Raw genomic sequence first — 53,603 nt, forward strand, 5'->3', positions numbered from 1 at the left:
ACCGTACCTGCAGCTGATACGTAGTAAATCAAGAGGCCTCTTGTACTAGAAGTTTAGTGTGGTATATCTAACACGTCAAAATTTGGCTGTCTCGATAATTGATTGGTCAGTTTTGTTAGCCATTAGTGAAAATAATATGAAATCTAGTTTCCTACATTTTTAGTAACGGTACCTTACCTACGGAATCTTACATTAAAGAGCTTATAGCTTAAAACCATTATATACCCTTTACGTATTTTAACTGGTAGTGACAGTAAAACACATATACCTGTCAATGCAAAAAAAAGTTAATTTGATACAGAGACAAACTTTAACTTCATCATAATTAATAACACTTACAAATGTACAGCAAGTCCATATAGTATATACATTCTGATTTTTGTTTTAGCTTTCGTTAAAATAAGTTTATGTTACTTATTTGAATAGCTCTATTTAAGTAAAATGGTATTGCAGATGGATATTTTTATCAATGATTTTAAAATCCGTCAGTTGATCGGTCTCAAAGGTTATATTGAATATACTTGATAAAATGTCACTGAACACATATACGGCAGTCATTGCGGTGATTGTACGCTGTTCTGTTCGTGAGTACGTGTACGGTATATGTATGAGACTCAAGAATTATCTCAACTTGCAATCAAGAACATAAATCATTTCTTCACCTTTGCCATGAACAAACAAACAACAAACAAATATATTATTAACAATCAATATTAATTGCATACTTAGTCTTATGATTACAAGTGGTTCAATATAATTAAGACACAATCTTTTAAGAATTTATTTATTAAGATAAGCAGAAAAATACAACAAGCACAGTAGTAAGTCTTTGTTAGTAAAATAACTTGGTTAAGAAGGGAGAGGAGGTAACTTGGCATTACTAAAACTATATATCATTTAGGGAAAATTTCCTGTGAGAGCATAAATTTTCCAATACTTCTCCGAGTTTCTGGTGTATGAAAATATCTCCAGAAGACATAAGCCAAATCAATTATGATTTAATATCTAAACTACTAAAATGCTTAAACCGTTGTTTTATTTCATTTTAAATGTTCAGACGAATATTTGAAAGTTGATCGCACTGAAGAAGAAAATGAATTTCATTCTGAACATTAGTACCACACAATCTGCAGAAAAGTTCTGATACTGTCAGATTTTTGTACCTTCTCCTCTAAATCTCCAAAACGTAAGCACTGATACGGAGTTTTGTAATTTCTATATTTAAAATTTACCTGCAAAAGCAAAAGCACAATCTCTTTTTAAAAAGTTTCTAAGTTCTAAGCTTGTTACCATATAGTTTATTGCCTCTGAAATCATTAATTAAGCTCAGTTTGCCAAGTTATATCATATTTTGATTGCATCTTTTTTACCTTTGTCTTTAAATCAAGTGAATAATTTTCTTTGATGCTAAAGTATTCAAATAAAGTTTTAAAAAATACTTCTCTACTCATCATGTGGAAACTTTGAGAGGTTGAAAGCCTCTTTTAATAATGAATCATCCGTTTTTTTAACCGTATAAAGTATTTAAACATATTTAATAAAACCTCTGAAAATAGTGGATATCTGCTCAGTGCAACTGCAATATTTTTTACCTAATCCACGTATAGATTTACAAAAGGTTAAATGAGCTGTCTCTTCTGCCAGATCTCTGCAAAGTTTTTGGAATACTTATCTCCTTGAGTTTTTAGGGTGTCATGGTTAATATAACCCCATATGTCACTGCCATACATCAGGACAGATTTAACTGTATAGTCAAAAACATGAAGTTGAGATTTTATTTTTGTGTAGTGAACTGAGAAACATTTTTTTAGTATGAACAAGGCCTTTAGCCCCTTATCATACATTTCATGTTGGACATCTATAAATTTGCCATTAATGCTTAAGTTGACAACCAAGTAGATATACTTTTTGTTAGGGGGGTATTTAAATGAAGCTGAGTAGAAAAAAGTCTACCTGAATTGCTAAAAATCAAGAGTTTAGTGATATTAACCTCAATTCCCCAATTATTGCAATATATCTGTAATTTTTCAAGGCTTTTTTCTAGTCCCCAATGACGTTCAGTGAGCAAAATAAGATTATCTTGCATACAGTGAAATTTGTATTATTTAGTTTAACTGGAATCCTGTCCTCATCAAATGTATCGGGATAATCATTAACAAAAATATGGTTTAAGATAGGACTTGAATTATTTTCCCCTTTTCTCGCATAACTGTTTTTTTTTTATATTTATAAGAGGTAGTTCAAACCATTTCGGTATGTGCAGATTGTAATTTAATTGTTCAATTACAGCCTCAAAGTCCTTTTTGAAAACATACAAGACATAACCTGAACAAAAAATATGGAAAACCACCTTACATTTGGTGTTTTGTTTTTTGGCTTTTGACGGTATTTTTCTCTTCCAAAGATATAAAAAAAACGAAACAGCAACAATAGAATAAGAATATACGAGCATGATATATAGTGATCATCAGTGTACGTTTAAAAAAAACCAAGACGGACATAAAGATGATAAAAATAGTCAGGGCAACATATCTGTGTTGTGTCTTTTAGCGAAGAAATCACTAAAACCGATTGTTATATAAATTGCCCTTTTTCTGTAGATGTTTTAATGAATTATTCCTTAGAAAATAAGTTGAATTGTTGTCTTGTTCATAGTTAATCAAAATGTAATGGTCGATTTGAAAACAATTTACGATAGTCGGTAAGATAAATTCGTTGCATACTGTGATAGTGACCTACAATATATATGCGGCCAGTTAATTCCATATGGGGATACGAGCTTCGCTTTCATCCAATATTGAATTAAACAATCTCATATATATCGTATTAGGTCACTAGGACACTTTGTAACTAATATCATTACATATTGTTTGATTTTTCTTGATTCTCATTGGTTTATTTTGTCACGTGTTTACCACCTATGCTATGATCTACATATGTGATATATAAATTAAGGACTTTCACTCAATTAGTACATTATATACATATGTACCTCTTAGTTCATATTGAACCTCGGACTTCGTCCTCGGCCAATATAATCTAAACAGGTCCATATATAACGCAGCGACCTCGATACAAGTCAATAACTGATAAGTATTGGCCAACCATACGTGTATGGTCCGGGTTATTAATACGGTCAACGTTTAAATGGTGCTTATACTGTAAGTTACCTGAGGTTTGAATGGCCTCTGAAGCAATCATTAATAAAGAGGTTTTAAAATCACAAGTTTGACCATATTTAATCATAATCATTGTAATTATCATTACACAATTAATATGTGAACTTTTCTCATAAGTTAAAATGTTACACGTAGTTAAAATTAAAATCAGTAAGTCAGCTAAATGTTTTACAACCATTCAAGACAATGAACCATTTTTTGTACCTTATTTTGGTATACCTTTGTTAATTTAATTAATATTTCTTAACCATTTCAAATATTTATTATTATGAGTTGTTGCTTCCCTTCATACGATTTTACGATAAGAGTAGTTTGTTCATGCTACCCTATTAGTATAAGGAAAAATTAGAATAAAGGGGCAACACATATAGACTATTGTTATTATGTTATGGCATGAATATGAGCAAAAAAGCAACAGTTAATTGAAAATAGGTAAATAAGGTAAAAATAGATAAAAAAAAAATAGAATAACATTCTTAATATCAGAGAAAAAAACATCCAAGCCCCTAACACTCGTTGTTTCCTTTTACGGAAGAAAAATCACAGCGATGGCAAGAATACAGATACATTAACATTTAGACAAAATGTCAGAAGAATAAGGATTTACGTTTATAGTAGCGTGTGCCGCGTAAGGTCAAAATACTCATATTGTCCTGGACATCTTATTTTTTGTTCTCATAAAAGATGCACACTCCTCTTCTTTTACATTGATACTGATATAGATTAAATTTTTTAGGTAATCCACAACATATTTTTAAGTTGACGAAATTTGCTGTTTAACAGGAATGTTAGTCACAAATGAAACACATAGCCTAATAAAATTGATTGTAGCAAATAAAAAGGTGAGGAGTCATGACTTACAAAAGAAAAGGGTTTGCTATAGACCGACAGAGTAAATCACTGTCTTCAAAAGTGTAAAACTAAAACATCAGAACGCTTTACCCACAAATGATATAGATTGACATTTTAAAAAGGAGTAAATAGATAATTGCATAAAGTCCATACCGTATAGAAAATTCTATAAACATTAGAAATGATAAAATTTGACACCATTTAAAAGTGAAAATTAATGGCCAGATGTAAAAAAATAATATCAAACAAAAGCAATTACTATAGACAGCAACATACGACACCATGGGGATTACAGGTTCATTTATTGTGTATAAAAAATGAACAATGTGGTATGGATTAACAGAATGCTTTACACTCAATTCTCAGCCTAGTTGCTTTAGCGGAGCAGCAGACAAACAACGACAATGACGAAATACAAATGACAGAATATCTAACGTTGATAATTTTTGTGGTTTGTGCATAATCATCAATTTGAACAAAAAAATTAACTTAAAGTACGAAACCATTAATGGTAGGACTTCACAGAGTAAACAGTCAGAAAATCTTGTTAATAAAGGAAAAAAACTTCAAAACAATATGAAACCACGCAGAAACAATGCTGTCAAGTATAATTCCCTTTCTATGTACATGATGAAAGACTTTTATTTCCAAAACATGCATGACGAACAAACAAATAATTTAAAGAAAACCAAACAAAAATATGAAATAATTGTTTATTCAATGATCGTAGCGAAAACATGTAATCATTAGATTTGAATATTTCTTTATATATTTTAAGGGATATAAACGCATTGATCGTGTGGAAATGTTTAAAATGAAACGCCTCCGCACATCACCATGTCATTTCCTGTTATAAAACTTTAAATTTTTGGAAAACTTAAGATTTTCTCATCCCAGGAATTAATAGCATTAGCTATTTTTGGAACACCTTTTTGGAATTTTGGTCTTCAATGCACTTTAACTTTGTACTTGTTTGGCTATTTAACTATTTCGATCTAAGTGTCACTGATGAGTACATACTGTATGTAGACAATGGTAGACGACACGCGCGTCTGGCGTATCAAATTATAATTCTGATACCTTTGATAACTTTAATCATACAAAATACAATTCGGTCAATGCTTTAACACCCTAATAAAATTTTAAAGAGAAATATTCAATTTTTAAATCAATTAATTGGTGATTTGCAGAATATTTTAATTGCAACCTACTTTTTGCTGTATATCTCCTTTAATGAGTTAATAATATATCTACAGATAAGTTTCCTCAACTTCGTTTGATGCGAATGAAAGTCTATCAACTAAAATATATAAACAAACAATCATTATTTATACAAAGGTAAGTAACCTTTTCGGAAATTTCTTGTAAATTTTAAAACAATATTTTGTAATCAACTTTGGAGTAAATAGGAAATGTCCGCTCGATTTTTTTATTTGGAATGTTAAAAGTATCTAAAATAGTACGATTTCAACAGTTTGAACAATACAATCATATGATTTTGAAAAGAAACCACAGACAACTAAAAACAGGGCAGCAACTTACCCATTTCCCTGCAACAAATAATGGTGTATGTATGTGGTTGTCGTTTGTTGCTGTGTTACATATACATTTATCTATTTTACATCAATTATGTCGTTTGTTTTTTCTCTTGAATTTTTCTACATTTGTGATTTCGGGGACTTTTATAGCTGATTATGCGGTATGAGCTTTGCTTATCGTTCAAGGTCGTATAACGACCTATAACTGTTAATTTCTCCCTAGCCATTCTCATCCGAATTTAAAAGATATCTTTTCTAAAGTTCTTAGTAAATAACACAAAACTAAAATTAACAGCTAAACCTTAACATTCGTCTAAATAAACTATGAAAAGATAACCCATATTTCTCCAATGTTTTACCGGAATTCTCTCTGTGTTTAAACGTGACCACATAAATATAGACCAAACGGCAAGACAGAAAAAGAAAAACATCTGATTTAATTTCAAAAAATGAATATCTTTAAAACAAATGATGATCTTCGTAGATATCAATGATGATAAAAGAGAAACGGAAGATACCAAAGGGACAGTCAAACTCATATATCTAAAACAAACTGACAAAGCCATAGCTAAAAATGAAAAAGACAAACAGAAAACAATAGAACACATGACACAACATAGAAAACTAAAGAATAAACAACACGAACCCCATCAAAAACTAAGGGTGATCTCAGGTGCTCCGGAAGGGTAAGCAGATCCTGCTCCACTTGTGGCACCCGTCGTGTTGCTTATGTGATAACAAAACCGGTAATCTGACTTTTTAGTCAAATTTATACCCATATTCAGTTTTAGTTGGATAGTCCAAAGCTACATAAACACCCTCAAATTTCATATTTTGTTTGTCAGTAATTGTTATCCCATAAGGACGCGGTGTTAGTTTAAGATCACCCTAATGGCCGGATGCCCGATAGTCCATATGGGATAACTATTTTACAATCTAGATGTTTTAAAGAAGACGAAAAACCATTAACAATTCATGAAATCTAGTTATAATCTAAAACCATTATAATATACTTTATATATTATTATATAGTATAAACCCTTTAAGACCCCCAAACATGATGTTTACATTTAAAACCATTTAGACTGACCCCACTGGCCAATCGACCCCACACTTAATCGCTACTTCCAAAAAAACAAACTTGCCCCACTTATGAAAAAGGGTAAAATCCCATTGAACAATCAGTCTGACAACTCGCGTTTTTTTATGTTTTATGTATAAAGGTCTGCTAACTCACCCCACTTATAAAAATATATTGCTGCCTTTAGGTATGTTAAACGGAGAGTTTGTATCCACTAATCCTGGTGTAGGGGTTTGATTCTATTTTACACAAATTTTGAAAGTTAGTCTTTTCCGTATAAATATTTGATTTTTCAAGTTTTATTGTGGATTTAGCATTCCCGCCCAAAAAAAGTTGCAGAACAAAGGAAGAGGGACGAAAGATACCAAAGGGACAGTCAAAGGGAAAGCATGCATAACAAAAAATACTCCAGCTAGGGGTGATTCGCCTCAGATCTCGGATCACCCCAACCCGGTTAAAACAAAGCAGCTGGGATGCAAACATATTAATTAACTCGACGTAAATCGAGTACTGATGACATTTTCACTGATCTTTGTACCGATACCGTTATGAGATTTACAACGTGACTTCTTTAATACAATGGGTATCAAGTAACTCTGATATTGATTTTTCAATAAAATCTAAATATTTATTTCCAAACATATGATTTGGTAAAATTGCCAAATTTAGTTCACTAACTAATGGTGTTTTTACTCTAGATTTATAATATTTATAATCGAATCATTTGCGCAAAAACACTGTTCCCAGAAGTCAACATTTTTTCTTAAATTGCCTTTGACATTAACATATTGTGTATTTTCGTTCCTTTTTTAAAAATTGTAAATCATATCAAAACTATATACAACTTTCTTGATCTTCAATAATTAGATGTGGGGAGGCCTCCAAAGAATTAAACTCAACTTTTACACAATTTATTAGAGCATTCAATATTGAAACTATGCTGTAATCGGTTATCTCTGTGTTTAAACCAAAACATCTGTTGCATCAATTTCAGTAGCTGTCCCCGACTGATTGACAAAACGGCTCTCAAAATGTTGAATGATGTTGCTTAGTACAGTAGAGACGAGCAAAAGAGCACCGTGTGTTGACAATTTTGAAAACCACCACTAGAATCTGTCTGATCCCTAACATCTAGGTCTGAATCGGAGTTTGACATAACGTATATAGGAATAATCTGCATACTGACTGACGTAGTTACTGTGATCCCCCCTAATTTTTATTTTATATATATAGGAACCTATATTTTTTTTAAATGCCAAAGAATTTCACGTACATATATTACCTATATATAAATATCCAAATATCCAACAACAAGAACCAACTATACAACTACTGTCACTTAACAGTTTTAACATATACATTGTATTACTTTTACAAAGAGAAAATCCCAAAGTCTAAACTAAAAGAAGTTTAAACACATCTTCTTTTATATAAACATAATTCTAAATTGAAAACTACGTTCAAACATATGATTGCGTTGGATAAAAACCGCAATTTTTATACGTGTGCATCTATGACAAATTTGGTTGTAGAAGGGTCTAAATACAAAACAAACAACATTATCCAAAAGACCAAGACAGTAAAATTATATTTAAACAAAACACATTTGACTAACAGGTCGAACAACTTTTGTTCTTTAACCCTGCTGACTGCCATTGGAGATTGCCAAATAAAATTGACCACAAGATGTAACAAAATATAAATTTAATATTAAACAGAAAACAATAAACTGGTGGCCAAGATGTTATGCCAAAAACATGAGATGTCAATATTTTTTGGTACACCAGATCCGGATTTCGACAATACATGACTCTTCAGTGATGTTAGGGATCGAAACGGTATTTGGAAGGCCATATACCTTACCCTCAAATTTAGACAGACTCTTGAATTTTAAGAGTCAATATAGGATGAACGGATCATATAAACTGGAGGGAAAATATGATACAAGCCAAAACGAAAAAATATAAACAAGTCTATATTGAAAACTACGTTCAAACCTATGATTGCGTTGGATAAAAACCGCAATTTTTATACGTGTGCATGTAAACAAATGTTGTTGTAGAAGGGTCTAAATACAGCACAAACAACGTTTTCCAAAAGACCAAAAAGTGAAAAAAAGGTATACTTAAACAAAACGCATTTACTATTTGTTTTATTCAATTTTACAAAGACTTATTTAGATATCTATAACATCCAAGTGATTATAACATTTTTTAATTATTCTTCTGTTAATTGTGTCGAGTTATATACGTTTGGTGAATATATAAACCGATACTATCAACGTATTTTCGAAAACAATGTAGGAAACGTCCTATCTGTTCCACTTACAGTTAACAACGTAAAATTATTTAGAAATTACAAGAAGTATAGATATATGAGCACAGATGTGTCATTTTAAAAAGAAATATGAATCAAGTGAAAGCATTTTAACTTCCACCCTCCTTACCTGTAATATTGACTGTAAGTTTATGGATTCACATGTTGCTATATATATTGCTTACTGACTATTCTGAAAAACTATCTTGTATTAATAAATATGTTTTATTGCATAATGATCTATACTGTAATCCTGTTCTACAGGTAATAATTAATGATATTAAGAGTATCGAGACTGTATAATTAGACCGAAATTCAGCATACCCAGGGTCCGGTTTATAGGGGATAGTTTTTGAAGACTAAGAAATGAAAACCTAAGACTTAAATTTTCGACCCGAAAGAACAGGGAACCAGTATCCGGTTTTCCCAGGTTCGTATAAAGGACTGTCATTTCAACTTGTTATTATTATCGTTTTATGTGTGTATATGCATAATGCTTGTTATTTTCGAAGTTTACAAGCAAATATGAAAAGTAAGACTCTATATAGAGACTTCCTTTCACTGTTATGTACATTTATTTTAAGTGCTGTCGTCGTTCCCTTACACCTCACACGTATGGATTAACATTTAGTTGTTGAAAATCAGTTTTTTTTCTAAGACATTTAAAGTATATATTTCTATTTTAATGGCTACGAAATCATCGGAAAAGTTATATTATTTGCAGTGTATGTAAAGTGCGGATCCTAAAATATCATTTTCACTGTATATGCCATAAATTTCTGATGTAGAATGATAAATAAACAGACGATTTATTTTAATTATTTTTGAACAAAATGAAGAAAATTAGTTAAAATGTATATGTTAAGAAATAAATAATACTAGTAAAACAATGTAAGAGATGCGAACTGGGTTTTATCGCGCATAAAGCCATCCTGCTGTGAAACATATATCGAAATAGGTAAATGTTTAGGAAGTTTCACGAACTGATCGTGCAGGTGATTTAGAATTAGCAGGTAAGATGTTGTTGCATTTCAACACAATTATTAAAGTTGTATAACGTAGAATAGGTTTTGTCATTCAATTTCTACATATTGAACTAAATTCCACTATGATTCTTTCTTTATGTGAGTCAGATTTACTGTCGAATAATGATACTTTACTTTCATTTTCACTGTAGAGCGATTCATTAGTATTGTATATGCGGTGCAATTTCACTATATGATTTTTTTTTTTTTTTATCTATTAAAGCCTTAATTTAGCCGCGTTGCTCAAACAATAGATAAAGTAAGAGAAGTATTTGATAAAGTTTAACTTGCGGAGGAAAGTTTGATTTATCACCAGCCCAGTAGTCAGCACTTCGGTGTTGACATGTATATCAATTATGTGGTCATTTTTATAAATTTCCTGTTTACAAAACTTTGAATTTTTCGAAAAACTAAGGATTTCTTATCCCAGGCATAGATTACCTTACCCGTATTTGGCACAACTTTTTGGAATTTTGGATCCTCAATGCTCTTCAACTTTGTATTTGTTTGGTTTATAACTATTTCGATATGAGCGTCACTGATGAGTCTTATGTAGACGAAACGCGCGTCTGGCGTACTAAATTATAATCCTGGTACCTTTGATAACTATAATCAAATAATTTCAATAGAAATACAATTTATTTCAAATGTATTCTATTTATTTTTTTATAAAACGTAGACACTTCATTACTAATTATCTTGATATAGATTAAACCGTTGGTTTTCCAATTTGAATGGTTTAACACTGGGGTACTTTATAACTTGCTATTCGGTGTGAGCCAAGACTCCATGTTGAAGACCGTATTATGACCTATTATGGTCTACTTTTATAAATTGTGACTCGGATGGAGAGTTGTCTCATTTTCACATATGACATCTTCTTACATCTATATATGGCTCAAACCGAAACGGGATGGGATAAAAAAGGAATAAAAAGCGCACTACTTTTCTAATATATTTATAATGGGCTTAATCTGAGTGTTTTCAAATCGTACAATTTTGCCCAACCGGTTACTCGGATAGTCGTTCGACCGATTAACCGGTTCACCGGTAGTTTAAGAGCATGTTTGAGAGCCTTACCTATAGTACACTACAAATGTTCGTTTTCATAATACGATAAATTAAAAAAAAAAAGATGAGAAAGGAAATTGGGCAATGTCAAAGAGATAACAACCCGACCAAAGAGCAAATAACAGCCGAAAGCCACCCACGAGTCTTCAATGACGTTTGTGTCCTTTTGCATTATACATGTTATAAGGATTGTCTGTGAGGAATTCTGGCGATAATAATATAATGCCACCGTATATGCTATGGCGTTTGCAATATCTTCATAATGAAAAAAATCTTCTTGATCTCTTCGAATTAAAATGATTCTTTCTCTTTCTCATGATGTGTCAGAAAATAATGTACATGTAGGGTGTTTCAATTTGAAATTATTAAGCCACTTGTATCAAGTATGTATTAATAACATTCACCCCCAGTCGATTTTAGTACATTGTTTTAGTTGCCATTTCGTTTAAAGTATGACAAAGCCTTTCACATTCAGATTTAGGTCAACCCAACATTAGATAAAAAATAAAATAATGAAGTAAACCTAAAATTCAATCGGATTACTGATTTAAAGCAACATGTATACTACTCATGTTTACTTGATATCTTGCCCAGAGTTGATAGTGTGAGCCAAAATGTGTTCCTGTGAAAGAAGTTCCAGTGGAACGTATAACACAGAAAATATGTTCTGGGAGAACATTTTTCACAGACAATTTCTATAGAATTTGTTTCATCTCTATAGAATAAGGTCCACACTTGGATCGAGAAGCGTTTTTGTTACAAGTTTGAATAGCTATATATAAGAACGAATGAGGAATGAGGAGTTGGTATTTCAATTTAAAAATATTATAAATACTAAAGTCATCAATTAAGTTGCAAGTCCATTTATCAAATAAATCTACAATAAAAATTCCCCTTATTTTTGAAAATTCTATATTAGAAATGATTGCACTAATAGTGATAATTCATCGCATTTATAGTTAAAACGGATCGCTTTCAATAATCGATATGCTATATTATGTTGCTTTTATAACACTTATTTGAACTGTAATGCTATGCTTGTACATTAAAAAGAATATCACAATGAAAATATGTTGAAACTTACATTCAAATCAATTATTTTGGTATTTTCAAAACGTAAACAAATACAGTTTTACCATGATTCTTTATTCTAATATAGACGTACCCGCATATGACAGTGAAAATAAACTTGCTGGATTTGTACTTTATATACACTGATTTGTATGAATGGAAAGTCGGATTTACCTGATTTATTAAAAAAATGATATATTGATTTACCTGAGTTTGAAAAGTTTGTTAAGTCATCTTTGTTCTTACCAGTTGCAATATTACAATATTCACCTTACAAAAATATGCTATGCATTGGTCAACTTGATACTTATTGACTTTACTATCTAGCGTTATATAAGCGATATACGTTTACTAGTCTTCATATTTAAGTGATCAGTGCAGGATAATAGAAAAATACGAATTTTACAAGATATTGTACATCTCTTCTTTAGTATTGTCAACATGTACTCCGAATTGCATATTTTTAATAGAATAGAGTTAGGCATAACATAAACTTTACCCAAAGTAAATATTAGGTTATCTCAAATGAAAAAATATTAAGAATAAGAATCTACCTCTCGTTAACCAGTGTATATAAACAGCTGATTCTGAAACACCATTTTCACTGTATGTGACATACATTTCTAAAGTATGATGATAAATACACAGACAAACAAATGAATGATTTTGGAATACAATTTTAAAAGTTATAGCAAATGCATCGCTTTAATAAAATCATGATACAGATAAGACATTCAGACGGGTACATATTACATTTACAGCGACCCAGATGTGAAATCGTTACTAAAATAGTGAAATATTAAGAGAAGTTTAAGGCCACAGCATGCTGGAGATTTCAAAAGCTACAGTAAAGTTTAACTATCTGCAAAATATACCTTTTAACTTTGTTGTATAACTTTTAAACAGGAATTTTTGTTTTGTGAAATAACATTAGGGCAAATTCCACTATGCTGCTCGCGTGATATGCCTCATGTTTACTGTCAAATATTGATAAAATACTGTCGCAATCACTGTAGGAACGAATTATTATTTTTGTAATATTCAGTGCATTTTTACATTATGAATCTATTTTTTGGTCGATTTTAACCCTGCAATTCGAGTAATTGATAGAAATTATAGTAAAAGATTAAGTAACAGTTGTTAAAAATGACGCTTGAATAGTGAAAGATGTGGTACGGGATTGTGAAAGAAATATTACCGAGAAAACGCATGCAAAGTCAGTAGATAATATAATTTAATCAATCAAAAAGTTGAATATTATGATCAGTATCTGAGAAAAATCCAGCTTTATATCAAATGATTGAGAAATGAAACAGGGAATGCATTACCTTTGTGCTAATTTACAGGTAATATATAGCGGAAGAGTTTAGAATATTAATTGGTTCATCTAGGATAATATTGTTGTTGTTTTTTTTCCAATATTTTTCAATTCGGGTCTATTTTTATAAGACTATACGCTGTTATAGGTTTTTCTCATTTCAATGGTTGTACAGTTGCCTACAATTGCTTTTACTACATTATACATTGGTGAATAGTTCTCTTCTCCCATTTGCAATCATAGGACATCTTCTTATTATTATAAAAATAAGTTTATAAAAATGTCGAATTTTGAAATTGCTAAATTTATTAAAAGTTACTTATTCAAACAACCCTTTACATTAGCAAATCAAAACAAACAGTACTTTAAGAACAACATATTAAAAGATGCAATCTTAATGATGTCATACAAGAATAAACATTTTTTGATCGGTGGTACAATATTTTGTCTATCCTGTTGTAATTTTCAAAAGAAATTTCGAGTTATTAAGAAAAGGTTAAGATAAGATGCTAAGCTTGTTTTACGTGGCCAATTAGATGGGTTTCAAATGGAATAAACTTATATATATATTCATTCTGTAAAATAGTAGATTATTTGTCAATTTTCCAGGTTGTACTGAAAAATGCCTCTGAAAATTGGTTTTCAAAGGTTGTAAAAATTACCGCTAGTAATGCAAGTCTAAGATATCAAATTACTAGAAGTCGGCATTTTTTTACCCTTTCAAATAAACACAACATCAAGTAAATCCCTCATAAGTTAGTTTACTTTTCTCTTCATTTGCTCTTTATTTCATTAAAATTGAGAATGGAAATGGAGTATGTGTCAAAGAGACAACAACCCGACCATAGAAAAAACAACAGCAGAATGTCACCAACAGGTCTTCACTGCAGCGAGATATTCCCGTACCCGGAGGCGTCCTTCAGCTGGCCCCTAGACAAATATATACTAGTTCAGTGATAATGAACGCCATACTAATTTCCAAATTGTACACAAGAAACTAAAATTAAAATAATACAAAACTAACAAAGGCCAGAGGCTCCTGACTTTGGACAGGCGCAAAAATGCGGCGGGGTTAAACATGTTTGTAAGATCTCAACCCTCCACCTATACCTCTAGCCCATGTAGAAAAGTAAACACACATTAAAAATTCAGTTCAAATCGTAACAACGTATGGAACGTACGTTTATGATATATCACTATATAAAAGTCTATCCTGTTACCGATATCAGTAATACACCTGTAAATGATTAATTGGGAAGATAAAGACGTTATCATCTTAAGATGAGTTCAAACAACAAACAAAATTAACGACGTTTTTGTCTACAAAAGAGGGACGAAAGATACCAAAGGAAGAAAGATCCAGAAAAATATAAAAAGTTAAAACAAATAGTACAAAAAGAATTACGAACAGAAAATTGGAAATATATTGAAAAAATGATCGGTGCCATACCAATAGACGAACCTGGTTAATATGAAACAGCAAAACCAAAACCAAAAAACCTGTTTAGCTACATCAAAAGCACACGATCTGATAACACTGGTGTTGCACCTTTGAAAAAAGATGACAAACTAGTCACATACACTGAGGAAAAAGCGAACATTTTAAATCAACAGTTCCAATCCGTATTTACAGATGAAACAGATGATAACATCCCAGACATAGGTACAAGCCCCCACCCAAAAATGCCAAAAATAACAATCACTGAAGCAGGTATTACTAAATTACTGTCAAACATAAATCCACATAAAGCTTGCGGCCCGGACAATATCAATGGCAGAGTCCTTAAAGAACTAAAGGAACAAATTTCACCAATTCTTACATTGATATTTAAAAAGTCACTTGACACTGGAGAAACACATAAGGACTGGAAACATGCTAATGTAGCACCAGCTTTAAAAAAGGGGGAAATTACAAACCCGTAAACTACAGGCCAATATCTTTAACCTGCATATGTTGCAAGCTAATGAAACATATCATTACAAGTAACATCATGTCTCATCTTGAAAAACATCACATATTATACGATCTTCAGCACGGCTTCAGAAAATCAAGGTTGTGTGAAACACAATTAATAGACTTCATTCAGGAACTAGCACGATCAAATTATAGTAACACTCAAATTGACTTAATCATAATGGACTTCGCTAAAGCGTTCGACAAAGTCCCACATCGTCACCTCCTTTACAAACTCAAATTCTATAGTATTGAAAATAACACACTAAATTGGATTCAGGCATTTTTACAGGACAAAACACAAACAGTAGTCATTAATGGCATTTCCTCCACCTCAGTATCCGTAACATCTGGTGTACCACAAGGAACAGTATTGGGCCCAATACTGTTTCTTATCTATATAAATGACTAACCGGAATATCTAGAACACAGTAAACTTAGACTCTTTGCTGATGACAGCATAATTTACAGGGAAATAAAAACACAAGATGATTGTCATAAGCTACAACTTGACCTTGACTCAGCAGCTCGATGGGAGTCAGATTGGCTTATGGTATTTCACCCTAATAAATATACAAACCTTTTCATCTCTAAAAAGAAAAGTAACTACCGGCATAATTACATCCTCCACAATCACATTCTCGAATCAGTTACATCCGCCAAATATCTAGGCATTACCTTACAATCATATCTGAAGTGGAACAAGCATATCGACAACATAGTATCAAATGGGAACAGATCACTTGGTTTTCTAAAAAGAAATTTAAAAATCACTAACACAGAAACAAAATCAAGAGCATACAAGGCACTAGTCAGACCCAAACTGGAATATAGTTTTAGTGTCTGGGACCCCCATATGAAAGAACAACAGATACAATTAGAAAAGGTACAGAGACGCATTGCTCGTTATGTACACCACAACTATGACTACACGAGCAGTGTCACAAACATGTTTAATCAGTTGAAATGGCCACCACTAGCTGAGAGACGCTTAAAAACAAGACTTATTTTATTATATAAAGTAATACATTGTCTTGTTGCAATTCCATCGCATATTCTTGAACAAGCAGACAGCAGAACAAGACAAAATCATACTCAGACATACAGACACATCCAAACTTCCAAGGACACATACAAATGCTCATATTTCCCGCGAACAATTATTCAATGGAATTTACTACCACAAACTGTAATTGAAACCCCCACTGTTGACAGCTTTAGAGATCAGTTAACACCAGCTGTTCTCTCTAGCTTCAATTAAACAAATTCAAACAAAACATGTACATATATTTTTAATCACAATCTGTAAATACAAACACCCTTATTGTTATCAAATATTTTTATAAATTTTGTATACAATTTGTCAATCACGCATGCACCACAACATGTATTCTTCAGTATGGAAGCCTTGTTGACCTTGAAGAAGAAGAAGAAGAAAAAGAAGAAGAAGAAGAAGAAGAAGAAGAAGAAGAAGAAGAAGAAGAAGAAGAAGAAGAAGAAGAAGAACGCCATGGCTAAAATGAAAAAGACAAACGGAAAAACAATAGTACGCATGACACAACATAGAAAACTAAAGAATAAACAACACGAACCCCTCCAAAAACTACATTTGTATTAAATAACCCATATGGGTTATCCAGTGAACATGAGTACAGCGGAGTCGTTTTTATACTAGCCACAATTGCAATAACATACACAGTCATGTTCAGTTCTCCTGATAGACATTTTGGATTTTGACGACTCTGTACAACACTGCCTCATTTCGAAACATGTGAACAGATGCACAATTCACTAGCAATTTACTAAAATGTCTTATTTTACTAGAAAGTATGATGATCTTAATTGTAAATCTATAAATGTCGTCTATGGATTAGAGTGTAACCTTTGTGGATTGGTTTATGTCGGAGAAACGAAATGAGGGCTAAAAAAACGTAGGTCCGGCCATAGATCAGATATTAACCTCAATACAAACGAATCAGCCTGATCGTTTCATCGCTTCTATGACAGTTCGTATTATCGAAAAAAAAATACAAAAAGACTAACAATCCTCCACTTGCAACGCCTCTCCGTAAACAAAAAGAGGACTATTAGACAATTGGGACATGTGAAACCATATGGTTGCAATAACAAAATTGGTGGTAAAGGTACTATATCTAGTTCTTCCTGTAGCTCTGTGAATGTGATGAATATTTTCAACTCTACAGATGGGTGCACTCCTAACCTGTACAGCAAGTTAACTTGATAACCAGTCATTTGGACTGGTCAAAGTTAACCTGTGACCGAATATAGGACTGCTCTGACCAGTCCTAGGACCAAAATCTAGTTAACTTGAAAAGCGGACTTGGTCCTAGGACTGTTTTTATGTCTGCCAAAAAGTTAACTTGGAAACAGGTCCGCTATTGATATAAGTTAACTTCGAACCAGTCCTGTCATAAGTTAACATAAGTTAACTTCGGAACCAGTCCTGTCATAAAGTTAACATAAGTTAACTTGGAAACCGGTCCTGCCACAAAGTTAACTTTTGCTTGGACAAATCCGATCAAAACCAGACCTGTTCCCAAGTTAACTTTTGACTGGTCTGCTCAACACTAAGTTAACTTGTAACCAGGACCGCTCTTCGTTGATTTAAAAAAAAATTAATATCTTTGTTTCGTAGTATAAACATCGAAAATAAAGTAATTTGAAAATTAATACTTCCGTTTTATGAACAGGATTAAATACAAATATTTGAAAATAAGTACGCACAGAACGTAACACAAATTTATCTGTGATCTGACAATTTATCTATTATATAAACGATCTCGGTTACAATGATAACAGGCACTGAATATATATATATTCCGAGATCAAATTCAATCATATTATGTATATTTTTGAAAAGAAGTATATTTGATGTTAGGTGTATACGTCCTTGTTAGTTATACATCCCTAAACTATGCATCCACATTCAGCAATAGTTTAATTCATTTAAATAATGACTACAATTTTTTGTTCGTCTAAATTAAGGGAAGATCTACGCATGTGCAGGAATGGAAGGCGGAAAATTTTGAAGCTCCGATTTGGTTGAAGATTTTCATGATATTGTCGAGCTGTAACACAAAATAACACTTATATTTGTGTTCAAATGGTGTTTTATCCTTTTAATAACTAGATTTATATATTTTTAACCCACCACCAAGCGAAGTTTGTGCAAAAAACTCATAGACATCATTCCGTCTCGTTCTGGTCAGTGGTCGGCCATGTTGATTTTATCTTCCAAGATACTGTAAATATTACTTGTGAGCCAGACCCTGATAGCATTCCTGACAGCAAATGGTAGAACTTTTTGTATATATGCACTGCACCTTTTTTTTTACCTTTTACAGTACATTTTAATTAAAAGTGTTGTGTATTTTTTAACACTTCCGTTTCGTCCATATTTTTAGATTTTAATACATAACCCATTTCGTTATTGTATTTTATCCTTTACATCCACTGAGCCTGAGATAAAGTCTAGGTAAACGCTGTTTTATCCATTTTATTCATTATTTTATTATTGTCTTTTAAAGTTTTTTACTGTAAATAATGATACAGTAGTCTAAAGTGACGAAACTAAAATCTTACTAAATAACCTGTAATAAAGTTCATTACCAGCACTATTCTAAATATTTATAAGACACTTTAACTTTTTTTGATTTGCCATCCGTTACGATGATTCGTTCAACACGTAGACGACAAACCAGAAAGCCGTTCACGCCAAGCCGTCCAACTGTACAAAAAACAGTAAATTATAACATTAATAAAACGAAAGCATTGAATCAAAAGTTAGATGCCACAGACCGTGAACATCTGCAGGTAGCGCTGAAAAATGGTAATCTAGTATTGACTTTTTCAACGGCAGCATTTGAGGCATTTAGGGCAGTTACTCAAACAATTTATAACTCAGTGCCTTTTCAAGACATTAAATTTGAATTTGTAACCCGGTTATCAAAAGATGGTATAACAAGGGTAGAGGAATCTCTGGTGGCATTCAAGGGTGGTGTTAAATTATACAGAATAAACTTATATTTGACGACTTCAGTTGTTAATGTGAATGGTGGATATTTACAAACTTTCTATTCCGATCACTTACATTTTATTATTAGTGAGCTTGACAAGATAGGGGATTTTAGTAATATGAACAAAATAATGAGAGAAAAAATTTGTGAACTGTTAGAAACTGACAAAAGTGCACAAGTTTCAAAAAGTGTAACTGACTCTTCTAACTTTGTGAGTAACACTGATGCAGCATCAAATATTGGTTGTGACACAATTAGTGTCCCAGGAAGAGGTGGGTCCATAGATATGAACTTAAGTATAGATGAAATCGAAATTTGTCTGATATGCGATAAACATTGTGCAGATAATGCAGTTTTGTGTGATAGGTGCAATGCCTGGTCTCATTATGCTTGTGAAAACATATCACCCTCAGATAGAAAGGGCCTTGAATCTGGGAATAATTATTACACTTGTACAAGCTGTAGGGATTTATTAACTATAGACAATATTGATAGATCTGAAACTGAGGAGTGTACTCCGTCCGTTAATAGCACAGATGACATTAGTTGTCCGTCCATAGTAAAAGTTTTAAATGCAAGGGAGCTTGGGGATAAAAAGAATAGTAGGAGTAAAAGTGTGAGTACTACCAAGTCCATTGGAAACTTACCAAGACGAATAAATATTAATAGAAAATGTATAGACGTAGCTATAAATACTGACATTTGCTATAGTGATACTAAAATTTTGGACAATTTACCTGATAAGGAAAAACAATTAAAAGCTAAAGAGCGTGAATTAGCTAATAAAGAATCAGCTCTCAAAGTAAAGGAGCGAACATTAAATGATACAAGTAAGAAATTAGCTGCAGCACAATCATATATATATACTTTGGAAAAGAAAATTGAAGAATTAGAACAGTCTCTTATATTAAGTGAACGTGCTAAAAATGTGCAGGATGTTAACAGTGAGTTTAATTCTCAAATTAACACTAACAATAACTCTAATAGTGAGCTCAAAATTCTTGAACACAGGTTTAATCTGTTAGAAAGCAAAGTAGGACAATTTCTAAATAGTGATAAAAGTATAGTTATAAATAATAACAATTATGGCTCTAATAATCGTCATGCACTGTCTCAAGAAGGGTCCGATATCCCAGTATATAAGGTACAGGCGACAGAGTGTTGTTCGGGTACTCAGGACACCGTCTCACAAAACCCAGTTACTAGTAGGGTCTCAGTAGGTACCAACTTGATAAATACTTCATGTAACACTTCTGAGCAGGACAATACCGCAAAATCAGATACATCTAAGATACATATAAGACTGTGAAGAAAAAAAGGCCACCCAGGTACAGGAGAAAACCTCAAAAACAACAACAGCATGTTGTAAACAGTCTCCAACCACAATGGCCAATGCAACAAACATTACCGAGCCAAGTATATGCAAGGTTACCAGTCTATCCTCACAGTCACAATCTGAACATACCGGCCAATCACTTTGTGAGACAGCAAATACCAACATCAATGGTAAGGCAACCACTATTGCATCCTTCAATGTTGAGAACTTCACAACAAACGCCGTATACCTATCAGAGCTACTCGGGAATGTAGATATTCTAGCTATACAGGAACATTGGCTATGGTCTTTTGAGAAATCCAAATTAGAAGCTTTTGCTGCTGAACGCGATTTTTGTACTACTATGAAATGTACCGACGAATATGATCCTATCAGTAATAGACAGCGCATGCGGGGATGGGGAGGTTGTGGTATTTTATGGAGAGCACATTTAGACCAATTTGTGAAAATTCATAATGATGGTAATGAACGTATTTGTGTTATAACTTTAGACACTAAGCCAAAACCAATTTGTATTGTGGCCGTATATATGCCCTGTACTGGTAGTAAGGAATATGACCGAAAATATGAGCAATGTTTTGATGAGATAAGTGAATTAACTATTAAATTTGCAGATCATACCATAATAGTGCTAGGTGATTTAAATGCCTCATTGATTCGTAAACAGAAAACTACAAGAGACAAAGTGTTTTTAACATCAATACAGGAAATAAACTTATGTGTACCAAGGAATTATCCTTCTAGTCATACTTTTTTTCACCATAATGACAAAGCTTCGTCACAAATAGACTATATTTTAGCTTTTAATGATAATAACTTTTTTACTAAGACAGATATATATTGTATGTCGCCGTTAAATTTGTCATCTCATGTGCCAGTGACCGCCAACTTTATCTGTAATTTATATGCGTCAGAAAAGAATGATGTAGTCAATACTGCTACGACGAATAGAATCAACTGGGAGAAATGTGATACGTTGAAGTACCAAAGGCTACTTGATGAAAAATTTAATTCCTTAGATATTACATCTGGAACTTTAGATGAACAATTTCAAAATGTGGCTGATATTTTTAAAACGAGTGCAGAGGAATCTTCAGAGGAGGTTAAAAAACGTAGGGTTCGAAAATTAAAACCGTGGCCTATAAATTTGAGAAGTCTATGTCATGACAGTAAACAAGCATATTATATTTTTAAACAAGATGGGGGAAATAAATGTGAAACTAACGCTCTATGGGTGAACTGTAAAGTGGCTAAAAAGAAACTTCGACAAGCTCAGAGGCAGCTGGATGCGAATAATAGATATAAACTGTACTATGAAATAATGGACTCGTATACTTCAAATCAGAAGCTCTTTTACAAACTTATTAATATTCAAAGAACTGGACAAGTTAAGAAACTGACTAAATTAGTTATTGATGGCATAAATCTTGAGTCCTCAGAAGAAATAAGGGATGGATGGGCCTCGTATTTCGAAAAATTAAGTACTTTATCTACAAGTTCATCATTTTGTGATCATCAGCATCAAATTGTGAAGCGTAATATACAAAATATTTTGACACTACAAAATTCAGGGAATAAGGGAAGGCAATATGCAACTTTAGATGAAGTTACAGCAGCTATAAGCAAAATGAAAAATGGAAAGTCACCTGACGAATTAAATCTAATGAGTGAACATTTGAAATGTGGTGGTCAAATAGTACCTATAATTTTAAAAGCTCTTTTTGATCGTGTTTTACAAGAAAGAGATGTACCTGAAATTTTTCAGTCTGGAATTATTACACCAATACACAAGAGTCATGGTAAACCCTTGCAGGATCCAAATTCTTATAGGCGAATTACAGTATGTAGTATAATGGGAAAAGTTTTTGAGACTATACATTTGTCGAAAATTTCACCAGATTTAGATAGACTTCAAAATAAATTGCAACGTGGTTTTACTAAACGGGTATCTCCAACAAATGCAGCTTTATTGCTTACTGAGGCGCTAGCTGATGCAAAGGATCGTAAAAAGAAAGTATTTGTAGCCTTTATTGATGCCTCTAAAGCATTTGATGTTGTGTGGCATGACTCTTTAATGTTAAAACTTTTTCAGTCTGGAATTAAGGATGAGGATTGGTTTGTTGTATATAAATGGTATCAACAAATGAGATCAAAGGTTAAGTGGGATGGACAGTTTTCTAGAGCTTTTGATGAGCAACAGGGAGTTAGACAAGGAGGTATTTTGTCTCCTACTCTGTATAAACTTTATATTAATCCATTATTAGATTGGTATCAAAACAAGCATTTGGGCTTCCGTATTGGAACGATACATATTGCTTCACCAGCATGCGCAGATGATATTGTGTTATTGGCGGAAGATGCTATTTCATTACAGACAATGTTAAATTTACAAGAAACTTTTGCAAATAAAGATAGATATTTTATTAGTGAAGCTAAAAGTAAAATTATGACTTTCAATAGTAGAAGAAATGAAAAATGTGTGGATGAATTTTATTTACATGAAAAACCTATAGAACATGTTGTTTCATATACTCATGTGGGAATTAATCGAAATTCAGAAGAAAAATGTTTGGTATCAGAAAGAATTAAATTAGCTAGACGAACCTGCTATTCGCTAATGGGTGCAGGTATGCACGGATATAATGGAGTCAACCCGAATATAGTCATCAAACTATGGAATACATATATTCGCCCACGATTAATTTTTGGACTAGACTGTGTAACACTTAGCAGAAAGGAATTGGATGAATTGAACTTTTTTCACAAATCACAACTTAAAATTCTGCAAAATTTGCCAGAACGAACCGCTGATGCAGCAATATATATTCTGTCTGGCCAAATGCCAATAGAAGCGTTTTTACATAGACAAATTTTAGTGAACTTTGGTAACATTGTGCGAAATAATGATATAGAGAAGGAGATTTGTATTAGACAACTTGTGATGAAGGATAACACCTCTCATAGCTGGTTTATATATGTGGACGCTATACTCTCATTGTATGAATTTGAATCTATTTTTGACATTTTAAACTCGATTCCAAATAGAGAAAGCTGGAAAATCTATGTGAAACAGAGAATAGAAACATTCTGGAAACAGAAGATAACGAATATGGCAGAAGGCAAATCTACTCTTCGCTTCTTGCATCCTATGTCAATGAATTGTGGAACTGTTCATAACGTTTGGGCCAACACAGGACTTGACTCTATTTCTATTATGAAAGCTAATGTAAAAGCTAGATTACTTACAGGAGTGTATACACTGCAATCAAATCGTAGTAGATTTAACAAGTATGAAGTAAGTGCGATATGTCCATTGTGTATGGATGAGATCGAAGATACTGAACATTTCTTGCTACAATGTGCTAGTACAGATACTGTGAGGAATGAATTTATTCCTAAGCTAAGAACTCTGCTTTATGACTTTAATCATGAAATAGGAAATTTAGTCTTCTCAAACAATTCAATGCTATTGAGAGTGATTTTGGATGTCTCTAGTCCACAAGTTCCAATATTAATACAGACGTTCTTATTTATGGAGAAAATTGAGGCCATAACACGAGGAATGGTATTTGCCTTGCACCATAAAAGATGTTCTATACTGGAGTTAGTAGGCAGCTAGGATGGCAATGTCATTTAAAGTCATTTAAAATTATTTAATAGTTTGAAATACAATAAAGTAATTTATTAAATTACTATTAATAAACAGTTAAAGGTTTAATATGACAATTTAATGTTAAGTAAGCCCTGTGTCCTGTTATTTATTGCAGTAATTATATTTAAGGTTGCAAGGAAACTTAAGGGTTGAAAAATGGCTAAGTGTTCTATTAAGTTAAGAAATGATTTTTCTATTAAGGTATAAAGAAATTATACTCGGATAAATAAATATTTGTCCCAAATAGGTGATAAATTAAATATTATGTAAGCTACTTATTCCCTCCCTAACTTAACTTCTTGTGTGTTTTTTTAGTGAAGTAGGAGATATAAGGCTACTGGTGCAGTGTAAAAGGAAATCCGAGTGAAGTACCAATAAAAATGTGCATATTGGTCAGTTTTGAATGAACAATACAAAGTTGAGTTGTGTGCTGAGGTACAAACTGTCACAGTAACATTGATAATTTGGTGGTACACGAAGTGTTTTAGATTTTAGTATATGCCACAGTGCATGAACTTTTAAAGTAATATACATTGATTAGTGTATAATTGACATAACATGTGTGATTTATATGGAGCACAGATGTATATAGTATGGTGATGGAACAGTTTCCTGCACGTCTACAAAAATGATTTAACATTAAGTTATTTTAAAGTTTATGTTTTGAATTGAGCTCTGGCTGGGATCGCAGCCTTAGCTCATTTTGGATAAGACCAACTGCCGTTGCGTTGTAAATTGGTGGTGGGTACGCCAGGCTGTGTTGATATCCTTTATACCAGTATCTAGGACAATATATTTTAGGCGAAATAATACTGGTTTGTGCACCGATCATATATTCACTGTACAATATTCCTGCACATGCACACAGTTGCTTACAGTATACAGTAATCAGTTGCTTATCCGTGCTACACTACAAAAGTAGTGGTACTCCAGACAGTGGAGGAAAGAATTATAAAGAAGAAGAAGAAGAAGGTGCCAGCATGTCCTCTTTTTACTCAAAATACTGATACGTAACAAAATTTCAGTAGTTTTGATGACTCCAGTTGACTTGTACAACAAAATTATTTGACCGCATCCACCAAAACTGACAATATATGCACTTTAATTTGTAAATCTATATACCCGAATAGTAAATCAGCCATATTTTTTTATGTCAGGATTCAATGTATAATACAATCATGACAATGGACAGCAAAATTGCAATACAATAACAGAAAAATTTTGTTCGCATAAATTTAGGATACCAGCATGTCCTCATTTTATTCAAAATATTGATTCATCGTATTTAATATCCATATATTCATATCAACAGGACAAGGTTGTGTACTTTTAACTCCGTACAGCTAAACGCGGACTGACCACATCAATGCCAACCCTCAGTGTCCACGCTATGGAAGTATATTTACCAAATATTGGTTTTGTCAAGTTCAAAAATATTAATAACCAAACATTGAATCACACATTGAAAGGTTATCTTTACAATAGCAAATAAAATGAGAGTTCAAGGATAAAGAAAATAATTTTTCATTCGTTTTTTTTTTCATAAAATCTTTTCAGAAGACAGAATATGTTAACGAAAAAGGAGTCGAGCAGGTGTCCCCTTCATCTTTAAAACACTTTTTGTTTAAATCAGATTGATGAATGATTTATTTTACCAAAACGTTTTTTAAAGTGTTGGCCATGTACATGTTCACACTGTTATTCTTGCAATATGATTTTGTTTGTGAATGGTAAATACATGCATTTGATGGTAAATTATTCGATCCAATGTTGCTTTATTAAACTAATAAATAAACGTTGATTGGGATTCCATTTTAATCAGAAAGTACCCAAATAACATATAGTAGCTGTAATCTCACTTTCTATTTTATATTTACATGAGATACAATGATATGTTGGTTCACAGACATAACAAATGAGAGATAATAGTACCAAAGATAAGTCATTCAACCAAAAATCTTTATTTTGTTGTTGTATTATCATGTTATAAAGAAAGCGAAACACAATGTGTGCATCCAAAGTGCTTTTCTCGATTCACATTCACCGAAACACTAGAATTGAAAAATTTCATTGTCAGACAGGCGGAAACCTAGTTGAAATTACACTAGAAAAAGGATCTCTTTGCCAGAGAAGGTATAACAGGCGAAGTTGGTAAATTTGAATTGTTCACATCTATTTCTATGGGCTTTAAAAGTTTAATGGGTGTGTCTAAATTAAGTTTTTATACCTTGCATCTTATATATGTGTATGTACTTGAATTATTGAATTGTGCTTCGAGATATGTGTACACTTTAAAATTCTAGATATTTTTTTACAAAACAGTCGATTATTGAAGGTGCAAAATCACGTAGATCTTTTTTTAGCATAACCATAAATTCCGCGGAACAAAATCAAAGAAAATTAATAGATTTATCAATTTGCATCTTTGTCCCTGGTATCGTTTTGATGGTTAAAAAAAACCCAAATAGGCAATAATTATATCATAAGAGAAAGTCGAGTACAACTTTTCCGGTTCAGGTGCGTTGACTATTCTGTCTTGGAAACGAATGAAAGAAAAATAATCATCTCGCTTCAGATTCTATTATTTTTATATTTTTAGGCAGAAGGTAGATACAATAACATTTATAATTTACAGTTCTAAAAGATGAAATATATAGGTCAAGTGAAATACCTTTTCTAATGATTCATAACGACAGAGTTGGGTGTGTTCGAATAACATTTTTTATCAAAAAGTACTTGACGTCGAACTTTTCTGGTGGATCTTAAAAATTCATAACTTCCAAATAACTTCATTTTTTTTCATTTAAGTGTGTTATCGATGTAATTAGTTCTCCACATCTGAAAATGGTTAGTCTGCCCTTCCTGCTGAAAAATATGTCTTAACATTGGCAAAACAATAAAAGCTCAATTTAAATGTATCTTAATCGTAGTTCATCTCGGAACGCGTGTCTGACGTATTAAATTATAACCCTGGTATATTTGACCAAAATGTACACCACTGGGTCGATGACAATGCTAGTGAACAATTTTTCCCCGAGGGTTTCAGCATACCAGAAGTCACTACTTCGGCGTTGGATCAATCATATATATATATTGGAAGATATGGTGTGAGTGCCAATGAGACAACTCTCCATCCAAATAACAATTTAAAAAGTAAACCATTATAGGTTAAAGTACGGTCATTTTTATAAATTTCCTGTTACAAAATTTTTCGAAAAACTAAGACTTTTCTTATCCCAGGAATAAAGTACCTTAGCCGTATTTGACACAACTTTTTGGAATTTTAGCTTCTCAATGCTATTCAACTTTGCACTTGTTTGGCTTTCTAATCATTTTGATAAGAGCGTCACTGGTGAGTCTTATATAGACGATACGCGCGTCTGGCATATTCAATTATAATCTTAGTACCTTTGATTACTATTATCAGCTGAATATCGAACAGCTATAGGAGGAAAATATTTTATTTATAGCAATTGCAAGCAAAACGTATATCTTAACTGTCTGCAGACGTTTATCAATGACAGGAAAATCTCACAAATCAAGACCAAACATACAAATGCGATTGAATTCGCTACTCACCTGCACTATCATTTCGGCCCGCTTGAGATCGGCCAGGACTACCACTATGTTGCAGTGCTACGAAAAAAAAACCATAATGCAAAGTAATATTAGACTATTGTTTTTTCTAAACGGATTTGTAAACATGAATTTGTAAATCGAAATGTAGAAATTAAAATCACCTACTATTTTCATGGTAAAAGCAAACGTTCAAATTTGAATATACCGAAACTCCCTGTTCCCATCCATATCCTTTGTAGTAGAGCAGCATTTACGAACTTTATATACATTATTGTAAATTCATAACTAACATTCAAAGATTCACTGTATCAAAATTGATTATTTTAGCAAATCGTCAGCCACGATGACTGGTAGTACAAAGAATGCCACTTTAATCCGTGCACCAATTTGAAACATACTAAGGACGTGTTCACACCAAACGCCATGTACAGTAAAAATGTTTACATTTTAATTAGTTTAATGTAATGTACACTTGTCGAGAGTTATTTCCGAAGCACATGCGTCTTTACATGGAAATATTAGTCCCACAACTGCAGTTTCATTTGTAGAACCTAATTCTCAGCACTTTAGTAAATCTACATTTCAGAGACCCTCGGTACCGCCTTACCCCCTGCAAAGTACACCGGTGCATGAGCCTCAACGCATCTCTCGGTCTCTATATCGTGTAATTCAGGGCTACCTATACCAACTTCTACCCTACCAATTAATTCAGACCCCAATGTCGCAAAACAGATGATTTTTTCAAACATGAGTATAATGAATCAAAAACTAGATAGTGTCAACAATTCTAACACAGTTATATACCAACAGTTACAAAAACTTGACTTATTGGAAGACATCAACAAAAAACTCCAAATATTTGAAAAAAACATGAACGATTTGAAAATTGAAATAAGTAACATCAAAGCAACACAAGAACAACAAGCACATACGTTGGCAAAAGAGGAAAATCATTATTTCATCATAGAAGATCGAGTAAAGTCAATGGAACAAGTTAACACATATCTCGAAAATGAAAACTATGAGCTTAAAGAACATTTCCTAAGGCTCCAAACACATTCAATGAAGTACAATTTGATTTTTAGTGGTATAACTGAGCAGGACAATGAATCAAAAGAAGACACTGAAAGTGTAATACAAAACTTTATCGAAACTGAACTTGAAATCAGAGACGTTAACACAATTTCCTTTCAGAATGTTCATAGGCTCAGACCAAGAATTGACGGAAAACCGAGAAATATCATAGCGAAATTTTCAAAATACGATGACCACCAACGTATGATTCGAGCCGTCCCAGCAAAACTAAGGCATAAGTCACGTTATTCAGTACAGCAGCAGTACCCCGCAGAAATTAATGATCGTAGACGGGCATTAGTACCGAAGTTAAAGGAGTTCCAAAGGGCCCGTAGAAACGCTCAAATTGTATATGATCAACTCATTGTCGATGGCCAACCATATGAGCCTCCGCCCCGTGGTGCACCCACTGATCAACATGTACACGAAAGTTGGGACAACACATCAGACACACATGAACAGTCATTACGATTCTCCCTTGTAAATGCCTTGTAAATGTGTGTGGTTTAAAATCCAAGCTATTGAACAATGACTTTTGTGATATTATTAATCAATATGACATTTTTTTCATTTTGCGAAACAAAAACTGATAGATATGATGTACTCGTAAATTATTCTTACTATGCAAAACACAGAAAAGAAAGTCAGGCGGCATCGTAATAGCATTTAAGAAAATTTTTGATAAACATTTGAAATGTTTAGATACTGATTCCGACTATGTTCAGTGGTTTGAAATTTCCCCGGAATTAACTGGGTTACGGGTCAACGTTTTAGTTGGAGGAGTCTATATTCCCCCTGAGTACTCAGTATTCAACTGATAATGCGTTTACTGAAATTGAAACATAAATGATGCAATTTTCGGAAAATGCTAGTTCTATAATATTGCTGGGTGATTTTAATGCTAGAACTGCAATAATGCCTGATTTTATAGTTCCTGATGATACACTATTTGATATTTTAGATTTAACTGATAATCAGGATGTAGATACTCTCAAAAATATGTATTCTTACAATATTTTATTAGACTACAATATCCCTTTCCAAAGATCCTCAGAGGATAAAAAGTCTAATGGTTTTGGTTCAAAATTAATTGACAGGTGTAAAAGTAAATCCCAAAAACATAAATGACCTAGGTCATACTAAAATTAAGTGGAATCCTGTTCACGCTAACCAATTTCAGCAGGTCTTATCAAATCGCTTAGGTGAAATTGACAGCGCGCTAGATGACCTAGATATTAACCAAAACATTACAACTGAACAGGTAAACATGGCTGTCAATGACCTTGGCAACGTGTTGACCCAGATAGCCAGTAGTGTATTGGGTAACTCGAATATTCGTTCATACAAATCGAGTAATAGTAATAAACCTTGGTTTGATAGAGCTTGTCGATGGAAAAGGGATGCATTTCACCAGGTAAAGGCAAAATTTAAGCATGACAAATCAGATAATGTCAGATTATTGCTTAATGAGAGATCCAGAGAGTTTAAAAAGCAGATGAACAACAGTTTTAATAAATATAAAGATAAGTTCGCAAATGAGCTGCGAAATTTGTCAAAATCCGACTCGAAGCAATTTTGGAAGTTGTTGAATAAATTTAGTAACTCTAAAAAAGATAGTCCGGATATATCTATCGAAACTTTTTTAGAATATTTTGAAAATCTTAACTCTGATAATTCGGAGGATGAAATGCAAGACGATATGAAACCTGGGGATATTACTTTCGATATAGATGCTGTCATGCAAGACAATCCTATATATGATGAAATATTAAATGGGATTATAACCCAGACAGAAGTTGCTGAAGCTATTAAAAATTGAAGAATAGTAAAGCACCTGGAATTGACAGTATTCTTAACGAATATCTTAAAAACACCCCACCTGAGTTTATCTTAATGTATTGTAAAAATTTTAACATTGTGCTAGACACAGGTATTATCCCAGATAGTTGGCTCCTGGGTATAATTAAGCCGGCATTTAAAAATAAAGGAAATTCACAAGATCCTGACAACTTTCGAGCAATAACACTCATTAGTTGTCTGGGTAAACTTTTCACTTCGATTATAAACGAAAGACTGTATTTCTTTTCTAATGAACTGGAATTGATCTCTTAAAATTAAGCCGGTTTCGGGAAAGGGCATTCAACTACAGACAATATATTTGTCATACACGTACTTGTTTCATTGTATTTGTCCTTTGGTAAAACATTGTTTTTTACATTCGTAGATTTTAAAATGGCTTTTGATACCATCTGGAGAACTGGGCTTTTGTTAAAATTACAAAAAGCCAGATAAAAGGAAAATGTTTCCAAGTTATATATAATATGTATACTAATATCAAATCATGTGTTCAATACAACAATACGAAATCAGATTTCTTCCCGTGTATGATTGGAGTTCGTCAGGGTCAAAATCTTTCCCCTTTTTTGTTTTCCATATTCTTAAATGACTTAGAAGATAACTTTAGAGAATTTCATGTTTTACCTCTAGAATTAATTAAAGAAAAATGTTATAATGAATTACATGTATTTTTAGAAATTTTTGTTTTGTTGTATGCAGATGACATTGTTATTTTTGCTGATAATTATGATGAAATGCAAAATGCTCTCAAAGTTTTTGAAAACTATTGTAAAATGTGGAAACTTAGTGTGAATATTGGTAAAATTAAAGTGATGACTTTTAGCAAAGAAAAACGAAAATGGATTATGATTTTAAACTTGATAGTACATCTCTTGAAATTGTAGATAGCTTAACATATCTTGGTCTTTTGCTTAATTATAATGGGTCATTTGTTTGTGCAAAGAAAAAGTTTGTAGAACAGTCGCAAAAAGCATATCCTTTGTAGTAGAGCAGCATTTACGAACTTTATATACATTATTGTAAATTCATAACTAACATTCAAAGATTCACTGTATCAAAATTGATTATTTTAGCAAATCGTCAGCCACGATGACTGGTAGTACAAAGAATGCCACTTTAATCCGTGCACCAATTTGAAACATACTAAGGACGTGTTCACACCAAACGCCATGTACAGTACACAAGTTTACATTTTAATTAGTTTAATGTAATGTACACTTGTCGAGAGTTATTTCCGAAGCACATGAGTCTTTACATGGAAATATTAGTCCCACAACTGCAGTTTCATTTGTAGAACCTAATTCTCAGCACTTTAGTAAATCTACATCTCAGAGACCCTCGGTACCGCCTTACCCCCTGCAAAGTACACCGGTGCATGAGCCTCAACGCATCTCTCGGTCTCTATATCGTGTAATTCAGGGCTACCTATACCAACTTCTACCCTACCAATTAATTCAGACCCCAATGTCGCAATACAGATGATTTTTTCAAACATGAGTATAATGAATCAAAAACTAGATAGTGTCAACAATTCTAACACAGTTATATACCAACAGTTACAAAAACTTGACTTATTGGAAGACATCAACAAAAAACTCCAAATATTTGAAAAAAACATGAACGATTTGAAAATTGAAATAAGTAACATCAAAGCAACACAAGAACAACAAGCACATACGTTGGCAAAAGAAGAAATCATTATTTCATCATAGAAGATCGAGTAAAGTCAATGGAACAAGTTAACACATATCTCGAAAATGAAAACTATGAGCTTAAAGAACATTTCCTAAGGCTCCAAACACATTCAATGAAGTACAATTTGATTTTTAGTGGTATAACTGAGCAGGACAATGAATCAAAAGAAGACACTGAAAGTGTAATACAAAACTTTATCGAAACTGAACTTGAAATCAGAGACGTTAACACAATTTCCTTTCAGAATGTTCATAGGCTCAGACCAAGAATTGACGGAAAACCGAGAAATATCATAGCGAAATTTTCAAAATACGATGACCACCAACGTATGATTCGAGCCGTCCCAGCAAAACTAAGGCATAAGTCACGTTATTCAGTACAGCAGCAGTACCCCGCAGAAATTAATGATCGTAGACGGGCATTAGTACCGAAGTTAAAGGAGTTCCAAAGGGCCCGTAGAAACGCTCAAATTGTATATGATCAACTCATTGTCGATGGCCAACCATATGAGCCTCCGCTCCGTGGTGCACCCCCTGATCAACATGTACACGAAAGTTGGGACAACACATCAGACACATGAACAGTCATTACGATTCTCCCTTGTAAATGTGTGTGGTTTAAAATCCAAGCTATTGAACAATGACTTTTGTGATATTATTAATCAATATGACATTTTTTTCATTTTGCGAAACAAAAACTGATAGATATGATGTACTCGTAAATTATTCTTACTATGCAAAACACAGAAAAGAAAGTCAGGCGGCATCGTAATAGCATTTAAGAAAATTTTTGATAAACATTTGAAATTTTTAGATACTGATTCCGACTATGTTCAGTGGTTTGAAATTTCCCCGGAATTAACTGGGTTACGGGTCAACGTTTTAGTTGGAGGAGTCTATATTCCCCCTGAGTACTCAGTATTCAACTGATAATGCGTTTTCTGAAATTGAAACATAAATGATGCAATTTTCGGAAAATGCTAGTTCTATAATATTGCTGGGTGATTTTAATGCTAGAACTGCAATAATGCCTGATTTTATAGTTCCTGATGATACACTATTTGATATTTTAGATTTAACTGATAATCAGGATGTAGATACTCTCAAAAATATGTATTCTTACAATTTTTTATTAGACTACAATATCCCTTTCCAAAGATCCTCAGAGGATAAAAAGTCTAATGGTTTTGGTTCAAAATTAATTGACAGGTGTAAAAGTAAATCCCAAAAACATAAATGACCTAGGTCATACTAAAATTAAGTGGAATCCTGTTCACGCTAACCAATTTCAGCAGGTCTTATCAAATCGCTTAGGTGAAATTGACAGCGCGCTAGATGACCTAGATAATAACCAAAACATTACAACTGAACAGGTAAACATGGCTGTCAATGACCTTGGCAACGTGTTGACCCAGACAGCCAGTAGTGTATTGGGTAACTCGAATATTCGTTCATACAAATCTCCTTGGTTTGATAGAGCTTGTCGAGGGAAAAGGGATGCATTTCACCAGGTAAAGGCAAAATTTAAGCATGACAAATCAGATAATGTCAGATTATTACTTAAAGAGAGATCCAGAGAGTTTAAAAAGCAGATGAACAACAGTTTTAATAAATATAAAGATAAGTTCGCAAATGAGCTGCGAAATTTGTCAAAATCCGACTCTAAGCAATTTTGGAAGTTGTTGAATAAATTTAGTAACTCTAAAAAAGATAGTCCGGATATATCTATCGAAACTTTTTTTAGAATATTTTGAAAATCTTAACTCTGATAATTCGGAGGATGAAATGCAAGACGATATGAAACCTGGGGATATTAATTTCGATATAGATGCTGTCATGCAAGACAATCCTATATATGATGAAATATTAAATGGAATTATAACCCAGATAGAAGTTGCTGAAGCTATTAAAAATTGAAGAATAGTAAAGCACCTGGGATTGACAGTATTCTAAACGAATATCTTAAAAACACCCCACCTGAGTTTATCTTAATGTATTGTAAAAATTTTAACATTGTGCTAGACACAGGTATTATCCCAGATAGTTGGCTCCTGGGTATAATTAAGCCGGCATTTAAGAATAAAGGAAATTCACAAGATCCTGACAACTTTCGAGCAATAACACTCATTAGTTGTCTGGGTAAACTTTTCACTTCGATTATAAACGAAAGACTGTATTTCTTTTCTAATGAACTGGAATTGATCTCTTAAAATAAGGCCGGTTTCGGGAAAGGGCATTCAACTACAGACAATATATTTGTCATACACGTACTTGTTTCATTGTATTTGTCCTTTGGTAAAACATTGTTTTTTACATTCGTAGATTTTAAAATGGCTTTTGATACCATCTGGAGAACTGGACTTTTGTTAAAATTACAAAAAGCCAGATAAAAGGAAAATGTTTCCAAGTTATATATAATATGTATACTAATATCAAATCATGTGTTCAATACAACAATACGAAATCAGATTTCTTCCCGTGTATGATTGGAGTTCGTCAGGGTCAAAATTTTCCCCTTTTTTTGTTTTCCATATTCTTAAATGACTTAGAAGATTACTTTAGAGAATTTCATGTTTTACCTCTAGAATTAATTAAAGAAAAATGTTATAATGAATTACATGTATTTTTAGAAATTTTTGTTTTGTTGTATGCAGATGACATTGTTATTTTTGCTGATAATTATGATGAAATGCAAAATGCTCTCAAAATTTTTTGAAAACTATTGTAAAATGTGGAAACTTAGTGTGAATATTGGTAAAATTAAAGTGATGACTTTTAGCAAAGAAAAACGAAAATGGATTATGATTTTAAACTTGATAGTACATCTCTTGAAATTGTAGATAGCTTAACATATCTTGGTCTTTTGCTTAATTATAATGGGTCATTTGTTTGTGCAAAGAAAAGTTTGTAGAACAGTCGCAAAAAGCACTTTTTGCTGTTTATACAAAGATTAGAAATTTACATTTACCTATTGACTTACAACTCCAATTGTTTGATTATTTTGTCGAACTTATTTGATTGTATGGATCAGAAATATGGGAATTTGAAAAAAATATATATAATTGAAAAAGTTCATCTTCAATTTTGCAAGAGAATTTTAAATGTGAGATCAAGTACTCCAAATGTTATTGTATATGAAGAATTTGGAAGGTTTCCACTGGAATTTAAAGTAAAGATAAGAATGTTATCGTTTTGGAGCAGAATGGCTAAAAATGAAAACAAACTTAGTAGTTCTATGTATAAGCTTATTTTCAAATTATATGCTGGTGGTATTTGTGAATTTAAATTGGTGTCATTTGTAAATCTATATTTGACAACTCAGGATTAGGTTACATGATTTTCAACCAATACATTGATTATTCAACTATCAAACCAGTTATAAAACAGATTCTTCAAGATCAGTTTCTTCAAAAGTGGTCCATTAATATCGATAACTCGTATCGTGGCGAATATTATTAGTTATTTAAATCTGAATTTGGTCTGGAAAATTATCTATTACGTCTTCCAGAGGATAAAAGAATCTGGATTTCAAATTGAGAACATGTAACCTAAAAATTCCTATGGAAACTGGCAGATGGTACAACATCGCTAGAACAGATCGCATATGTACCTTATGTAATGAATCATGTATTGGTGATGAATACCATTATTTATATGTATGTAATAATAGTACTATTACTGAACTTCGGAAGAAATATATACCGATATATTATACAGCATACCCATCTGTACTAAAAATGCAAAATATGCTGTCATTATGTCACTGTCAGTTATTGTATAATCTAGCTATATTTATCAAGAAGCTATCTACCTTCATTTAGAAAGATGCATGTATCTTACAAGTTTTATTATCTTTAGAAATTACTCTTTTGTTGATAGTTACCTGTCTATTCTGTCATTTGTTGTATTTAATTTGTAATTTGTCCTCATGTAATGTAAGGCAAAATAGTGTCCTGGGAAATTATGTCCACATGAACACTATTTCCTAGAATTTAGGTATTCAATAATGTCCATTGCCATGGGTTATTGTCCCCTAAATGGACAGATTGTCAGAGCCATATCTATAAAAATAGTTTCCACTTGACTACAGAATATTTTGTGTCTGAGTGTAAATAAGGAATTGAATTGAATTGGTTTCACATTAAATTTGTTCTCATCTATAAACCTTGTTTAATTACCTGTACATAAGATTTGTTCACACTTGTAAATTATATGTCATTTTTAAATGTTCATTACATAGAACCGAATGCAAACATTTCGGACAACTTTTCTAGCAGTAAGGGAACCACCATTTTACTTCAAAAGGGGTGGAGATTTTTTTTCCAAGAAGCATGTTCTGATCCCCAATTTGATAAAATAAAAAAAATCTGATCATAGAGTGGATAACAAAAAATGTTCTGAATCCAGAGTTTCCCAGTACAGTACAGTGGTAATATTGAAAACAGATATTTGATTGCTGGCATAAAAAAACTGAATAAAAACGTTAACGTGAAAAAAAATATACCCCGCTTCTTTTGAAGTAAAGTTGTTGCTCCTTTATGAAAGCCATTTTGAATATTAGCAGTAGTAGAAGATACCTAAGATGTCTGGATTACGCATTAAAAACCGTAGGCTGCATTAGCCATGCTTACAGACAAAGAAAAAGGATTGTTTCTTTCAAATAGTATTTCTTCTCCAATGAGTATTTAGAAAAGGTAGATGTTTATGGTTGGTTTTTTTTATATTTCTAAGTGTATTTTAACGGATCTGTGATTCTAAACAAACAATACAATTTACCTCACACTTTTTTTTAGTAATGCATTTATGAGTGAATCGTTTTTTTAGTAAATACCAATGGCAAATATTTCAGTGTACGTCCAGTCAATTCGACTAGATCTTTTCAAATGAATTATATGTTCGGCAACTATAATGCTTTGAGTCTTGATTAGGGGTTAAAATAGCTACCTTCAGTGTTTTTTTCTTGTAAAAAAAATAAATATATAAAGTTTAGACAAATGTTTCTTTAAAGAACTTTATTAACCATTGTTATAAATATCAATTTTATTCAAAAAATGTTCCTTTCTTAAATATACTTAGTAAAATTAAAGTTATAAATGCAAAGTTCTATGTACACTGTACCTTCACAAGGCCTACATTGACCATCGATGTAGACAAAAAACTACATATACACATTGCGTTTTATCAATGGGAACGTAAGTTTGTTTAGTTTACGTGTTAGTTACACTTACACAACACCGAGTTTAGTGTAATGTGAACACGGTCTTATATATATAATACTTTATAATAAATATGTCGTAATGTGTTGAACGTCGTTCTTCTTTTTTTAACCTTTATTTAGATAGTATTTGAGTACAAATAATGCATCTGTCATTGAATGCTCCATAATTAGATCATTGTGAGCATCATCTGACATGAAAAACATTATATTGTATATTATGTAAGTTTGCATGTAACTACTCAATTAAAATTTTAAAACAGTCAGATGTGTAAAATCATAACACTAAAATGAAAAGTAAAATGCAATGGTTCGTATTATAAAATAAGGATATTTACTAGATACGATTTTGGCATACGTAGTTGTAAAATAGTGTGTCGTAAAAAAATCGATTTTTTTATCAATAATAAAATAGAATGTCCCTTTGGTTATGTATCTTTTGCCTTTCTTTAACGATCAACGTGTAGACGGCGTACGCAAAGCTGACTCCACAAACATACCGTCTTCAAATTACTAAAATCATTTACGACGTCGGCATGTTTTGCCAAGAAAATAAAAGCGTAACAAAAACACTGGACACTTAGTTTATAACATAACTTTAAACGTAAACGTTCAACATTTTTCTTTTTTTCGACCAACAAATTAAAGCACATCAAATGCATATACTGGACTTAAAAAAAAATCTTTATGTAAAGCACAGTGTAATGGAAATGCTAAGCGACTTTATTCAGAAAATAGCGTTTAAACGTCATTTCTTTCACTTGTAACATAATAGCTCCAGACATTTGAAAAATTCAGGTTTCAAAATCATTCATATTTTGCAGATTATTTTATGCATATTTGCAATATAAAGTCATTTCCACATAAGAAAATTGCTAAATTTCTAATATTAATCCTTCCAAATTCCTACGTCTTACACTTAAGGAACTACATTTCAAACTCATCCACCATGGCCGATTTTGTTTTTTTTATTTGGCGAAGTTCGTTTGATGTCATAATTCAAACTTGAAAAATTCTATTGTACGAAAATGCAGGAAAATACGTTGAATTGTACAAATTTCAGGCCAAAAACTCAATTTCATGCTTATTTAATGTTATAAGTTTCACATATTTTTGACGTTTTTTCTATTTTCGTTTCATACTTCAATGTACTTTGTAGATTTAATTTTGATAAGCGTTTTTAATAATGGGAATTTTAATGGCTAGCTTTCATCGTGCTTTTATTTAAAAAAAACTTCCTATTTAAAACTATTATGTTTAATATAAAAAAAAAAAAGAAGATGTGGTATGATTGCCAATGAGATAACTGTCCACAAGAGACCAAAATGACACAGACATTAATAACTATTGGTCACAGTACGGCCTTCAATAATGAGCAAAGCCCATACCGCATAGTCAGCTATAAAAGTCCCCGATATGACACTGAAAAAGAATTCAAACGAGAAAAATAACTGCCTTATTTATATAAAAAAAACAATTAGCGAAAAACAAATATATAACACATAAAACAAACGATAACCACTGCACTACAGGCTCCTGACTTGGGACAGGCAAATACAAAAATAATGTGACGGGTTTAAACACGGTTGTATAAAGCTAGTTTTAAAAACACATTTTACAGTTGTCGTCAACTGTGTGCACGTCGTAATATCATTGGTTATGAGGTATACTACATGTCACGAATAATTAATTGAATTTCGAATTATTAATCCATAGCGTGTCAGAAAATATTTTGCCAAGTTTTTGTTTAAATGCGTTTCGATATCATTATATTCAGATTATCATTGATCAGATATTAGTCTTCCTTTTATCTTGGCTTTCGATATATTAACTGAGAGTTATTACTACAAATTCATACAAAGCATAACACAACGAAAGAAGTTAAGTTAACCAACTGCATATTCAAATTACCTTTGTTTCGCCTTCTTATTGCTATAAATGTTATTGGTAATCCACAAACTATAATTGTTACAAGTACACTTAGCAAAACAATGAATATTTCGTCTCTTGTTATCGCTGAAAAAAACAATAATAACATAAAAATTATAATGAATAAAAAGTTTTGAAGACAATTTATACAAATAAATAAAACAAAAATTCTGATTACACAATTTTATTGATAATAAGTAGATACATTTTTTTAACACATCGATATATATCTGTTAAATTTTAATAAAAAATTTATTTAACTAGTATAGAGCAACTGAAACTTACAACGTGTCCAATGACTAATAGACATAACAAACCCAATGCACATAGGTCGCAAGGTTTATATACACGCAGAACAGTACAACACGAATCTACTTGTCCTTATTGTTGGATTAATTCATTTCTGATAATCCATCTTATCATGAATAAGTTTTGTTTTAATAAAATCTTACGTTTTCTTGTTTTTGGTGGTTTTGTTGAACTTGAATCTTTATCTGGTCGAGCAACAATATTAGAAAGCGTATTATGATAAAGAAAATCTAAAATAAAGAATCAAGAAAAGGTAGATTTTGGTACATATAATATCAACAATACAAATATGCATATGAAGTTAGCAAAAATACCATTCATGCTACTTACTAACCGATTTTATATCCCGTTGTACATATAATCTTTCTCACCGACACTCCGTAAATGTCTAATAAGCGACCATGCAACCGAAAATGAATTTATGTCAGAAGTTTGACCAGGTGTTTTACTCAGGTTACTTTTCACTAGCTATAGATGAGAACTTTTAACTGTATACATAAGCTTTCTTATTTAGTCGTTTTGGAATGAACAAAGTAGGACAACATAAATTTCTAAGTCTAAACACACAACATGAAAAAAATTACAAAGCATCAAAAATAGAATACTCATCTACTTCATTTGAAATAAAATCGTAGATTTTATAAGAGAATGATATCAAAATAACTTGATGAATGGCAATAATGACGATGATTATATTCTACTTTCAACTTCACTCGTTTTTAAACCAAATGAGTTTTGTTGTGATAAGTGTTGGTCGGTCTTTGGCTAACCGTGTAGGGTTTGTGGACTTGTTCTGCATTTCTTCGGCGTTTTTTTCTCATAGCTATATCAGTTTTCTTTGACTGTCTTTTGGTGCCATAGGCATCTTTTTCAATAATTCTATTTGTTGTACATTTAAGAAGTAAAATCACAAAAATACTGAACTCCGAGGAAAATTCAAAACGGAAAGTCCCTAATCAAATCGCAAAATCAAAAGCTCTAGCATCAAACGAATAGATAACAACCGTCATATGCTTGACTTGGTACAGACATTTTCTTCTGTAGAAAACGGTGGATTGAACCCAGTTTTCTAATGTTATTCATTGGCATTTATTTTTTTGTCCCGAGAATAGACTACCTAAGCCGTATTTGGCACAACTTTTTGGAATTTTGGATACTCAATACTCTTCAACTTCGTACTTGTTTGGCTTTATCAATATTTGATACGAGCGCCACTCATGAGTCTTATGAAGACGAAACGCGCGTCTGGCGTACTTAATTATAATCCTGGTACCTTTGATTACTATTTACGCCACCGGGTCGATACCACTTAAGAACTTTGCAAACAACAAGGAAGGGACAGTACGATCTTGACCAATATATATTTCAGTTGTCCTGTGGTTAACTGCAACAACTCTACACTTGCAGTTAGAATTTGGTGAATTTCACTTACCACTTCCATTAAATAGTATTTCTGTTGTCAATCTATGTATATAACCTGCATCATTATAATGAACTTCACAGCCAAATATGTCACCGTCTGTAAAGTACGTGTTCGTCAATATCAAAGTATACTGTTTACACTCATTGGAACAGGCACATGTATCGAATTTACATAACTTATTTTTATGATAACATTTGTCGTTGCTTGCTCTTAGATTGTCAATTGTTTCTTTGTTGTAGAGAAATTCTGCGGAACAATCATGGGACCCAGTTGAAAAATAACAATTTAATGTCACTTTCACTATGTTGTGGAATTCTTCCATTTCTCCAAAAAATTCAACTAGTAACTGAACTGAAATGTTAATAAGAGTAATTGAGTTAAGACATAAACGGTTGTATGTTAAACAATGGGTGGGTCTGATCATTATATAACATTAAACGCGGTATGAGACAAGGCTACCCGTTAAGTTCCCTGATTTTTGTTATTGCTGTAGAAATTTTGTCCTGCAGAATAAGATAAGACAACAACATCAAAGGTTTTCAAATTACTTAAACACACAGTTAAAAGATTTCTCAATTAGCTGACGACATAATACTTTTTTTCTAAAATCAAAAGATGAAGTACGTCACACTCTTACTATTATTGAAATCTTTTGAACACTATGAGGTTTAAAATTAAATAGATCAAAAACTGAGGACATTTGGTTAGGAAAATTAAAACATTGTAAAGATAAGTTTGAAAATATAACATGGAATAAAGGACCAATAAAGTTTTTTTTTGGAACAGATCGAGCTGAATGTGATAAGCTGAATACTGCAAAAATAATGCAGAAATGTGATAAATTAATAAGTAATTGGGGAAAAAAGAAATCTAACAATGATAGGCAAAATAACAGTTGTAAAATCTCTTCTTATACCAAACCTTACATATCTAGCTTCAGTCACAAACCTACCACGTGAATTCATTCAACAGTTTAGAACTCTTATCTTCTCCTGGGATGGTAAACGAGAAAAAGTCAAACGAACCACACTAAGCGAAAATACTACTGAGGGAGGGCTTAAAATGACAGATATAGACAATTATATAACTGCACTACAAATAGCATGGATAAAAAAACTTACTGCAGATGATTTTGCTAGCTGGAAAGTAATTCCGACATTTTACTTTAATAAATTTGGTGCTAATTTCATGCCACTTAACATGAATCTAAACAACATTTACCCAATACAAAACCTACAAACAAACTGATAACATTTCAAGTAAAGTGTTTAGTTTTTATAAATTGGATAAAAGAAGGTATTATATATGTTAAGATATAATTGACCAAAATGGTAATATCTCTCATGAAATAATATCTAATAAAATATCCTAAAAATCTAATTTAATGTTTGAAATTTCAAAACTTAAATATGCTATTCCAAATGAATGGCTCAAGGTACTTAAATCAGAAAAATCAATAAAATCAAAAGTAAAAATAAACTTAACCTTTCCATTAATGCAAAAGAAAAAAATAAGATAATAAGTTTACAAGTAATGGAAATAAAACAGATATACACACACATTAATAGTGGAAATGAAGACACGCCTTCAAGTTTCTTTAAATGGAAACGTGTCCAAATTTAGATTCTTTAATCCCAATTAAATCAATGCTAAACTTTGTATTTACTTATTTAAAAGATAACAGATTAAAAATATTTAAATGGAAATTGCTGCATCATATCCTTCCTTGTAAACAACTGCTTTTTCAATGGAAGATAAAAGAAGACAATACATGTGACTTATGTAATGTAACAGAATATTATAAACATTTTTTTCAAGTATGTCATTACTTAAAAACTTTTTTGGAAATGATCAAAATACTATTAAATAAAGTTAAAATAGGTCATCATATCCTATACTACAGAAATCTCAGTATAGGATATAAAATCTGTAATATTAATTATTATGATATAAATCTGTTGATAACACTCATTACATTTTCTATCCACAAGAGCACCCATAGTTCAAATTATAAAACTACAAATTTTGATGTGTATGCCCTGTTCAAAAAAGATTTTTTGAACTACTTTTAAAAAAATTTCGACACTTTCAGGTGGTAAAAATGGTAAAATTTTGAAAGAAGTAAGCTTGTACACATAATTATTATTCTTGCATATATGTTATATGCTATATTTATTCAGCAATACATGTGTCTCAATATTATTTAATCTTAAAATCACGTGTTATGGACTTCGTCATGATCATGATCAGTGATAAAAGATTAAACCCTACTTTCCTTGAAGCATCTTTCATTTAATATATCACATATTCATCAATAAATAAACTTATATAATGTACTTCAATTCGCAACCAAGTATGTACACCTACATAAATATATTAACTGTTAACTTGCCTCCATCGTGTGATCCTTGATCAATATGTCATGACCAGGTCAACTAGCATATATAAACAGAGTCAAAGCGGTTTGCGAATGTAATTTTTTCCGGAAATTAATTTCTGTGGTAGTCTGTATACATAATATTGTTACATGTAAATCTAACCATTTATTTTTAATAATAATTTACTGAACAATCTCCCTGTTTCTTCAGTAAAATTAACACTACAGGGGTGCCCTGTCAAATGTTGTAGACATGGTATTCGTGATAACAGCAATAGTGCAATAAATCAGATTTTAGATTAAAAAAAAAAAAAAAGAGTTATTGATCAATGAAAAATAAACGTGAACTTATCATCAATTCATATACTTAGCAACATGTATCTTTTCTTTATCTTTTTTTTTCATTCAATTTATGTAGATAATAAATGGAAGTAATAGATTTATAGATAACAGAAAAATAAATTATAATTATAATATTTTACACGTTGAAAGTTAGTTTATTTTCGCGATGAAAATAGATGCGAAACGAAATAGAAGCCTCGTAAAAATATGAATGTTTCCAATAAGATACTATAAAAAGACTTTAAATGTTAAAACTTGCATAGGCCTTAAGTGACTCTAACTAGTACTTCATCGTATCACAGGTTGTCAAAATCATATAAACTTGTCAACCAATGCCCTGTTGATTGGCGTATATAGTTTTTTCATAAATTTTGTTTTTAGAATTAAAAAAACAAAAAATAATTAAATTAATAATTTTCCTCACACCAAATTGGATGCTATACTTTCATGCGATCATTAAGGTTCATCGTACAGTTTAAGAGGTGATTTATTTCAAATTATATATTAAAGTTTGACCTAGGCTAGAGCTGGAAAATACGACGTTCTTCTCTGGAGGAGAGTACACAACTAATAGATCCTTACAGCTGTTATAATATCACGTGAATTTTTAAAAAAATGTATTATATATAAAGTAACTTTCAATTAATAATTTTATAGCCAGTTCATGTTAAATTTTATTTTGTTGTTACGTAATGTTCGGTAGTTGTTTTACATTTGTTATTTCGGGACGTTTTAAGGACTTCTTCACTGTAGGTTTTGCTCTTTGTTGTAATCCTTATGGTGACCTATGGTTGTTACTTTCTATCTCCTGGTCTCTGGTTGTCACATATGCATTCACACTACATTTGCATGTTTTATATTAGTTTATCATGCATACTTGTGTGTATAAGTATTTGAACATTCAGGTATCTCTGATGCATGATTTTTTTATTATTAATTGCTATGGCTTTTAACTAGCTGTCAGTAACTGCGAGTACTCTCAAATCGTACTTTCTGGTTAATTTGACCTGTTGATACTTTTATGTTATTTAATGTTAACATGTATTTGTTCTATATACCAGCTTTGATTGTTTGAAATTACTACAAATTTGCACTTCGTCGTATTATGAACATCAACATTATTCCCTTTCCCCTTTTATACAGTTCTGGCACCTGTACACGAAGAACACGAAGTTTTTTCGGGCACTGATTTTATAGTTTCATTGTTAATATTCACCCCACATGTACCAAGCTACAAATTAGTTTTAATATTCGAAAAATGTCTTGGTATTCCTAAACGGAAGATTGTACATACAAAAGAAGTATACTTAACAACAAAATTATTTTCATTTACCTGTGAATAACATGACGTAATATTTTTCAAATTGAGTTTTTTTCTGAAATTGTTTAATATTTCACAGTGGTATAATACTTCATCCATTATTTTTATTTACTTTGTATTTACATTGTATTATAGGTCATATTTATTCGTCCATTGTGTATTAACTTGGATTATGACATTTTTTGATTGAGTCAGAGACATACATGTATGTCTCTGATTGGGTTAAGCAATTCCAATAAACATTTATGTGTGTCTTAATATGTTATGATGTTACACTATTGTGTAAATATAAAGGTTTGATACCATTAAAACGTTTAATACCGCTGCAATTCTTTACACCTGTCCTAAGTCATAAATCTGATGTTCAGTAGTTTTCATTTGTTTATGTGGTTCATAAGTGTTTCTCCTTTTATTATATAGATTAGAACGTTGGTTTTCCCGTTTGAATGGTTTAACACTTGTCTAGTAATTTTGTTGGGCCCTGGCTGTTCGGTGTGAGCCAATACTCTATGTCGAAGACCATACCTTGACTTTAAATGGTTATCTTTTATAATTGTGACTTGGATAGAGAGTTGTCTCATGGTCACTCATACCACATCTTCCTATATCTATTACAAAAATGTTGTCTTACGATTTTACCCTTCAATCTTTTAAAGAAAGAAGTTTCAGGAGTATTCTAAAAAATTTATATCATAAAAAGTTTTCACTTTGCTAAAAAAAATATTAATGGTTTTGCCCTGCCATGTTCAGTTTATTAAAAAAAAAACACACCCCATTTTGGCTTTAAAATCTATCTATTCAGTGAGACTTATTAACCTTTATAAACAGTTTCTTCAATTTAAAAAAAAGTACAAAACTAAATTTTTATATACAGTAATAACATGTTTAACTCCGCTGCATTTTTTGCCTGTCTCAGGTCAGGAGCCTCTGGCCTTTGTTAGTCTTCTACTTTTTTTTAATTTCAGTTTATCTTACTTGGAGTTAAGTATGACGTCTATTTTTGCTGAACTAGTACATATTTTTGTTTAGGGGTCAGCTAAAACACGACTCCGGGAGCGTGTTTTTGACACATTCCCCATTTCCATTCTCAACTTTGATTTTATAAACACTTAATGTAAATGTCGATAACACTGACATCAAGTTACAACTCAATAAAACAGACCACTATTGAAACGATTGAGACGGTTGATCACGCTTGATTACCTAAGGAAATGTCTGTAAAAAGTCAGAAATATGACATTATTTTTCCATTTGTATGATGTGTTTGAGCTAATTTTTTCTTGATTTAGCTAGTTGATAAGGGACTTAACAATTTGAATTATTTTTACTTGGCTTTTTTTTTGCTTTTGTTATTTTACTTTTTAAAACAATTCAATCAACCAAAAGAAACTGCAAACAATCGGTCGTTACAATAGATACTTTGAATCACGATAGAAAATAGTGATCCCTAGTATAAATTAATATCAAATTAGTTAAATTTTAATCTCTCGTTCGTTATGATTATACCAGTGATCAAAATGACTTCCTCGATTGTCATCTACGAATCAGATTAATGTGCCTGCCAAAATTCAGGTGTCTACAATTCAGTGGTCTTCGTTTGTTTCTGTGTAACATATTTGTTTTTCATTATAATCATATTCATTATTTTGTATATAAATTTGCCATTAGTTTCCTCGTTTGAATTGTTTTACATTTATCATTTCTATATAACTGTATGATATACAAAACACCTTTCTATAAAAAAAATTATAGACACAACATATTAAATTTTGTTTTGTTATAACCAATCGCACATTTTAAAGCTATCTATGGTGTGGGTTTTGGTCATTGTTGTAGTCAGCTATATGGTGACCTATAGTTGTTAACCTCTGTGTCTTTTGGTCTCTTGTGGAAATTTGTCTCGATGGCTATTACACTTATCTTCCTTTTATAATTATCATCAGATTGAGGTTAGGTTCGTATTGCCTTGTCTCTAGTTTTCTTTGTTTTGTGTTCTGTTGTTCGACATTTTTTTTTAAATTTATTCATAATTACAGTCATTTTCATTTATTTAATAGAATATGGTTCCTTTTGTATTCTTTTGCTTCGTTCCTTCTAAATGTTAGTCCGTTTACAGTATTATAAATATTGTTTCGAAATCTTAGACAAAAGCTTTTTGGCTGCTTCAGTTTTGAACTTAATTTTATGAATTAAATATTGTAAATCAAAACACAAATGTTTTGCATATCTTTTAATAAATTTCAAATCTGCATTACACAAACCGCTGAAAGTCATTGTAAACAGAAAGTATTACTTTGCCCGATATGCCAAACGTAATGGATTTTCTTATCACTTTTCCTTATTAAATATCCTTCAGTTTTATACAAGAAATAGAACTTCATCTTGAAATCACAAATTGAAACCATTTGCGCAGATAAAATGCTACCGTTAAAGTAATTATTGCCTATGGGTTGACACTTCTGCTGGTGGAGTGTAACACAGGAGACAGTGCTCTTATGAAAATATGGTTATTGTGTTGTTTGAATTTGCTGGTTCAGAATTTTAAGATATATTTTTCATTCAAAGCTCTGATCATTTGTTCTGCTTTTCCTCAATAAGTTCTGGTTTTTCAAATATTTTGGCCTCGAATATCAATAAATATATAAATTGTCAAAATGCACTTATTGTGCCAAACAATTGACACTGTTAAAAAAACATATGCGCTTACAGTTCTTACCTTCGTGTAAAAGCAAATATGCTATGTAAATAGTTGGTATTATGTTCATAGTAATGCGGGAACCTAGCTGACTGTTCATTCATATTTAACCATTCAGATAAACCAACTCTAAAAATTAAATTTCAAACATTTTGCGTTAAATATGATATTAAACAATCTGTATACAATATGTGTAAACATCAGAAGAACTTTTAAACGTTGCTATAATTTGTGTGTTTATTATCTTTATACAGCCTTATCGTTGAATTAGTACTCGCTCATTGTGTAATTTCTTTCGTTTTTCTTTGTTACCCTAATTTTTCTTCATAATTGATTTATAAGATTTCACCAGCAATAAACCCATGTTATACATATTTTACATCGATCAGGCTATTGATTTTCTATATTGAATTTTTCATCATGATATGCACTTTTAAATCATACTATATGTTATAAGTTTTACTCCTGTGGAAGTCTATTTTGGTTATCATACTACTCACCTTTATTTCAATTTTGATCTTATCTTAAGAAAACAATATTTGAGTTGGTTTAAATTGAGATACTTTTAGAACCCCTATAACAAACAGTTTTAATAGCAGACACGTGTATACACAATAGGATTGGCATTGAATGGACTCATTCACATGGGCAAAATTGCATATTTTCGATTAGTTGATTAACGAAAGGTATAAAAAAGATATACAGCAAAAAGTTTTAAAAAAAAAGTACTCATCTCTAAGATAACTTCAAGTGTAGAAAATTATAAGCTAAACTGTATCTAAGATTTTTTATTGCTACTGATAGTAACTAAACATTACATCACCTCATCATATAAATTTATACGGATATTCGCATTGATATATCAATTTTGATACAAAAAATCAACAATAATAATAGCAATTTACCAACAGCTAAATAACGGAATAGTGAATACTTTGTTTTTGAAATAACTATTTTTATTAAACAATAACTATCAAATAGGTAACTATAGTTTGTAATTGTAACCATCTGAATGATAACATGCAGGTGTCACTTCTAAAAATATAGAAAATTGCACAGGAGCTCCCTCTGTGGCTAAAACTGTGCCAGTTTTAACTATGAATTTTTGTAAAACATAATATCCTAGAACGGAAAGTTGATATGCACTTCTACTTTTGTCAAAACATGTGCCTGTGTGGTATATATTGAACATTCCTAAACTTATAAGAGTTTAAACTTATACTAAAATTCTGTACTACCACTACCTTTACTTTGTGTCTTCCTACGAACTCAATATTCGCCACAGCCTTGTGTCTTAATACAAGTTACACTTCCAAATTATATCAAGGTGAGATTAAATAAAGATTTTATATCCGGGAGCCATTACGTAATCAAAACAAAATATCTATGAATATAACATATATCCACAAAAGAGGCCTGGCTTGTGAGAACAATGTATTCACAAAGTGCAACCTTAAGAGAAAAAAATCCAGTCAAGGCATAAAAACAATAATAATAGAAAAGATACAGTAGTAACACTGCCAATAATCATCATAAAAGTTAAAACATGTAACAGAGAGAAACAAGTGCTCAGTATGCTTGAGGTTTTCATTGACAACATATTCGTTGAATTTGGAGGTAGACTTTCACAACAAAATGTCAGCATTCTTATGGGAATGAACTGTGCGCCTCTCCTTGCCGACCTTTTCCTATTTTCATAAGATATATAACAAAAAAAAGTTGTATGATTGTTAGATTGAGAGAACTCTTCACAAGAGACCAAATGACACAGTGACACAGAATGAGACAACTAACTACCAGAAACCAAATGCCATAGCAGTAAACTATAGGTCATAGTACGGTTTTCAACAACGAGCAAAGCCTATACCGCATAGTCAGCTATAAAAGGCCAAATGACAAATGTAAAACAATTCAAACGCGAAAACTAACAGCCTAACTGATGAACAAAAAATTAACAAAAAACAAATATGTTTAACAGCAACAAACGACAACGACTGCATTACAGGCTAATTATTTAAGAGAGACATATACATACAGTGACAGTTCCTTCAAACGCTTGTCAAAAACAAAAACATGAAAATTTAAGAAGCCCGATCATTTAATTTTACATTCGGATCTAATTATGATGACAACAGATACGGATTCGTATACCTCAAATTTGAAATAAGTGATCATCTCAAAATAGCATAACATATATCTCCTTACCTCCATGTTAAAAATATATGCTGCTAAAAGTTACAACAAACCAAACTTTTCTTCCTTGTGTATGTTGTGAGTGTATTTATTATAACAACTGACATGACATTTTCATAACATGAAACATGTTTAAACATAAACCCTACCTTAGCAACTGGATAAGCAGGTAGCATGTCTATACAGATACACATGTCATCAGATGTGCTGTAAGTACATTTTTTGTATTCTCGAATGTTGTTTCTGTGTACATCTTCCTTGTTATTTGATATTGTATATGAAAAAAACAAATATTTAACAGCCTTTTTCATTGTTTTATGTTTAAAAAAACCTTTCATTATCTATTTTTAGAATTAAAACTAACATAAGTGTAATATTTAAAAGGCTCACGTTACGTAACACGTTTATATTTTGTGGTATTTATAACTCGGGCTATTCAACTTGAACAAATTTCGTTGTCATTTATCATCAGTGTTTTCAAAGGAATTGTTTAATTCTGAAAGCACAGAGAAAAGACGGCCTTACTTATTTACTCTATATGTGAGGGTTGTGTCAATCAGATTGATTGAAATTTACTAAGACTGTATTTTTATGGACTGCATCATTGATTTGATATTGGTTTTATCTTGTGTATTTCGTAAGTGAAATAACTTATTTAGAATCAAAAATATGATATCAAAACATAACTTTTACTTCTGGTTATTGAAATACTTGCAAAAGTAGCACCAATTCAGTTTGTTTAATATTACTTTTATGTTTCTGTCTACAATCGTGCATATCTCATCTGTAAGTCTATCTATGGGCTGAAAAAAATCGCCAAGACACGTACGTACTCGACCAATATTTCAAAATGAGTGTCCGATTGGTAGACAATTTCCTTTCTAAAACTACTAAAGACAAATTAGGCTACAAGATAATAAAATATGCTAGCACGGCTTTTATGATCAGCTACATAGCTGACATAGACATATCACGTTAAATTGTATTAGTTGACTTGCTGATGTAAAGAGAAATGTCAGACTGCAAAAATATATTAGTCAGGTAAGCTTATGTAATGTTCTAGATTAGAGCTACTATTTAGAAACACAATCGGGATATTTCAAAATAACTAAGAATTGTGTACTTCATTTGTTTCATGATATATGTCCCTTTCTACTTCTTTATTATGGCTAATTATAACTCAATATCGTTATCGTTTGGTTAATATATGCACAGCCTACTGTTAAAGTAATTACAATATAATAGGTGGAGTAAATCCGCATTATTTTGATGTCCTGACTGTAGCAAATGCTATTGGTGTAGTGTTTACGATAACAACACGGGGAGTCTGTAATGCAGTGGTTGTCGTTTGTTTATGTGTAACATTTTGTTGTTAATGTCTATGCAGTCACCTAAATGATTTTGACCCCGTATATATCGTATCATAAAAAAGAAGATGTGGTATGATTGCCAATGATACAACTATCCACAAAAGACACAGACATTAACAACTATAGGTCACCGTACGACCTTCAACAATGAGCAAACCCCTTACCGCATAGTCAGCTATAAAAGGCCCCGATAAGACAATGTAAAACAATTCAAACGAGAAAACTAACGGCCTTATTTATGTAAAAATATGAACGAAAAACAAATATTTAACAGATAAACAAACAACAACCACTGAATTACAGGCTCCTGACTTGGGACAGGCACATACACAAATAATGTGTTAAACATGTTTTAAAGTCATTAGTACACTATGTAATGAATTTATCTTACATACTATCTTTATTTGTTGAATTTATACTAGAGTTGTCTCATTTGCAATCATGCCACTTCTCCTTTATTTTTATATTAAATGTGGTCAAGTGTTTAATTTAAAGAACAGACTTCCATAATGCTCTGCACACAATAAACTAATGTCAACTTAACAATTTGATATCAAAAACCTTGATATAACAATATCACACAGAACTTTCAATTCATTTAAATTATCAAATAGAGCCAAAGTCGTGAATTGAAATGAGCCCCGCCTTCCTACTAACCTAATATGGAATATACACGGTCTTCACGAAGACGCATTTAACCAATCATATTCCTAGAAATGTGTAGAAGGTAAGTTAAGATTTCGTCCTTCATTTAAATAAATACTATTTGTTATCAAACGCAACTTTTTTAAATTATCGACTAAGAGTACTAGTCCCGTATCATGAATTTGAATGAAGATATGGCAAATTTATTTTTGTACATAGATTAAAGATTTTTATATTCATAGTCTTACTTTTCTAAAAAAGGACTTTAGAAAAAACAACATTATATTTTAAATGCTAAACATTAAAAAAACATTCTACGAAAAATTAAATACGGAAACTCCGTAGTCAATTAGCAAAATCAAAAGCTAAAACACATCCTATGAGGGGAAGCAACTGTCATATTCCTACTTGGTACACGCATTTCGTTACGTGAACAATGGTTGATTCAACCGGTTTTCTACCTCACAGTAGCTTAGAATTTCATTATACTGACAACAATTTGCGAGTAAAACAAACCGACATAATCGGTAAAAACGTCAAAAACTCGGGTTCACCGGTTAACATTGTAAAATAACTTAATCACTAAAAATACATATAACTGTTCCAACGAAGAAACACACAATGGCATATAGACAATGCACATAAGCAAAAATGAAAGACCAGAACTCAAAATTGACCCTAACGCAATAACACATGTAAAACTACCAGTCCAAAATAAAATATGGATAAACAGTAAAAGGTTAAAAATAAACATTGATAAAGAAGGAGGACTTTAACACGTAATTCGGATGATAAACAACGTCAGTACCGACATTATATACTTTTAATAATGAACTCATCATAGACACCAGGATTGAAATTTAATATTTACGCCAGACGACGTGTGTTTCGTCCACAAAAGACTCATCAGTGACGCTCGAAAAAAAAGTGTTAAATAGGTCCAAAAAAGTACGAAGTTAAACCATAATGTATTATGTATTCTGAATAGCATCAGCAAGCCCTTGATTACCGATTGAGTAAATGTAATTTCTTATGCAGGTTAACACGGTGAAAGTGGTATATAGCTACTTTGGTGAGGAGAAATAGTAATTTAAAATCGTCTCGCTGTCAGAGATTTTTGGTATAAAGGTATCTTATTATTATTCACCAT

At 31.8% G+C, this 53,603-nt stretch overlaps 2 protein-coding genes across 3 annotated transcripts; one reads left to right on the forward strand and one right to left on the reverse strand.

The window, feature by feature from the left end:
- Positions 1-18,422: 18,422 nt before the first annotated feature.
- Positions 18,423-25,397, forward strand: LOC134683546 (uncharacterized). 2 transcript variants are annotated; one of them, XR_010101045.1, is made up of 2 exons: positions 18,423-18,901; positions 24,746-25,397. XR_010101045.1 is itself a non-coding variant. In XM_063542857.1 (2 exons), exons 1-2 carry the CDS (start codon positions 23,618-23,620, stop codon positions 24,746-24,748), a joined length of 459 nt encoding a protein of 152 aa, XP_063398927.1. In that variant the 5' UTR covers positions 23,478-23,617; the 3' UTR covers positions 24,749-25,397. The 2 variants fall into 2 exon arrangements, 1 of the variants encoding a protein (XP_063398927.1); XM_063542857.1 differs by lacking the exon at positions 18,423-18,901 and adding an exon at positions 23,478-24,073.
- Positions 25,398-37,957: 12,560 nt separating this feature from the next.
- Positions 37,958-48,341, reverse strand: LOC134683738 (uncharacterized). Its single transcript, XM_063543053.1, has 5 exons — positions 48,267-48,341; positions 41,520-41,861; positions 40,231-40,317; positions 39,761-39,865; positions 37,958-38,040 (listed from the first exon to the last, which is right to left on the reverse strand). The coding sequence occupies exons 1-5, from the start codon at positions 48,313-48,315 to the stop codon at positions 37,958-37,960; spliced, it is 666 nt and encodes a 221-aa protein (XP_063399123.1). The 5' UTR covers positions 48,316-48,341.
- Between the last annotated feature and the right edge of the window lie 5,262 nt (positions 48,342-53,603).

The sequence above is a fragment of the Mytilus trossulus genome, chromosome 9 (genome assembly GCF_036588685.1).
Source record: "Mytilus trossulus isolate FHL-02 chromosome 9, PNRI_Mtr1.1.1.hap1, whole genome shotgun sequence".
Classification (NCBI taxonomy): domain Eukaryota; kingdom Metazoa; phylum Mollusca; class Bivalvia; order Mytilida; family Mytilidae; genus Mytilus; species Mytilus trossulus.

What these genes read in the sequence shown, in the direction of transcription:
- LOC134683546 (XM_063542857.1), top strand. Translation starts at nt 23,618, where the DNA reads ATGCCAATAGAAGCGTTTTTACATAGACAAATTTTAGTGAACTTTGGT.
- LOC134683738 (XM_063543053.1), bottom strand. Translation starts at nt 48,315, where the DNA reads ATGAACATAATACCAACTATTTACATAGCATATTTGCTTTTACACGAA. An exon ending in ATATTTGCTTTTACACGAAG is followed by an intron (nt 41,862 to 48,266) that starts GTAAGAACTGTA and finishes TTAACATTTCAG; the next exon opens with TTCAGTTACTAGTTGAATTT. An exon ending in AATACTATTTAATGGAAGTG is followed by an intron (nt 40,318 to 41,519) that starts GTAAGTGAAATT and finishes TCTTTATTTTAG; the next exon opens with ATTTTCTTTATCATAATACG.